This window comes from Hemicordylus capensis, chromosome 6 (genome assembly GCF_027244095.1).
Source record: "Hemicordylus capensis ecotype Gifberg chromosome 6, rHemCap1.1.pri, whole genome shotgun sequence".
NCBI lineage: Eukaryota > Metazoa > Chordata > Lepidosauria > Squamata > Cordylidae > Hemicordylus > Hemicordylus capensis.
Window position 1 is genome coordinate 29,078,918 of NC_069662.1, and position 72,089 is coordinate 29,151,006.

At 43.5% G+C, this 72,089-nt stretch overlaps 2 protein-coding genes across 2 annotated transcripts; both read right to left on the reverse strand.

The window, feature by feature from the left end:
* Window positions 1-17,140: 17,140 nt before the first annotated feature.
* On the reverse strand, window positions 17,141-30,453 carry LOC128330187 (putative butyrophilin subfamily 2 member A3). Its single transcript, XM_053262635.1, has 5 exons — window positions 29,695-30,453; window positions 29,031-29,102; window positions 27,339-27,359; window positions 22,123-22,149; window positions 17,141-19,272 (listed from the first exon to the last, which is right to left on the reverse strand). Exons 1-5 carry the CDS (start codon window positions 29,765-29,767, stop codon window positions 18,752-18,754), a joined length of 714 nt encoding a protein of 237 aa, XP_053118610.1. The 5' UTR covers window positions 29,768-30,453; the 3' UTR covers window positions 17,141-18,751.
* An 11-nt stretch (window positions 30,454-30,464) lies between these two features.
* Window positions 30,465-49,907, reverse strand: LOC128330182 (uncharacterized). The gene is made up of 6 exons (XM_053262622.1): window positions 49,682-49,907; window positions 42,788-43,180; window positions 39,217-39,573; window positions 34,193-34,246; window positions 33,212-33,259; window positions 30,465-31,002 (listed from the first exon to the last, which is right to left on the reverse strand). The coding sequence occupies exons 1-6, from the start codon at window positions 49,869-49,871 to the stop codon at window positions 30,875-30,877; spliced, it is 1,170 nt and encodes a 389-aa protein (XP_053118597.1). The 5' UTR covers window positions 49,872-49,907; the 3' UTR covers window positions 30,465-30,874.
* Between the last annotated feature and the right edge of the window lie 22,182 nt (window positions 49,908-72,089).

The following is a 72,089-nucleotide window of genomic DNA, read 5'->3' on the forward strand; positions in this document are numbered from 1 at the left end:
CTGAACTTTTGTATGGTGTCCCTCAGAGCTCCATATTAGCTCCAAAGTTGTTTAACTTACACATGAAACTGCTCAGAGAGATCATCAGGGAATTTGGTGCAGGGTGTTATCAGTTTGTTGATGACACCCAGATCTATTTCTCCATATCAACATCATCAGGAGAAGGCATAACCTCCCTAAATGCCTGCCTGGAGGTGGTGATGGGCTGGGTGAAGCATAACAAACTGAGACTGAATCTAGATAAGATGGATGTATTTATTGTGTTGGGTCAGAACTCAGGAGAGGATTTTGATCTGCCTGTTCTAGATGAGGTCATACTTCCCCATAAGAAATAGGTACACAGTCTCGGGGTGCTTCTGGATCAAACCTCTCCATGGTGTCCCAGGTTATGCAAACCTCTCCATGGTGTTCCTGGTTATGAATTTCTTGAGATAAATGACCTCAGAACAGTGTTATATATGCTGGTAACCTCCAGACTTGACTACTGCAATGGCTCTATGTGGGGCTGCGTACAAAGTCTGGAAACTACAGTTGGTACAGAATGCTGCTGCCAGGTTGGTCTCTACATCATCTCAGAAAGACCATATAACTCCTGTATTGAAAAAACTACACAGGGTACCAATAGGTATCTGGGCAAAATACAAGGTGCTGGTTATAACCCATTAATCTCTAGATGGCTTATGCCATTAGTATTTAATAGAGTGTCTTCTGCACCATGATTCTGCACTGCCCATTAAGATCATCTGGAGAGATTCGTCTACAGTTGTCACTGGCCCATCTGGTGGCTACTCAGGGACAGACCTTCTCCATTGATGCCCTGAGGCTTTGGAATGAACTCCCTGTTGAAATAAGAGCCTTCTCACCCCTGATAATTTTTTTAAAAGTCAGTCAAGACACATTTGTTCACCCAGGCTCTTAATTCGATTTACAGTTTTAATAATTTTTAGCACTTTTTAGACATTGTTAAATTTTAAATTGTTTTAATGTTTTAATTTTGTTTTAATTGTATTTTTATTGTAAACTGCCCAGAGACACAAGTTTTGGGTGGTATAGAGATTTGTCAAATAAATAAATAATATGGCATAGCACTGGACTGTACCTGAGAATTTTGAATGGGATTCAAGATCGTCCCGTCATCTGGTATTTCATACATCCTTGGCCATGTTCTGAGACATGGAGAATCAAAATCTCCTTAGGGTGCCTGCAAAGCTTCCCAAGGGAGAAGGGAGTTGCATTGCAAGAGTTCTATCTTTTACCAGAGAGATTTGGGGCCCTACACACATGGGGCCCCCTTTGTTGGGTTAGTTCAACATGTGAGCATGCAGTCTGATGGAAGGCATAGCGTCAACAACAACCCTATAGTCTTCCCCAGTGGACTGGCCCTCTCATGAGAGTATGAGCCCATTAGGAGTTTGGTTTGGTCTGCATGGACTGCTTTGCCAGGGTGATCCCTCACAATAACATCTTAACTCACAGCAGGACAGACACCCCCAGGATCCTTTGCCCTCCCTCATATACGTATCCCATCCTAGTAATTCATAATGCTTCCTTTCCTTTCCTGAGTAACAGGGAAATGCTTTACCTTGGAGGTCGAGCAGCAAGGAGAGCCCCCACTCTCCTGGAACCTGAGGCTGCTGAAGCGTGGCTGGATGAATGTCTGTGATGCAATTCATAATTTTGAATTGTAACCATGGGTTCGTCTACCTCTGGAGGTTCATCTACCTCTGATTTCATGTTACATCTGAATGTGACCAGAATGAAGCACACTTAATTTCTGGGGTCACTGTCAGGAGAAACCTTTCAAAGGACACAGTGTGGTGGAAGGATACAGAAAGATTTCTTGCACAGGTAGAGATCTGTTCACACACATTTGGATACAATCCTATAGTTACTGTTTGACAAGTTTCAAAATGGAGTATTTCTCCATCTGGGAACACACTAAAAATCAGCAACACCATATATGCATATCTCTGTGATTTAATGTTCTGTCTTGGTCACTGAAGAGTGTAACATAATGTCAAAAAATGACCCTTCCTATCACTTTTCTAGGTGGAATTCAGAAGGCATGTTTGGCCTCAATGTTGTGCAATTTGTTGTTCCATTTGCTGCCAATCCATGATGACAATCAAGGTTTTTGAGATTAGTCACAAAAACTGATTGTCAGGAAATGGCCAGCAGATGGCACTGTGGATTATATGATGATCAAGGACTTAATTTGAATGCTGTGTAGAAAAATGGTAGGATCTTCCATTTTCAAACAGACTAATTATTCATCTGGAAATGTCATTAACAGCTGGGATAACTAAGAATGGGAAAGCGCTTTGATCCCTACCACAGTGGTGTACCACTTTACTTTCCCCACAGGAGTAGGAATGTGCATGTAACTGACCAGATTAGAGCCTCCCCAGGAGGCTGAAGCTTGATCAAGGCTTGGCCCAGTCCACTCCAGCCGTTGATTCAGTTTGAGGGGCTCAATGGCTATACTTGTAAGGGGGAACAGGAAGGATTCCCCTTTACAAGTAAAGGGCTATATGTGGGGCAGGGATGGGAGGGGAAAGTATCACTCTATTGAAAAGTATCATTGGCTTGAATATAAAAGGTAAAGGTCAGCGGGAGGATGGATGGAGCCCCCACCGCCACCTTTGGTTCGAGATTTGGTTCGAGGGTGAGCCTTTGAGCTGAGCCATCTCAAGTGCAAACTGGCTCAATTTCAAGCTGGTTTGCACATCCCTACATAGGAGTGACTAGCTGGCACTCTTACTGCAAAAAGTATAGTAGTGTACTCTTGGACAACAATGATGTAAGGGCAGACTCTGACCTCCACCCATTACAGGGTAGCCAGTTCCTCACTAGCAGAAATGCCACATAGTTGCATTTCCCCCAGGGGTCCAAGCTATCTGTAAGCCATATTTCTAAAAATATACCCCAACCATCATAATGACAGGCATTGCTCATATAGCCAGTTTGTTGGCTTTCTGTGGACTTTGTTCAATTGTAGGACAGGGAAGTATTTCTTTATCTGGCACTTGGATTATATGGCACTTTTATTGGAAAAGATAAGGAATCTTCAAACGATTTCAGCCGGAGCAAAAATTGCTTTCATTTTTGCTGATCAAAGTTCAGCAGTTTGTCTAGTTTGCTTTCCAAACTCACTTTTATTTTTGAAAGAACAACACAGATGTCAAATGTGGTGTTCCCCCTGCCCCACCCCATAGTCCAAGCTCAAGAACTTCCTACACCATTGTAGTTACCTTTTCTAAGGATTTAGAAGCATTCTCTTCATTACATTTTTAAAAATAATATTGTCCATCTGAGAGAGTGTGATCTTTGACAACCTTTGTTGAAAAGTGGTATATAAATATTTGTTGTTGTTGATACATGCTGCATCACCCATAGGGGACAATGGGGACACGAGTGTCCATTTCTGCCTGTGGGTGCCTCCTAGGAGTGCCACAGTGGGTTAGTTGATAGTGACCAATGGGTAGCGGCTACCACCCAAATTCCAAAGAAATTAGCCAAGAGGGTTTTACAGCAGTAGTCTACTTGTTGCAATCACATTTTCCCCCCTTGCTCACAGCAAAAGGTGCTTTTAAAAATGACAATTTGCAAATCAACAAAATGGGTCAAGTGATAACATGCAAAATTGCAGATTCTGTGAGGGGCAAACAAGTCACATGACCCTTTTACCATGAGTAGGCAACTGCCATAGACAAAAGAGGGAGAACGTGACCACTCTAAGTAAACTGTCATGTGCATGCTTCCTATTCACAATCACAAAGCACTGAATTCAAATTCCTTGCCGCTTTTTTCTTCTTCTTTACTTTCCTCTAAAAAATCTTGAGAATTATAATTTGGTGTGTTGCTGAGAATGTTGTTAGAGATCTCTGTGCATCCCACCTCCAAACCACAGTTCAAAGGAAGAGGGAATTGTTACAGACCAGGCCCGATTGGTATACCAAATATGCTCATTAGCTAGTATACAAAATTGGGTCTGGCTTCAAGTTCTTTTATATGGTGACCGTGTATGATCTGGATGCAAAGAAGAAAGGAGACCAAACCAGTCCTCAAGATTCAATGGGCTTTATTGAGTTTAAAAGACCTACTCTAGCAAGGCAAAAAGCAGAACCCTCTATCAATTTTAGCAACAGTAATTAAACAGAATGTCCTAACCAGTATCAATATTCACCGTGTGCCTAACTAGCTTATGTGTGTGTAATTAAATCTTCCTAGATTCTAATACATTTCAAATACAGGCAGAAAAGAGGGAGGTGGGTTTGAGAGAGGCTGAGGGCTGGCATGGTTTGGAGTTAGTATAGGAAAGGAAGGGGAGAAGAGGGGGGAAGGAGAAGGGAGCAGGGAAAAGATGGAGGGGAATCCAAGGCCTATAAAGGAGCAGCATATTTACCCAGGATCCGAGGCTGGAGAGAGAAGAATCACTTCAGTTGAAGGAGTGAGGCGCTGGCGGAGACAGGAGCTGTGCAGTTGCTTCAGATCAGGCAGCTTGGGCAGCAGAACTCAGGCATTGCTGTAGTTTCTGTTCATGAACAGAGTTCCTGCTTTGCCCCGCGGCTTTAGCAGCAAACTCTGGGATCTTGTGAGCAGCTTTGCTGTAGGCAAAGATTGCTAACTCTCTGTCTCAAAAGCCTCATTCTTATAGTGATTTTCTCTTTGATCCTTTAATAGAATCTATTCAAAGATCTCCTCTTTTCCTGGATGTCCAAAAGGTGATAACGTGCTGCTACCTTCTGAACAAAGTCTTAATTATTCAGGATATTGGCCAGATTCAGAGAGATCTCTGAATCTCATCCTCTGTAAACTCTTTGCGCTTCAGGAAGGGAGGGAGGGGGACATTGCCCACAGCAAATCTGCATCTAAGATACTGCAAATTACATCTTGGCAGTCTGGCCCCCAGAAGGTGTTAAAATTCAGAGTTAGTAATGGAATTGATCCCATTTGGGTGTGAGACAGCCATTCTTACTTCTTGTGTACCTCTTATCTAGTGTGTAATTATATTTAAAGTAACATATATGAGTGTGAGACATTCAATACATATGTAGCATCAGTGAGGTGTGATTAAAATCTACAGACGGATCTCTGTATGCATTTGGCTATGTTGAACTTCCATGGAGAACAATACAAATCACTGACAAAGATTTAACACTAATGGGGGGGGGGGAATCAGCCCCCTGGCTCCTTTCACAGACACTTGGTAGCCAGTGGTATTAGCATATGGATTACCGCATTCAGCATTCATACCTGGCTTTTGTGTTCCCTTGCATATCCATTTTGCAACACAAAGCTATATTGTCTCCTGCTCCCAGAGCAGTTGACCTGGGTGCCAGAGTTCAGGTATCATTTCATTTCTTGATATAAAATGGAGTCAGACACAGGCCTATATTTCACCATACTTCTGAGTCTGATACCTCTAGTTCTGATATGTTATAGACTGTTCATAACAGAATAGATATGCATATTCCAGACAAATGTAAGGAATGTCACATCAGTGAAAGCTGAGTTTCTGGACATCCACAGAATTCAGCTGGGATTGTCAGCATTGACATGCTGTCAACAACTGTCAGATTTTGAACATTCAGTATAGGATGCATGTGCACTAATCCTGACTGTAGTACTTAACTTCACCCACAAACATTGAAAGGTTAGAATAAGGCCACCATTTTGCCACCCTTCAACCACCCTGATTTATGAAATGATGGTTGAATGATATAGACTAACTATGCATTAAGCAATCTTGAGAATGCACCTCATTGCATGAGCACTAATTAAACCACAAACAGTGGGAGGAAATATATAATAAGGCATGCAAAAATAGTTCTCTAGATGCACACATCAGCTCTTCCAGTAAGGTTGCATGGAGATGGACCTTCTAAAAGAGTAATGTGGTTGTCACTGCCTATCAAATACATCATGTGGTTTAAGAACCTCTGCGCACACAGTGAGAATACCACACACCACATATATATATATTTAAAATTAGTCCCTTCTCTCAGATCAGGGTCTGCAGTATTTGGAAGCCAAATGTCATGGAAATTTGACTGAATGTCACTGCAGAAAATCAAGCTTCTGCTGGTGTGGGGATACCTTTATAGTTCTGCATCTGGATTCATGGAAGCATAGCTAAATTTTGCTTCACATACTTTGTTACAGTCCCATAGTATATGGGACTGGGGTTTCCAAATGACCAGCAAAGCAACTTGGTTTAGTATGCTTTTAACAACAGATTGATAAGCTGAAATCAGCAGGTTGTATTTTTAATAGCATGAAAAATGTTATCAGCTGCTAGTATCTGCTTATCAAATATCTGTTAGGTCCACATGAGGAAAGATGGTAATCCTATATGATAAATTACCTAGGGATATTTTGGGCAGTATAAAAATGTAACAAACAAACATAATGTACCCAGAAGTGAAATCAAGGAAAATTGTTTCATGTGGAAGAACAGTGTGAGAATTTGGTTTTCCTGTGCCAGTAACACAATATTGTATTCTAAAGGTAATTATATCTTTAAAAAAAATTACTATAGAAGAATATCAATTAAAGAGTTTATAAACAAATAAAAAAATTCTTGTGGATGTTGCCAAAAATATCTGAGATGCAGGACATATTCTCATGTCATCATGATATTCCCATCATCATATTCTGCTCACAAAGGTTTCAAGCACAAATCACTGCACCCTGACTACTTGATACTTCACTCAGCTCTGTCCCTAGGGTTTTCAGCATAAATTTTATAAATTTTTATACAACTATCTGGTCTAGTAACTTAACTGTTAAAACAAAGAAAAAGAAAAGTTGAGAATTCTATGGTGCATTTAGATTTTGTGCTAGAGGTTATATTCTATGATACATTATTTTATAGCCCTCATACCAAAACAGAGAAGAGCATTTTTACATTGAATTTGATCTTTGGAGGTCAGTTTGCTGGTGTGATTGACTGGAGTTTATTCCTTAGAAAAAGCATGAAACAAATGTATTTATAATACTCCATATTTACTGTCTCTTAAACCAAAGAATAAAGTCAGTTTTTAGAATAGAATATGAAGACAAGTTCTGCACTCACACATTTATAAACTACATAGGATAAAGATGTTTGTAATTGGATCACCTGAGCTTTTTATTTTTAGTTTAAAGCAGACAAGTGAAGCATCAAATCTGATCAAAGCAATAACACTGAGGGAGGTGATTCACTTTCCCCCCATCTCCACCATTTCTCTGACTTAAATCGCTCCCCTAAGTTGCTCTTAACCCACACTATGGGGGGCAGGGGCAGTAATGGAAAAAATGCAGCTAACAGCATCTTCAGATATATGTTTTAGATTAGCAAAATTGCATGGGTAAGAAGTTTTTCACATGGGGCTTTTTTAAATACACACCCTTCATCCACTGGGATGAAGGGTGTGTATTCACATATTGGGGCGGATTTATCCTAAAGTCCTTGCAAGTTATTGAGGAGCAGTTCAAACACAATTTGGGGTTTTCATTGCGCATTAGAGTGTGGCCCAATTTATATCCAGGATTGGGGGGAAAATCCACTCTTCGTGCTGTTGTTGTTGGTTTTTTTTATAACTTCGAGTTCACAGTAAAGTCTCCCAGTAAACTCGTGGGAAAGCCTGCTGTGTGCAAAAGTCCTAGGGAGATTTTATCCCCCAGCACTGCTGCTATAATTAGCTCTCAGCCCTGCAGCAACATAGCTGCTCCAAAATAAAAATAAAACCATCAGAAGATCTGCTCATAGATCTCCCATATCATGTTAGTTTGCCCTAAAGTAAAATATCTTCTACACTAGAAGATGCAGAAGCTGGGGTTATTTCTGTATGAACCTTGTCCCCCCCCCCCCATAAGGCCCCAGGTGTGAATAAAAAATGTACTTTCAGTTCAGTCTTATATAGACCATTGTGACTGATACTTGCAAATAGTCAGTCTGCAAATAAGCAAGTGAGTAAACAGCAAGGTTCACATTCAAATCTTAATATAGCTAGAAAGTATGAGCTGAGCATTGGTTTTTTCCTACTTTGAAGATTTCTCTTGTTGTAGACATGCAACTACAACAAAGAATAAACAAAACCATGAACAGCCAAATCATTCATATAAAGTGGGGGTGTAGGGAAAACAAAGGGCCAATTCACATCACTGTTTGGGAGGGGAAGAATGGTCCAAAACATTACCTCCCCCATAGATGATCAGGACGGTGTTGCTGGGTGCATGGATCACAAACCCAGATGATCCTCTGCTGCCCCAGGCAGTACAGAGGATTGGGGGCTAGGACGGTTTGTCCCAGCCCCCGGAATCCCATAATGCACAACACAAGTGTGTGCTGCATTGTGAGGATCCCTTTGGCACTGACCGGGAGCCTGCTCCTGTGTTGATTCTGTGCAGTGCCAACACATGAGCACTAAGCCCAGGTTAAGGGTGCCCTTGCACCCTGGCTAAGTGGTGGGCTCCCTAAGTGGGTTTGCTGCCATGCCACTGCCAGGAGCCATGCAGTTCTCACATGCAGCTAAGACTGGCCTTGGTTGCCTTAGCCCAGTCTTGGCTGCTCATGAGAACAGCCTCCATGTGTTATAAAAGTATGGCTTTTCAAGGAAGCATGGCATGCATTCATCCTGAGACAAGAAACTGTGGGCAGCTTTGCAAATCTTAACTTCAGAAAGCCAAAAATGACTCTTGTTTTGCATTGAGCTTGAAGGCCATTCAAGAAAGAGAAACGATCAAGCCTGGTCCAGTAGTACCAGTAGTAGCAGCTTTAGATTCTATTGATACATTAGGCTTGTTCACACAACCATTAACTGGGAAGGAGAAGTGGCCTAACTAGCTTTGGGAGCTGTGCACATTCCTGGTCATGTGTGAGTAAAAAGAAAGACAGGAAGCATGGAGCATGATAATCTGCTAAATGTCAGCTGGGTAGGACAAGCATGCCCTACCCAGATTCTGTTTCCAGCTTTTGAATGAAGTAGGAAGAAAAACCATCCTACCCAGTTGCAGCTTAGAAGATGATCATGGTATCCACCTCCTACTTTGCTTTGCTTTTTACTTGCATACAACTGAATGTCAGGAGAGTGCACAGACCCTGAAGCTGGGTAGGAGACTTGTCCTATCCAGTTAATAGTCACGTGAACAAGCCTATTATACTGAACACTTGTACAACAAGTGTACAGTGTTCACAAGTACAGATCTGTGCATGGGTATCTGGTGGGCCACTGTGTGGAAAAGGATGTTGTACTAGATAGGCCTTGGGCCTGATCCAGCAGGGCTCTTATGTATGTACAATCATTCACACATTGTGCGGAACACAAGAACAGCAGGACACTTCCTATCTGTACCAAGCATTTGATGTGCCTGTACCCAATTCACATTTAAAATGAACACAGGTAAAATTATTCACACAAAAACATGAATGTGTATATAGACATCAGTACACTTGTATAACATAATGTCTGAGGAGGGCTAAAATATCTGAATAGAGCTGTACTCTAATCCAATTCACTTACTCTAGATACTGATGTTCAATTTGCATGTTAGATAAAACTTTTGTATGTACTTGGAGCAACAGTATGGGTGATTACCATTTTTATATCAATGGCATGGAGCAAAGATTTGCAAAATGCGGTTTATAATATGCATGAGGAACTTTGGAAGGGAACACGAAAGGGGATGAAAACAGTTTGTGGAAAATTTTAACTACTTGGCTCTGAGTTAAGGCACCTGCACGAACCTGGGTTTAAGCATTTTGATGGGACAAGAATCAATAAAGATAGATGGCTGGGAATTATTACTTAGTTTCAGCCACTCTGGATGTTAAAAATATCCTGTCATCCAAAAACCTTTCGTTTAAGATGAGAGTTAAGATGGCTTTACATTTTCACTCATGCTCTAAAAAGAATGGAAATTTAATTTCTAACCGATGCATTTCTACGAGGCATAGTGCTTCCCCATAGTGCTTCCCCAAAAAGCCATTTTAATTCTCATCTTAAACCAAAGGTTTTTGGATGACTAAATTTCCAGGATTTTTAAGAAGGAACATCTGGCACTGTGGGGAAGAGAAGTGTAACATGGTGTTTACCCATGCTGGTTAAGAAGAGTGCAAGCAGAAGTTTATATGGGGCATCTCTGGGAAGTGGCTGGGGAAGTTTCACCTGTTGAATATCTGCCTGGATGCATCCCTTCCCAGCCTAATGTCCAACTGGAAGACTAAGGCAAAGTGTGGGTGCATGAAGCTTCATTTCTAAAGTCAGCATAATATACCAGACTGTACAAAGTCTTTGTAGTTTATATGGCATAGAAATTAAGATGAGCACCTTAACTTGGAATAGTTATTTTGAATTGTTTTACACGATGTATTATTTTAATTGTTTGTGTTTTTAGTCCATAAACCATCCAAAGATTCTTATATGGAGTGGTATATAAATGCAATAAGTAAGTAAAATTTGCTTGGTGTGTACTTCAGTCCAGCATCCTCTTTCCCAAAGTGCTCAGCCAGATACTTCTGGGACACTTTAGAGAAGTGCAAGAATGAAATTTCCATGCACCATTCCTGTCCACTGCCAACAAACTAGCATTCTGGTATAGACTGCCCTTGAACATAGAGGTTCTACATCAGAGCCAAGCTGCCTATGAATATGGAGGTTTCACTTCCTCATTGTGAGTAAGTGAAGCCTCCATATTCACCTTCGGCTTGGGTCTGATGTAGAACCTCCAGGGGCAGTTTACACCAGGGAGCTAGTTGGCTTTGGGCAGAAACAATTGTGGGGGTTTCATTCCTTGCTGCACTTCTCTGGAGCTTCCTAGCCTTGGTTCCAATCCTATGCATGTTTATTCCAAAGTAAGTCCCAGAGAAACCAACAAATTTCTATGCAGAAATTTCTTCCAATGCTTTGCTGAAATTTGGGGATGTGGGAAGCAATTCTGCTTAGGGCCTCTGCTGCTATTGATTGTATGTGTGTTTACTCAAAAGCAGGCCCTGATTAAATCAATTGACTTATTTCTCAGTAACTTATTCTAAGCTTTGCTAAAGGGGTTTTATACCCCTTTGGTGTGGGCTAGGGATGAGAGAAAATGGGCAGAAAGAGAAAACAAAAGTCCATAAAAGGGCAGGGTGTTGAGGGCACCCCAACATTAGACCCAGAGGTACCAACCCAGAAGTATATGGAATTCAGGCCTGTGTCTTATTCCATTTTATTAAGGAATCAGTTAAATGCCTGAATTCACATGACACCCAGATCTCATGACTGCCTGGTAAATGATTTGTAAAGGCAGGGGTAATCTAGCATTGTTTATCAGTGTTTGTGGAACTCACAAGAGACACAGTGGGGTCCTGCAAGATTACGTGTCTCACACTGCTGAAATTAACCTGCTCTCCAGTAATCCCCTTACCTCACTGACAGGATGCTTCTGCTTTTGTCAAATGTATTGATTAACTCGCCTCACACATGTATCCCTTTCGATATTACTTTAAATATTCTCTTGTTATAATTACACACTAGACAGAGGTACACAAGAAATAACGTAATTGCTGTCTCACACAAATAGAACTAATTCTTTCACTAACTCCTAACTTCTAACATTCTTGGGACCAAGAGGCAAATCTATTTTGGAAATGACAATAGAATAATACTTTGCTAACAGGAGATGAACTGAGACCCTGTTTACCATGGACTGAGCTATAATTAAAAGATAATATCTAGAAGGTTACAGCAAGTTGTCACCTTTTGGGGACCCAGGAAGGAAGAGGATATTTTGAATAGACTCTATGGAGATCAAAGGAAGATACAACTATAAAGAATGAGGCTTACTGGACAGAGAGCTAGCAATCTTGCCTAATAAGCATACTTGCTCAAGAGCCATCCCAGAGTTTGCTGCTAAGCCGTGGGGCGATGGACAGGAACTGTCTGACTTGGGCTGCGCAGTGAGAAGTCAAGACTTTCCCAGCCATGGTGCTCTTATTCTCAGCCTTGCTCTGAGCAAACTGCCTACTTGATCATCGCTCTTGAACTCCTGTTTCCAGCTACAGCCTATCTCCTTCAGCTGAAGGCCCCACCGCTCTCAAGCCTCTGACCCTGGTAATATGCTGCTCCACAAGCCTTGGATCACCCCCCCCCCATCCTTTCCCCTTCTTCTCCCCCCCTTCCATCTACTAATTCATGATCTCCCCAACCCATGCCAGTCCTCAGCCTTCCTTACCCCCACCCCTTTTTCTGTCTATATATGAATTCTGTTAGGCTCTAGGAAGATTTAACACACGCACATATGTTCGTTAGGAACACTGGGTGATTGTTGTTGCTGGCTAGGGTTGAAATATTGTTAGTAATACTGATAGATTGTTTTGTTTTCTGCTCAGTTAGATTGATGTTGTTATTCTTTTATACTCAATAAAGCCCATTGAATCATTTAGGATTGCTTTGATCTCCTTTCTTCCTTGCGCCCAGATCCTACATGGTCACCGTATAAAAGAACTGGTCACTTTGTGACACCGATGAAACAGGCCTAATTTTGTATGCTAGCTCATAAGCATATTTAGTATACAAATCAGGCCTGGCTCTCAACAAGGGAGGAGAGGGATTGGTTATTTAATATAAAAGAGCCAGAGTGTTCATAGACTCTCCTTATCAGGCAGCTGCATTCAGAACCAGGAAGTCATTCTACAACCTGCCAGGATTGCTCCTCCCAACTCCAGCTCCAGAACCTTCACTGGACAAAATCAACATTAAATGCTTTAAACTGTCATTATGGTGACTTTGGACTTTGAAAAATACTAGGTGGGTGTTTTTCAAGCAAGTAAAAGGCACTACCCTTGCATAGACCTGAATTTTTGGAGACAGTGAAGGCATTATGATTTTTTAAAGGTATCTTATCTGCAGTGGAAAAAAGTAGCCAATGCTGAAAACCTCTCTTTATAGGAGTTATCTTAAACTGCTATATCTAAGCCATTCTTTAACAGATCTGCACCATATTTGGAGGGGTGGTGTCTGTAAATGGCCAGGAAGATTTGACTGATGGTTTTGCTTTTATGACCAATAGAATATTCAGGCCTTATACTGGCAGAATGTTGAAACAACTCCTCATCTTAACTATACTGGCACTACTGTGCCTGTATAATATTGACACACTCACTTAGCTATTTTAGTGGTCAAATGACTACTGAAATACTCCCCTCCCAATACACAGAAGCACAGTGTATGGTTAGAAGCCTGACAGTCCCTTCTCATCAATCTGCATAGTCCTGTCATTTATTGACTCACTGGGGCTTATTTAACTCTCAATTGCATCAATTTCCTGCTGCCTTCTCAGGTTGACATCTCACCACCACACATTTCAGTGCTACTCACCTCATTCCCACCCAACCCCAGGCCCACTAGTTTATTTTGATATCCTCCCTTACTACTTCTGGGAAAACTTGTGTTTCCGACAACTCCAGTTCAATTAGCCACTTTTGATCTGTAAAGAATGGTTAAACTGAATTAGATCAAGAGAGAAAAAGGAGTCACTGTGCGGTTCCTATCAGAGAGTCAAACTTAGAATGGCGTATGCTAAACAAACTTCCTACATTTCACATTTGGGGGGGGGGAGAGCCATTTAGCCATTGAGTTTCATGAACTGCCACCTTCAGTTTCTTCTTTCTTTTAAACTTCAGATCTCTGATCTAGTTATTCAGATAAGCAGCATTTGCATGTAATGCAAAACTGGAGGCTAACAAATCCGCGGTTTATTTTTTGAAACCACAAAGTATATCTCAGACGTTCATCCAATTGTGGTCTAGCAGCTTCAGGTTTCAGGGCAGATGTACCCCTCCCCCTCCTAGTCCACCAAGACTGCATCCCAGCAAGCTTTGCTGCACCCAAGTTGCCAGATTCCAGGCATGGCATCAGCATATCACTGGCACTGCAGCCATTTGCCACAATCTGTAAGGGTGTGTGTCAACTGCAATCATTCAAGTGCAATTTTTGGTAGGGAATGCCTCCCTCAACAGGTGAAGGGCATTCAAAGCCTTTTAAATGGCAGGCATTTAAACTCTTCCTCTCACACCACTTGCACTGCAGCCTGCACAAGAGGCCTATAGCCAAGCAATCCTGCACAAGCACATTTAGGGGGATGAAAGGGGCGGGGTGCAGATGGGCACTGTTTTCCTGAAACCCCAGGAAGAGGCCATGACTACTTCCTAGAAGGGAAAATGAATATGAGGGTGGGCAAAGGATCCTGTGGTCTGGTCCACCATACCAAGGGAGGATGCTGTGATGGCAAATCCAGCTGAAGCAGATCATGAACCCCCACCCACTCTCACCCTTTGTTGGCTTGCCGTCAGGGCATTAGCTCTCTCATGATAGGGCCAGTCCACTGGGGAAGACCAGAGGCTAAGTGAGCTTCAGGTCTCTGGCAGACTATGCCCTCATGAGTTAGGCTATCCAAACCTAGGGGGCCCCACATGTGTGGGGGCCCCCGTTCTCACTGGTAAAAAATAGAGCTCATGATTTGAATCTTCCTCTTGCCACTAACCCCTTACATGCTCCCATGCCTTGCCACCCTCGACAGGTGTGCAGAGTAGAGAAGTGCCAGGGATAGATCCCTCTCCCCATTCAAAGTTCTCGGGCTCTGGTTGGTGTAGCAGCATGTGCAGATGGTTCACCATGGGCAATTGCAGGTTTGCGGAGCTCCTGCCTTTGGTGGCTCCTGCTGAGCCGGCTGGCCATGCTGCACAAGTGTCAACACACTTATTTGCCAAGGGATGACCAGAGTGGCAGAGTGAGTACTTGAAGTGCTTCTTGGTAGCATTCCCAGTTACACAGTCTGGATCCAAACCTCTCCCTGAAGTTTCAGGTTGAGGCAGTGGCCAGAGGTACTTTCTATCAGCTTTGGCTGATATGTCAGCTGCATCCATTTCTTGAGATAAACAACTGCGAAACAGTAGTACATATGCTGATAACCTCCGGACTTGACTACTGCAATGGCTCTATGTGGGGATGCCTTTGTATGTAGTCCAGAAACTCCTGTTGGTACAGAATGCGGCAGAGAGGCTGGTCTCTGGGTCCATATTACTCCTATACTAAAAGAGCTACACTGACTACTGATAAGTTTCTGTGCAAAATAAAAGTTGCTGGTTAAAAAAACAACCCAGCTTCACATATAACCGCCCTGAGCCATTTTGGGAGGGCAGTATATAAATCAAATCAAATAAATAAATAAATATATGCTGATGCTGATGGGATCTGAGTGACTGACCAGGAAAAAGATATTTGGATCATGGTGGTGGGCAGCTCATTGAAAGTGCCAATGTAGGGCAGCTGTGAAAAAGGCCAATTCCATGCTTTGAATAATTAGAAAGGGGATTGAAAATAAAACTATAAAAATAAAAGTTTCCTCTTTTGAAGTCCAATGCATCTGTGTTGGATTTCCTTGACAATTCTCCATTCACATATATGCTGAATTGGATCATACTATGGTCACTGCTACCCAATGGTTCTGCAACTCTGTCATCTGAGCCCCTGGTGGCGCAGTGGTAAAACTGCCGCCCTGTAACCAGAAGGTTACAAGTTCGATCCTGACCAGGGGCTCAAGGTTGACTCAGCCTTCCATCCTTCCGAGGTCGGTAAAATGAGTACCCAGAATGTTGGGGGCAATATGCTAAATCATTGTAAACCGCTTAGAGAGCTCCGGCTATAAAGCGGTATATAAATGTAAGTGCTATTGCTATCTCACACCAGGTCCTGGGCACCACACAGGATTAAATCCAAAGTCGCCGTCTCTCTGGTTGGTTCTGTGACTAACTGTTCTAAGTCACAGTCATTTAGCATGTCTAGAAATTTGGCCTCTCTGTCATTACCTGAATGTGAATTCACCCAGTCTATGTGTGGATAGTTGAAATCACCCATTATTACTTCCCTGTCTCTCTTTGATGCCTCTCTTATTTCTTTGTCCAACTCCAGGTCACTCTCAGCACTTTGATCTGGAGGGCGATAGCATGTCCCTAATAACACATTTCCTTTCAGTCCTCGTAATGTTACCCATAATGATTCTGGACTCTGTCCAAGTCCACCTAAGTTTTCTAGCTTTTTGGAATCTATCCCATCTTTGATATACAGTGCCACTCCTCCCATGGACATGTTCACTGCATTAGAGTGACTTATATTCAGGCTTTATATTTTTCAGACTTCATATGTCTGGAACTCTCACAGACAAAACACTTTTGTTCTTTTGATAAATTTTAAAAGAAATTTCTTCACTTCACTTCACTTGCTGTTTATTGCCACTGCACAATTTAAAATCCTCCAAGTTGTTTATTACAAACTTCAAAATCAAATCATCTTTGGCTTCTAATACATTTAGAATAAGCTCAAAATGCTCAAGAAGACTTTTCAATAATAATCCAATCTGAACCACATCAGGCATTATTTATTTATTTATTTATTTATTTATTTATTTATTTATTCAATTTCTATACCGCCCTTCCAAAAATGGCTCAGGGAAGTTTACACAGAGAAATAACAAATAAATAAGGTGGATCCCTGTCCCCAAAGGGCTCACAATCTAAAAAAAAACATAAGACAGACACCAGCAAAAGTCACTGGAGGTACTGTGCTGGTGGTGGATAGGGCCAGTTAGGCCATTTATCATTACTCACTTCTAACAAGTTGCACAAGAGCCTTTAGACTCTGGAGCATGCCCTGTGCTCCAGAAAGTCTTTAAAATATCAGAAACACACTGCTGACCCTCACTGAAGTGTTTCCAGTCTTGCAGAGTCAATATTGGCCTGGGAACATTCATGCAGGAAAGGACAATGCCATTAACTGTGCCTATGGGGATCCTTCCTACACACATTGCTGGAATTGTGTGGGACCACATTGTGGGGAAGCCTTTCTCAGACCACTGCCATTAAACTTTATATCAGACCTTTCTTCCTTCACCTCACTCTGTTCTTTCGCTCTGCCTGTTAACCTCCCATCAGTCGCTTCCGTGTATGTGTGTGTGTGTTGGTGGTCCCCCGCACCCATAGAAATCCTTGTCTAGTTATACCAAGAGATTTATTTACATGGGAGTGGTTGCAGTATAGATAAGGTAAATGTTCCTTTTCTGCAACGAAGTCCTGGGTTCTTTTGGGATACAAGATGAAATCATATGAAAAATACATGTAAAATAGGTGCTGTAAAGATGTTTTATTTAAAAATACATTTTTACAATGGTACAACAATAAAACATTTTGTTTATAAAAAAAATCTTTGCATAAATGCAGGCATAGTATAATGGAAGTTAAGGCAGTTCTCTTTGAAAACAGAAAATATGCAAACTGACATGACTGTTATTTTATTCTTGTTGACATTCATAGAATGGACTTTGTTTCCCACTGCCACTCCTCAAGGATAACAGATACAGATACATATCTTTATTACATTCCATTGTATTTTGTTCCCCAATGCACTTTTTTCTTGTTATCCCCAGAGAATGCTCTGCATGAGATTTAATTTATTGATTGATTATTTATATATTTGATTTTCAAAGGTTTATTAGAAATCACATTGATACACAATACAAAGTTGCAAGTTACAAAAAGAAAAAACACAAATGTTATCAATCACAACTGTCACGACTTTATTAACATAAGAAAATTATTTAAAATTTGTACTTCTCCTGCATTTTCAATAGCACAAAACCACATAAATAACAATATCTTAGGGCTAAACTTCATAATACAGCCTGACATGGGAGTATATAACCAATATAAAAGGATGTACAGATTTTAAATAATTTTCTAATGTTAACCCTAACTCTACCCCTAACCGGCTTTAGTGAAATTTGCAGAACAGGTTCCATGTAAACCTAATACAGGTGGTAACAGAGACGCCAGGAAATAACCAAGATGGAACAAGTACCATTTTTGATCCTAATACTCTTTGCTACTACTAGTCCCATTGCAGTAAGATTGGTTCCCATTTTAAAAGCTGCTGGTTTTCTTTAAAGACACACACACACAAACACAAACACACACAGTAGTAGTACAACACAAATTACAAACAATTCTGGGAACAGTGACTAATCCAGACTACTACTTTGCAGTAGTGCAATGAACAAAGATGCATACACAGAAGCAGGTTCCATCCATGAGCAGATCCTTAAAGTTGTGTGATTCCTTGAGCTCTTCATTTGCTTGCACAAACATTGTACATGTACAACAAGAATAGCAGACAGATTTGCATCATTTCCTGAAACATATATGAACTGGAGAAAAGGTTTCACAGCAGTAGGCATGCCACAGGTTGTGCACGAGCCTCTGTTGTACCAGCACAACATTAATCTTTATTGCAAGCTCCCAACATAGCATAACTAGCTAGTGGAACATATTTGCACTAGTGCAGTGACATGGATGTCAGGCACAGTAATAGGTGTAGACATGATGGCTGACATGATGAGGAAAATTACTTAAAGTAGTCCCATTGAAATCAAAAGGATGTAATTTCAATGGGACTATTTTTAGTAATTTTTCTACTGCCAGCCAGTTTATGGAAGCAATACAAAACAAGGGGGAGGGTCATAGGGAAAAGAAGCTGGTCTAGACATACCTAAATAGCATGCTGTTATAAATGTTGGAAGTAAGATCCATGATGACTCATGGTAGCCTAAAAACCAGCACCAATGACTTTTCAAGGGGAAAAGTAACTCACTTGCCATAATAAAAAACAGGTTTTCAGTTTTCTATAATAAACCTGATAAATAATCAATGATGAAAAATCATAAGTACTCCAACTTCCTCCTATTTTATGGAGCAAATCCTGATAGTTGTTCCTTTGTGTGTGTTTTTAAAGAAGGGGTATATGTCTTCTAGGAATAAGCAATCTTTAAATGCAAAGAGCACAGACCTGTCAGTACCATTGAAAAAGGTTATCTCGTTCTCTAAGAAATTCAAGAAAACTCCAATTTTGGTGGGTTTTCTCTGCACTGTGACCCTTGTCCAGGGATCTGTCTTTGCCCAAAAATCCTTCCCACACAATCCGAGGACCCAGAATCCCTCTTTTGGAGACAAAGAAATTTCTCCTTTCCTTTTTATTGATTCTCGAGCTACTCCCAAGTCCCATTCAGTACTGCTGCTAACATCCACTGCCCAGTAATGTTGTCCAGAAGAGAACCCCTGGCTGCCCAAGACAGAGAGAATTCCATCAAAACGTTGAGGATTAGGAGATACCAAGAGATGTGGGGCTTTGACAGTGAAGCTCTTCTTATCAACAGCAATTGAGAGGTTGGGATGGGCTGAGGCCACAGCTAGAGTGATGTTGGCTGAAAAGAGAGCATTTGGTCAGTCAGTCAGTCCTTTATTACGGTCATGGACCAGTGCATAGCTAAAACATACATACTTACATGCTTACATATAAGAAAAGAGACTCAGCATAATAAAACGGGCAGACTCAGCATAATAAAACTGACTGACTGACTGACTGAGAGCATTTGGTTAAGCCATTCAGATCTAGCAATCTGGAGATAATGGCCTCCCTATTGTATATCATGATACTATGAGCCTTTTTCACTATCATGTAAGAGGGCTTCAGGGCAGGCAGCGGGGAAGACAGCAGAAGCTCGCCTTCCCCACAGACGATCCAGGGGCTGGGGCTGGGAGGGTCAGGGTGTGCAGAGCACGCATCCAGACAGTCTGCTGCTGCCCCAGGCAATCTAAAGGGTTAGGGTTCAGGACACATCATCCCAGCCACTGGGAATCCCACAATATACTGTGCAGGTGCATTGCGGGGATCCCCCTGGTGATGGCCAGGAGGCACTCCTGTGCCAGCACTGGCTGGGTGCAGCCAGTGCTTACACACAAGCAGTTAGCCTGAATTAAGGCTAACTTGCACCCTTAACTTGCTAACTTGCACCCTTAACCTCTGCTAACTGGAGGGCTCCATAGGCAGGTTTGTCACTGCGGTAGCACAGGGATCGGGCCCAGCGGTTCTTATGCATAGCCTAAACTGGACTGGGTGCCTCTGAGAACAGCCTCTATGTCAGTCATGCACTCCTTGCATAGCTTTTGCTGAGTCGTTCAGGGATTGACATGGTCAGGCATGTGCTGAGGCTCATGCCCCAGCAAGAAAGCCACCCTTAAGACCCCCCTGGCCCTGCTGCTCATCTCTTTAACAATCACTGCTCTATTGTTCTCCTGCCTTCTCCTTTTGGCCCAGATGACATTAGCAAATGAGTAACAATGGCAGAAGCAAGGAGTTCTTTCCCAAGTGGATGATGAAGGAGCAGCAGCTGCTGCTTCTGCTGTGACAGCAGTGTCAGAGAGCAGGAGATGGGCCCACAGAGGGAGGAGAACCAACACTGAAGACCCCACTAAGCAGGACTTGCCCAAGGTCCTGCAAGTCACTGGATGATATCCTGACTAACAATGTGCCATTGTATGCAGTGTTTGCATTCCAGACTAAGGATCCAGATTTAGGAAAAATAATCTCCCCTTTCTTTTGCAGCTTCCTGAACCATCAAAAAATATGTTCCTGGGGCTCAGGGACATATTTTCAGGTGCCACTGGCAGCCACAGAAGGGAGAGGAGACCATTTTTTCTCTAAATGGATCTGTCGGGGGTTCCTACCCTCCTCCCTGAGACAGGGAGGTGTGCCCAGCCAGCTGGTGGAGTGTCGAAAGAAGCCGGGGGCTCCAGACGGCAGGACAGCCCTGGAAATTACCTCCCAGAAGCCAGATTGGGTTCAGAGAGATGTGCAACCGCTGCTGGGGGATGGGCAGGTGTTGCCCAAGAGGCAGCAGATTGGTGGAGAGGGAATAGTAGGGATAGGAGCTTCACATTTGCAAATGGCTGGAGGGATGAAAAGGAAGGGGGTGGAGTTGAGGAATGAGCCCTCTTTGGAGGCCAGGGATTGGGTGTCCAGAACACGTGTCTGGCCAGAGAAGCTGCATCAAGCCAAAAGCAAGGAGGAGTGTATGAGATGCAAGGCTTTATTTAAGGCAGAGGAAGCCGAGGATGAGCAGATCAGTTGGAATGGGGTTTGTGGGCCTGACAGTCTCCCGGGGAGGATCGCAGACTTTTGGCTCCCACTGATAGGTGAAAGAGGGGAGTGAATAGACTTCCTTCCTTCCCCAGCTGTGACGCAAAGCCCGCAACAATCATTCACTGAGAGAGAGCAGAAAGGTTATAATTCCTCCTCCCCAAAACTGGACAGGATCCTTAGTCTGGAACGCAAACACTGCATCACCAGTGCTTCATTAGCCATTATTTCCTAATCTGTTTCCAATCTAAAAAATGGAAGCAATGATGATCTAACCCTGCTAACTGGTTAAAGAGTCACTTTTTAAAGTGGTGATTTTTTTAGATTTAGCAGATGAACCTCAACTGTCTCCATGCAATGTAGCATAGTATCCTCTCAGACTATTGCTGGTGTCTTCCTTGTGTTTCTTTTAAAATTGTGAGCCTCTGTGGAACGCAGAACTAACTTCAAATTCCTTTTACTATGGCAACCACTTTGAGAACTTTTTTTTGGAAATATATAAATCAATTATTTGAATATTGTAAAATACTTGCAAATTAAAAGTATTATACAAATGGGTGGCAAAAATATTTTGCATATGAACCATGGGGGCTTTTTTTCAGCCATAAGGAACACAGGAGAGTCCCCCATTTATCATATGCTGAGTATGAAAGAAAATAGAAATATGTACAAGAAATACAATTTTATTTCCTCTGAATGTCACAAATGGAAAAAGTCAAAACCTTCTCCAAGTTATTTGAGGTTTGCCATCCAATCTCAAACTGAGTTTGCCATATTTCACTTGGAGAACCAATGATAGGTTTTAGAACTATGGCAACAGAAGTCCACTACAACAAGCTCTATTAAAAATAACTGTACAGTATATTTTGTGATAGAAAAATTACTGTGCGCATGCAGTTAGCGTGCCATGCCTATTTGATCAAAAAGAATGCTTGATTGCAGCATGATTGGACTTGATTATACACACTACAATTTGTCTATAGCCTAAATGCTGCAATACATTTCAGTGTGCCACCTGTCTTTTGAGGAGACTGAATGAACTTCAAACAGTAAAACCAGATATTCAGTGCATGTAGTAACTACTGAATCAGATTCACTGTACATGAGTTGTTCCTCAGTGTACATTTTGGATCACCTGCATGTTTATGTGTTCTTCTCCATGCTGAAAAGAAAGGGAAAAACTTCAGTTATGAGTTGGTGACAGGCAGTTCTCCAAAATTCTGGTGAAGCAAAGAAGCATCCTCCACTTCTATCCACCAGACCGTGATACTTCTCAACCAGAATGCAACTTTCTAACATGACATCCTAGATCAGTGAACTTCACTATTTTCAAGCTGAGTCCACTTTGGCAATAAAAACCCAACCCTTCAATATGAGATCCATTTCCCACTGTGCTGAACTCCACACAGTATTGCGCTTTCCTCAGTGCTGAGAGGGCCCCTTAAGAAAAGCCAAGTCCTCTCTTAAGAGCTTTAGGAGCTCTTCATTGGGACTGGCTCAGTCAGAGGGGGGCAACTGCCTTCCTTTGGTCCCCCCCAATACCTGCACTTCTAAGATGGTGCAGGGGGGTCATGAAGGCTCTGTATCCCTTAAAGGAGACGAGGCTAGCTCTGGGCAAAGCACAGCACTACACAGTGAGAATAGTCACCTCTGCATGTTGCTTGGGGGACTGTACAGAGTATTCCATTTTGACTGAAGCTTCACATAGGCCCAACAAACAGTTAGGGAACTACACTTAGGGTTAATGGAGGCTACCACCAAACCCCAATGAAGAACACTGTCCTAGACTCTTTATCTGACCAGAACATCCCATTTCATACCATTCTTACGTCTTTAAATATTATTGGCAGGACTGAATAATACTAATATTTAGTATTTATAACACACATATGTCAAGTTCTTCATCATGTTCATGTATTTGTAACGTACATTTGTCAAGTTCTTCATTCTTGCAACACTGTAATATGAGTATTATTATCTCTATATAGCTGAGGGTGGCTGAGCCAATAATGGCTTACTTAGGTAAACTTAGGTGGTCAAAGTAAGATTCAAACCTGAGATTTTGTAAGAGTTATACCAGCTCTTACAAAAAATAAGGCAGAAATGGGAAACTGATCCACATCCTCAAGCTACAACTGAAATGCAGTCAAAAAATTGCAACTATATAGGTCCTGAACACTTCATGGAACATCTCTGCAACCAATGGGTAGTTCAGGATGGAATGGATGTGAGTGACTTGAAAACTGTGAAGTATCTTGAAAATATGTCATAATCAGACACCAAGCAGTCCTTTCACCTCAAACAGAGAGCCCAGATACAACAAGCATGAAAATCACTCAGAAAAGTGCTGCTGGGTCGAAACTGCACTGATGCAATGACAGTTTGGTGAGGGGAGGGGAAGGGAAGTATGATTCCTTTTCCAACAGCATGGAGTAGGTTCTGCAATGAGCTACAGATTTTGTTCAGTGAAATTTGTGCTGATTATATCTCTGCCTACATTCTTAATGTCATCCATACTATCTCATCACCCACAGCTCCCTGCTGTATCAGAGAACTATGCAGTGATAGCCCTAGTGTTTCATATTTCACCCACCTGACTCAGACCATCCAAAATACTTTATGGCTCAGAGAGGAACTTGTCTACCAGTAATATGATAAAACTTGTCTACCAAATAATATGATGATCATGCAAGTCCTCAAAGCATGAGGTAGCCCCTGTTGAACACCAAAATTTCTGTAACACCTTCAATGAAAATTAACTTACAGTTTTCTTCAAAAATACACAACTAACAACTAAATGAAATTTGTGGATTCAGTAACAGTGGTAATGTGATCCCACCTCATGATTGCTACAACAGTGGACACCATAAGAAGCAGGTAATTTCTGTTCAGTTCAGATTTGTACTTCATTTTAATTCTTTTTTAAAAATCACAAATTTTAAAGGAGGGAGATTTGGTGATAGGGATGGTAATCACTTTAAGAATTTAAGTTAGGTTTGGAGGGAAACTATCCTGGAATGTGAAGGGGTGGAAGTAACAGTCTCTCACTAGAAGAAGCTCACTTAGCCGTAGGACCTCAAGAGTGCTGTACAGTTTACCAACCTGAACTGTAAATAAATGAAAATCAGTAGAACAGCCTTACATGGTTCTTCAGAAGAAACACCACAGTTAATTAAAAACAACTGCTTTAGATTCAGCATACAAAACTATAGGATTGTCTTCCCAGATATTTCCCACAAATGTCACAGTTGTCCCACTTGATTCAAACCTCTTCAGGATGATGTGGAGATCAGGAGGCGGGTCTTATGATCCATGAGACCCGCTTTGGCTGGGTTTGTGGGGAGAGCGGGCTAAGCCCGCTCTCCCCACAGACAAGCAGGGCGGGAGCCCTGGGTGGCCGGATTGGCTGCCCACACAACTGCTGGCTCCATGTCAGAGCCGGTGGGGGCTGGGGAGTTTGGGGGCCGTGCGGCCCCCAGAAGCTCCAGTATGCCCTGTGCGAGCATGCAGGGCATACAGGAGAGACCCCCGGAGCCGGGACGCAGCTTTTTGCCTCCCCTCCGGGGGTCTATTCACAATTTTGAAAACCAGGTTTGTGGAGCGCTTGCTCCACAAACCTGGTTTAAAGGGAGGGGTACTTAGGTGGGTTAACCAGCTGGGAGCCACCGGGAGCCTGGTGGCTCACACAGTCAGGCAAAATTGGGCTAGGCTCTCCTAGCCCGATTTTGCCTGATCATCAGATTAGCCTCCAGATCTTTGCTGCTGTCTCCATGTTAATGTAGGCCTCAAGTTAATGTAGGTGTCAAGCCAGGCTGCTCTCTGACACCCTGAGGTAGAAAATTCTGTTTCCTACCCTCTGAATAATAACCTTTTTTTACCATGTATGGTAACTCATACTCTGCTTGTGCCCTCTATAGGACAGGCTTCCAAATTCTTTGGAACTCAACTTTTTCAAGGGATGGAAACCTATGAGCCCCTTCTTTTTCTCCTTCCTTCCCTCAGGGTACACAGCTCTTAAGCAAGCCATGGAAAGGTCGGGTAGGGGCTGCTCAATTTCTCAGGGCAAAGGGCCTGTAAGGAGGTGATAACTGAGGTCTTCTTGACTTAAATCTTTCTTCTTTTAAGAAACTTGTGTCATATTTAATGAAAGTTACTAAAGTTTCCCTGCTTTTTAAAAAGTAGCTGTTCACAGAGGACATCGCCTCTGAACAAACACAGAGTACATTTCTCCCTTTTAAGCCACAGGCTTCTGCTTAAAAGTTAATGGCTGACATGAGGAAAATTACTCAAAGAAGTCCCTTTGAATTTAAAATAAGTTAGGTATTACTTAACTTATTTTAATTTCAATATTAAAATAATATTGAAGTAATTTCAATAAATTTTGAGTAATCTTCCTCATCATGTCAGCCACTAATTCTTTCTTGTTGTGTTGTGTACATAGAAAGAGAAGAGGGGTTACTGGCATTCTTTTCTTAAATACACTGACAAATAGACCCTATGCCCTGTGGCATGCTGTGGATATTGTCAGATTCTGTGAGAACAGACAGTGTACTGAGTGGGGTGAGGGTAGTGCATGTACGTTTACATTACAGAATTTTTACATGCTTCCCACCCACAATTTAAAAAATATCTTTCTACCGTTTTCCTCCCAACATAATTTTTCAGGATTGCTATTCCCTCTTTAGAAATGCAGCAAGGAAATCTCAGGAATCATTCCCACCCAACACCAAGAAACCATTGTTCTGGTGTAGATTGCCTTTGAACATGGAGGTTTAACATGAGAGCCAAACTGCCTATGAATGTGGAGAATTCATAAGTATGGTCAAGTGAAATTTTCATATCCACAGACAGTTTGGCTGTGATGTTCAAGAATAGAATGAAGGTTTCTTGGAGCTGGGTAAGAATGGTTTTTAGGATTTCCTTGCTCCACTTCTTTGGAGCTTTCTAGTATGGGACCCTTTGTCTCAATCCTATACGTGTTTACTCAGAAATAAGCTGTAGAGAAGTAAATGCCCCCATCCCACTCTGTAAATTCTTCTGTGCTTTGCTGAGGGGCAAAGAGAGCCCACATTCTTGCCTAGGATTTCTGTTGCAGGGGCAGAGCCACCATTGGGCGAATGGGTTCAAAGAACCCGGACCGCTGCCAATCAGGGGCCGCGCCTCATGGACCCCACACACTCCCAGCGTCTGACGTCAGAAGGGGGTGCTGGTTTAGCTCCCGAGTGGAGGCTGCGCAGCCCCCATTCAGGAGTTAAATGGCCGCTGCGTTTGCGGCGTGGCCATGAGTGGCTCTTTCATGCCTTTAAGGCAGGGAAGAGCCACTCCTGGCTGTGCTGTGAATGCAGCGCCAGCCCCAATCTAGCTCCCGAATGGGGCAGCATTGCCCCTTCGGGAGTTAAATGGATGCTCTGCGAATGCAGCGCTGGCCAGACTCCAACTCCCGAACGGAGCTGCCCAGCTCCATTTGGAAGTCAGGACCACGCCCCCCGCATCTGATATCAGTCGCGGGGGCAGGATAAGCAGGACCACTGCAGCGGCTGGACATGGGCCACTGGTGGTCTTGCTCCATGCCTGCTCTGCTGGTTCTGATTCCTATGTGTGTTTACTCAGAAGTAAGCTCCAGTGAAATCAATGGGCTTACTTTCTAGTAATTTATTTCAAGTTTTGCTGAGGGGCTTTGCTTGGTGGGGGATGAGAACCCATGAAAGCAAATTGAGGGGGAGAAATGGTTGTTTAACTGTTTAAGTGTCAGAGTGTTCACAGACTGTCCTTATCAGTACTCTAAGTTCAGAACCCGAAAGTCACTCACTAGAATTTGCCAGGACTTAACCCTCCCAACTTTGGCTTCAGAATTCTCAATAGACATATTCAGTTATTCTCTTAGCTAACTTTTCCTTAGTTATTTTCCCTGTTATTTGGGGGATTTTGAACAATAATTACTAAAAATGACTAGATGATGTTTTTCAAACCAGCAAAAGGCACCAGTCCAGTATGGAACTTAATTTGAGTGGAATGCTAAAAAGACATTTAAAACTTAAAATTTTATATTATATGTGGTGAAACATGGTCACCAACACTTTGCCCCCTCTTCTTAGGAATTAAAAACTTAAACTGCTGTATCTCAGCCATTTAGCATTTTAATTGCAGCAAATTTGGAGGGGTGTTGTCTCTGTCAGTTGATGTGTGCAAGCTTTCGGAGAGACTGGGAGAATATTTTTGATTTTATAAGCAATAGAATGATCAGAGCTTATAATGGCAAAATGTTGAAAACACTCCTCATCTTAACTATACTGGCATGACTGTTGCCAGTATAATTAGAACAAATCACACAAGAAATGATTTCAGACTTACCAGCTTCACTTCTGAATCCTTCTGCAGATGAAAGGATAATAAAACAATTATACATCTCTCCATATTCAGTAGATGTATATACAACAACACACATTAGTGTTCTTTATTTTTCCTTTATGGGCTTATGTCTCAATGCCAAATAGATTGAATTAGAGCTTATTTCTCCTCAGCCTCTCTCCACATCATATATAAATTCAATATTTCCATGGCAAAATAGAACTAGTCAGATTGGGAAAAGGTTTAGAACACAACTTTCAGTGAAACATTGGGAGTAATCATTAGATAAACAGCTACAAGAATCTAGTCCACATCTTTAGGCCATAGCAAATGACATCAGTCTGAGCATTCTTGAAAAACACCAACCCTTCTCATAACCATGGTGAAATCTATCTTGGGGTAGATGTGAGTGACCTTTTCTGCAAAGTGCTTGTAATATATCATAACTGTGCACCAAGCATCCTTTCTTCCAAAGGTTATGCTGGTCAAAGACCAAAATAAAGACTATTTTCTTCCAAAGGGGAGTTCTATTCTCAAAAGATCCTGAACTACTCAGAAGGGTTCTGCTAGCTGTGACCGAGATTGCCTGTGGCAGGGATTCTCAACGTGTGGGTCCCCAGATGTTACTGGACTTCAACTCCCATAATCCCCAACCCCAGTGGCCTTTGGTTGGGAATTATGGGAGTTGAAGTCCAATTACATCTGGGGACCCACACGTTGAGAATCCCTGGCCTATGGGCTGAAGTTAAGCTGACCAATTAAAGTTTTGTCAGCTAACCTGTTCTGCTACTCCTTTTTTAAACTCTAGATCGCCCCCTCCCTCAAATTGTGCCAGATTTGCTCAGAAATATGATGAGCTACTTCACTACAATTGGGATATGACTAAATTTATTTTGAAGACAACCAGATTCACCCCTCAAACCCTCTTACTTTAATTTTTCCAGTCCCTCAGACAATCCCTCACAAACAGAAAACACAGAAAATAAAAGTTAAGGCACCCACTTTCATTTCTATGTCATACAGGTAGTAAACACATTCTACCATCCTTTATAACTCTTTGAGGCTCTACACACGGTTTGTGTGTACAACCTAACCAGGCTCCGGGGAGAGCAGGCTTAGCCCACTCTCTCTGCAGACAAGCAGGGAGCTTGCCCTGGGCAGCCAGATCAGCTGCCCACATGATTACTGGCTCCATCACAGAGCTCGTAAGGGGAGGTGGGGATCGGGGGCCACCTGGCCCCTGGAAATCCCAGGATGCCTCACACAAGTGCGCAGGGCATTCTGGGGAGCCTCCCAGTCGGGGGTCTCCTCGTGAGTCACTGCAGCACAGAGCTGTGCTGTGGTGACTCACAGTTGCCAAAATGGAGTGCTCCGTTAACTTCGTTTAAGTGGGGAAATTAAGTGAGCTAACCAGCAGGAGCTGCATATCTCCCTGCAGTTCTCATGACTGCTCAAAAGTGGGCTGGGCTCCCATAGCCCACTTTTGAGCAGTTGTGTGAATAGCCTCTTTGCTTACAACCTGGCCTCCATCCACCCACACCTCCCTTGGCTTTTTAGCCTCAGTCCTCATTCTCTGCAATCTTGGGGCAACCCTGATGCTGAAGACACTGTGAGGTAGTTGTGGTCTAGAGGTACACGGACCCCCTGCTTTTCCTCTATGGAGCTGAAACACACAAGAAATGATGTCAGACTTACCAAATTCACATCTGAGTTTTCTGAGCTCTTCTGAAATTTCCTTCAGTTCATCAGTAAAGTAGTTTTGTATATCTGCAAAGGAATGAATGAAAAAGGTGTACATTCAACATGTAAACACACAGAACAGTATTATTTTTTCTATGGGCTTGTTTACAAATCAAATATTTGAATCAAGTCTTGTTTCTCTCCCAAATTCTCTACTTCATAAATAACTGATGTAATATTTATACTTAGAAATGTTATAGTTGGTTAAAAAGTGCACCTTGGAAGAAAGCATTTTACAAATAATGTCTAAAAGGGCTTTGGAACGCACTCCCTGCTGAAATAAGAGCATCTCCTTCTCTGTTTGCTTTTAGGAGGACCCTGAAGATATACCTGTTTTCCCAGGCCTTCAACTGAGATTTGATTTTTAAATTTTAATGTGTTTTTAATGTGTTTTTATCTATTATTTTTATTTTTTTATGAATTTTAAATGTGCTATATTTTATGTTTTAATTCTGTACACCTCCTAGAGATTTTTATACTTGGCTGTATATAAATTCAATAAACAAACAAATAAATAAAAGTATACAGAAAGAATTCCAAGGGAAGGTGGAGATCTGTTAAATCTGTTACATTATAATATGAATCGAGTGGAACTCACAATAAAGCATTAAAGACTTACTGATTTCATTGTTGAACTTTCTGGGTTCATCTGTAAAGGAATTGATGAAAAAAGACTTACAGATTGTGTGCATGTGTGTGTACAGACACTCTCACCTTTGCCAGTTTTCTTCGTGTTCTCTCTGTCCATGTGCCTCAATCGCAAATATTTAAATCCCAATATTTAAATTAAAGTGTTTTGCTTTCTCTCCATTCCATTCTTGCCCATATCATAAATACTTGTATTTGTACATAGTCAGAGTCTGGGAAGAAATAGTCTTTGGGTTGATCATCATGGCCATTGAATTTATTTGCTTTTTGGAGCTCATTTGGAACTGCCACACCCATAACTATCCCTATAAGCCAACAGGGTCCCCCCAACCACCTATTTGAATAACATCTCTGAGTAGAGATGAAAATAGTTCCAAGAGGAACTGTAAATGAATAACCAAATGGCCCATCTGCTGCTCTATAATGATATTATTAGAGTGAAGCATGCGAGAAATTATTTCAGTCTTACCAACTGCATGTTTGGCTTCTTCTGCAGAGGGGGGCGGAGAGAGACACAGAGAGAGAGTTCTTCATAAGTGCATGTTTTTCTTTTTCTAGTGATGAAGTCAAATTTGGAACTAGGAAAGTCTGAGATATGAACTCCCACAATTTGAGAAGCTTCACCCTAATGCAAACCAAGCCCAGACCTTTCCAAATTCAACCCTGGCTCATACTGGGGTTCATTTGTGCCACTTCCTCCAAGTAATCATTCTGTCACTGCCCCATCACTCTTTTCCTTCCTCCAAAGTTAATTAGTAGTGATACTGACACAGCAGAAAGGTCTGCATTCTGAAGACCTGTTCATTATTTCCTTCAGTCTTTGGCATTGAGGAAACTTCAGAAACAGCATCCTAGGCACACTGGGAAACATATTTCTCAAGGGCATCTGAGTTTGCCAGGTTTCCTGACATCTTGAAGTGTCTGTAGAAACTGCAGTGTTTTAGGCACTAAGGAAAGAGGGAAACCCCACACAGGACTTTGAGGATCTTCGGTGGTAAGTTTTGGGGAACCAATGGGGTCACAGACAAGGGTTTAGGGGTTATACAGGGAGGTCAGTGGGGATGTGAGAGGAGGATTGGGGAGAGCTGGTGGGGAAAGATCTTTGGACTCTCTTGAACTCTCTCTTACATTAGTGAGAAAGAGATAGGTTTCTAAATTCGGGATTTTAGAAAAATGGTGGTGGTGGGAGGGTAATAAAAGCTATTTTGCCAAGCCCAGTTCTGAATGGAGTCAAGGAAAATATATTCTAAAAACATACCATTTTCCTTATTACATTTACCTGGAAAAGAAAAAAATAAAATATTTCTTACAATGCAAGTAATTTAATTAAATACTGCTCTTGATGGCTGTTGCAAAATGAGGCTATATCTGTAATTTCTGCACTGTCATATTTTATGCTAAAGTTGCAGTTTTAGTGGCAAAATTAAAACTCATCTTTTTTATGGTCATTGATCAGTACATCACAACTTTGGTGGCAAAATGCACAGCAAACCAGTCTTTCAGCCTAATCCCTCTCACAATCAAAGTGTGGATTAGTATAATAGCACTAAGAGCTGTTGCATGACTGCAAGGTCCTTGTTTCCTAGTTATACACCTGCTGCTAGTCAACACTGACAATGACAATGTGTGTGTCTAAGGCATGGGACATGTCTCTGGATACTATATATACAACTGGGCTGAAAGAGTGGAATCAGTCATTAAAAAAAACTGAGGAGATCAAATACTGATTATGTTAGTCATTCTCCTATCTACAATATCAGATCTAGACACAACATGTCAGGGCTGAGGCATGGGAAACTGCTAGGCAACCTCTAGGTGGTGGAAGACCAGAATCCGGGACCAGGAGAGCCAAGGAAGCAATCAACCAGTTGGGACTCAGAGATCAAAGCCTGTAGCCAAGGTAAGGAATGTGCCAAAGGTCAAGTCAATCAGGGAGTCAGGAACAAACCAGGAGGCAAAGGTCAGGAACACTCCATAGGTCAGACTAAGCAAAGAATCAAGTGTCAGAGACAAACCAGGAACTAAAAGTCAGGATCATAGGCAAGCAGCAAGAAAAAATTGAAATGGAGAAATTGAAAATTGAATCTGAAGCTCTGCTTCAGACAGGAAGCCTCTTATACTCTTTCTGCCTGCAGGGAAGCCAATCATGGGCCTCACCAAGCAATAGAAGCACAGGGACTGGAATCTCAAAAGCTGCTGTAGTACAGCAAGTCACCACAAGGGGCAGTAGTAAGCAGAGTTTCAATCCAAGGAACTGTCACAATTTGCATCCATGCAAGGTACTAATTAGCAAGACTGTTCCTGAAAACACGTATCATAAACGAAAGCGAACAATCCATCAGGACAAACACTTCACAAATATGGTGCTGGTCTCTCTCTCTCTCTCCTCATGTACACAATTCACACTTGACAAGAGGCATATGCATTTCATACCCTGGATTGCATACCACAGAAAAAACAATGTGGTAACTATTGGCTTTCAGAGTCTTCATATTTGCACATCTATAATACGTGATGTACTGTTCTCTCCCAGCAATGACTGAAAGAAATTTAGGGCAGGTGAATGCTAATCCCCAGAGATTCAATCCTCTTTAAGGGATGCCACCCTCAAAACTATATTTTGTTGGAATTGCTGGGAATATAATCTGTAATTTGGCAACCACATGGACCTCCCACCTTTATTCATGTTTGAATGCTTATGATTGAATTTAATAATTTTTTAAAAGCTCTCTCCACCATGATAAAGCTTGGTGTAGTGGTTAGAGTGCTAGACTAGAACTGGGGTGACCCGGGTTTAAATCCCCATTCAGCCATGAGACTTGCTGGGTGACTCTGGGCCAGTCACTTCTCTCTCAGCCTAACCTATTCACAGGGTTGTTGTGAGGAGAAACGTAAGTATGTAGTACACCACTCTGGGCTCCTTGGAAGAAGAGTGGGATATAAAATGTAGATCATCATCATCATCAACCACTAACACTGGGCTGGATCCAGGGAGAATTTTATTTAGTAGAAGGACTTTCTTCCAAAAGAGGAAGGCTTCCTCCATTAGATGAAGCTCCTTATATTGAAGGGAGGGAAACTTATAATTCAACCATTTCCCCAAGTAACTCATTCTTAGTTTTAATTTAACTTAGTTTTATGTGCCTTAACCCCCCTCCTCCTGAGTGTGCCTGCTGTGGCTGGAAGCAGCCACAGCAAACATATGATCAATTAAATGAGGTCAAGGGACCACTTTCTCCTTAAACCTCATTTAACTAGGAGGCTAAATAGGTGGGTTTGTTGCCGTGTGGTGGCCACCAGGATCAGGTGCGATCCCAGTGGTTCATACGAGCATGCAAAACTGGGTTGGGCTCCCTTAGCCTGATTTTGCACGCTTATGTGTAGCCTCAATATGTAACTCTATATGAGCTACATCTGAAAATTTACAAAATGCAACATACAAAACTGTATGGCATGCAAAATGCCACCAAAGAAAAACAGGAGCTTACCAATTTTTGTGAAAATACACAGCACTATCAAGAACACATATAGGAAATCTGAGGAGAAACAAAAGATATTAGTGGTGCATTCATGCAAACTAATAAAGTGCTGGAGATTTTCCTGACTATGGGATTTAATGTCGGATGAAGTGGCTTAAATTAGAATAAATTAGGATGAAAACATGTAAACTTTAAAGCATGTAAGTGTAAGTTAGCATGAAGCAAACTAAAGCTGGGACCGTTCACATTTCTGCTTTTTATTAAGAGTTGGGTGCAGTTCCTTATGGCTAGGATTATGGCATTCTCACACTCATCATTCTCTTCCTTTTCTGTCCAATGGGGTTAAAGAGGAGGCGAGTGCATCCTGCCTCCTCCTTTCTATTAGCACATTCACCTGTGCCTAAGTAGGCAAGGAGTACTGTGCATGCCCAGGCATGTGCCTGTCCAGCTTTTTTTTTTTTTTAAATTAATTTTAAAAAATCTATTTGGATCTGCTGGAGAAAGGGACCATCCCATCCCCTCACCTTTTGCACCTCCAGGAGCCTGCTGGAGTTTCTGAAAACCAATGGCCCACTGGACCAAGGTGGTGCCCTTGTGCAAGGACGGTGGTAAATTAATTCCAACAACTCTCCAAAATATAATATACATAATAATATGCATAATATATGCAGCATAATATATGAGACTGCACAAAGTCTTTACAGATTATATAGCACAGCAATTTAAATGGGCACCTTAATTTGGAATGTCCATACTTTTTATAGCACAAGTACTAACACTTCCTAGTGAAATATGTTACTTGTTTCACCCCTATGCAATCTGGTGGCATCTGGTGGGCCACTGTGGGAAACATGCTGGACTAGATAGGCCTTGGCCTGATCCAGCAAGGATGTTCTTATGTTCTGCACCATAGATGGCTGCCTTGCTCGTCTACCTCTTGTTCTAGCTCTCCCTGAGGATTACACAGCCCATTCAGCCAAATAAACTTACATAGCCAAACAAAATAGTAGGACATGAGGATTTCCGTGTTCTGGTCATGGAACTCTGAAAGACAAAAGTGATTTCTGTAAATTAAACCAAAGTTACAGTTTTTGCACTGGATAGAGAGTTCCAGGACCCAAGTGAACAAAGATATCACTTCAGATTGTGTGTGTGTGTGTGTGTGTGTGTGTGTGTGTGTGTGTACACACACGATCTATGCAGGGAATTTGTTTTGAGCTTTTTGATCTAAAGTCCTATTAGTTAATAGACACATTTTACTTATTATTCAAGAGGATGACATTTTGAATCCTAGACAGGTTTATTGCTTAGTAAAAAGAAAAACAAGAAGTTCTGGTAAGAAGTAATCTGCCTACTTTGCTTTCACTATAATTTTAATTGCTAATTACCACCTTCAAATTCATGCACTTTTTGTTGTTAAAAACCAAATGCAATAGGCAGGGTAAAATTAGAAAGTAGTCACCAGAGCCTCATCCATAAGAACAGGGTGTGCCATACATAGGTGGAGGATGGCAGTGAGATAATGATGTCATTATAAAACATGCTTTGGAAATGTCACTATGTGGCTCTACAAATGTTCTAAATTTGATCCAAATCAGTCCCAACATTGCAAAGTTGTTAGAGGCGACACACACATACAAGACTAATTTTGATCCAAATTAATCTTTAATCCAAGTTTTCAGAGGGGAACACACACATACAGCTGCCATCTTGAAATGGGTTCTGGAATTCATTTATGGGATATCAAGGTTTAATGTTCTCTATAATTTTAATATGTATGCCAAGTTTCGTGCAAATTGGTTAAGTGTTTCAAACATTAGCTCACTTTCACCTCAAACATTCATGCATCTGCCATCCTGAATTGGGGGAATGACATCATCACAAAATAACCATTGAGTTGTCCTTATGTGGCACTACAACTGTACTAAATTTGTTCCAATTTGGTCCAAGTATTGGAAAGTTATTTAGCGATGGACGGATGGACACATGGACACACACAGACAGATAGAAAGGCAATCTCACAAGGCTACTTTTCATTATGAAAGTAGGCTAAAAACACACTGCTGAAATATTCCAATGGGGCACTACAACTGTCCTAAATTTGATCCAAATTCATTTTTAATCCAAGTTGTTAGAGGAGAACACACACACACAGCTGCTATCTTGAAATGGGTTCCAGAATTCATTTATGGGATATCAAGGTCTAATGTTCTCTGTAATTTTAATATGTGTATCTAGTTTGGAGCAAATCAGTTGGGCAGTTCACAAGTTAATCCACTTCCACCTCAAATGTTCATGCACCCACCATCTTGAATTGAGGTCAATTACATCATCACAAAATACACTGTTGGTGTGTCCCTATGTGGCACTGCAACTGTACCAAATCTTAACATGTATACTAAATTTGGTGCAAATCCATTTAGCAGTTCAAACAACTCACTTCTGCCATCCTAAACTGGGATGGTTGACATCATCACAAAATACACCACTGAGGTTTTCCTATGTGGCATTAAAACTGCACCAAATTTGGGCCAGATAAGTCCAGATATGGCGCAGTTGTTTGGGACATAGATGGACAGATACACACTAGGGATGTGCAAACAGGTTCAAATTCAAACCAGTTTGGTTCGAAGGTTTGAACTTGAACCAAACAGGGAATTGAACTGGCAATGCCGGTCTGGTTTGAACCAAACAGAGCCTGGTCCTATTCAAACCAGTTCAAACAGGTTCAAACCTCCCAAACTGGGCTGAGTGGTAGGCCAACTACCATGGGTGCCAACTACCACCCAAACCCCAAAGCAATTGGACACTCCTATGATTTTTTGAATTTTTAAATTATTTTATAGGGTATAATGGGGACTTGAACTGGCCTATTATTCACTATGTAGAGCACCTTGGGGCACAAATCAAGGGCAGGTGGTAGGCACCCGGGGTGCCTACCACCTACTGAACACCAAAGCAATCGGACACTCCTGTGATTATTAATGATTTTCTTAAGATTTTTTTCATTTTTTGCATTTCTCCCATAGGCAATAATGGGGATTAGAGGATGCTCCATTCCCCACCTTTGAGGGGTGCCAGGGCACTGCAAAGTGGGTCTGGGGGCATGGGAGATATGGTCTCAACTCCCCCCAGGCAGCCCCAGGTTTGTAGGGTTTATTGTTTAGATAGATAGATAGATAGATAGATAGATAGATAGATAGATAGATAGATAGATTTTTTTTAAAGAATTTTTTCCTTTCAATGTAATGCATAGGAGTATCTCCCCATTCATATAAGTAGGACAGTGAGAGTAACCCTAATTGCTGTGAACTCTGAACTCAGAGTTCACAGCAGTTAAGATCACACACAGTTCTACTTATGAATGGGGAGATACTCCTATGCATTGCAATGAAAGGAAAAATTCTTTAAAAAAAATTATTTAAAAATAAACAATAAACCCTACAAACTTGGGGCTGCCTGGGGGGAGTTGAGGCCATACCTCCCGTGCCCCCAGACTCACTTTGGGGTGCCCTGTCACCCCTCAAAGGTGGGGTATGGGGCATCCTCAAATCCCCATTATTCCCTATGGGAGAAATGCAAAAATTGAAAAAAAATTCAGAAAATCATTAATAATCACAGGAATGTCCGATTGCTTTGGCGTTCGGTGGGTGGTAGGCACACCTGGGTGCCTACCAACCACCCCAGTTACTACACATAGGGAATAATGCGCTGGTTCGAATCCCCATTATGCCCTATTTAGAACCTTTTAGAGCCAGTTTGAATTTGAACCTGTTTGAGCCAGTTTGAAGGTTCTAGAGGCCATTTTAGATCCTATGCTCCATTTTGTGTACTTGTTTTGCTTGATTTTCCTTTGCTAAATTCAATACTTTCCTGATTAGCTAGATGGGTCTGACTCTCTGGTAGGCTCTGCACTGTGCCAGTCCTTGGAAATTGACACCCTATTGGCAAGGGGGGGAGGGCAAGGGTGAGGGCTTCCAAAAGAGGGAGTTTCAAATCCTATTTAAAGCCAAGACACTGGCTAAACAACATCACTCTGTTTGCAGTCTTCCTTGGCTTCATTCTGGCCTGCTGCTGATGAGAGTCTGCTTGGAAGACCTGGCTGAATTTTTGCAAAATGCATGCCCAAATGGAAGAGCGGGGGGGGGGGGGGGTGTTGTGTGTGTTACTTTAAGTTCTCCTCCTTCACTGTGGTGTGTTTTTGCCTTGCCCCTCTTTCTTTGCAGTTTGTGTGATGCCGGGTTAGTTGTACTGCCTTGTGCTGCCTTGATAGGTCTCTTGCTGGTTTTTGTGGCTGTTGTGTAGTCTGTGCTGTTTGGTTTGGGTCCCTTTGCTTTGCATTTGTGTGGGCACAGCAGCAGCAGGTCAGTTTCTGTGGTGGTTTTTTTGGTTCCTAGCTGGGTGTCTTTTTAGTTGTGTCACTGTGTGTTGGTAGTGTAGCCTGCTAGGGGCACAGACCTGGGGTGAGTTGTAGGCACCCATGGGCGCCCACCATGCACCGAACCCCCAAGCAATGGGGGATTTTATGTGATTCTTAAAAATTGCTTCCCCCCCCATTTCTCCCATAGGGAACAATGGGGTTTGAGGTGGCCCATCTGGCCAATTTCCCCACTTTTGGGGGCCCCTAGGCACCTCAAAGTGGGTCTGGTGGCACAGTGGGTTGTGCCAGAACTCCCCCCAGACAGCCCTTCTGAAGAGCTTTTCATAATATTATATACAAACCAGAGAATCCACTCTGAAATATACTGTTAAGAGAGGCCAGAAAAAAATTTCCCGGAAAACCCCCGTAAACCCAACGGACCTGGGGTTGCCTGGGGGGAGTTCTGGCACAAGCTGCTGAGCCCCCCAGAACCAATTTGGGGTGCCCAGGCACCCCCAAAGGGGATGAGTGGGGCATCCTCAAATCCCTATTATTCCCTATGGGAGAAATGCAAAACCTGAATTTCCCCCCCAAAAATTCATTATTAATCACAGAAGTGTCCAATTGCTTTGAGGTTTGGTGGGTGGTAGGCACCCCTGAGTGCCTACCACCCACCCTAGTTCTGTGCCCCTATGTATTCCACATAGGGAATAATGGATGGTTTGAGTTCCCATTATATGCTATGTAGAACCTTTTAGAACCAGTTCAAATTTGAACCTAACTGGGGGGGTGGGGTTCAGCAAAACCAAACCAAACCTACCTGGTTCAAAGCTGGTTCGAATTCGAACCAAACAAGCCAAGCCCTAACACACACACACACACACACACACACACACACACACACACACACGTGATCTCATAAGATTACTTTCTATGAGGAAAACAGGCTAAAACACAGAACTAAAGTTTGCACATTTTCAAATTTCTCTAAAAAAACTAAATTCCAAAGTTTTTAAACTCTATTTTTTAAAAATTTGTTTTACAACTCAATTTTGAAAAGACAAAAATAAATTTAAGGTAATGTGAAATCATTTTATGTGTTACTAATCTCAAGTCTATAATGTATGCCAAATTTCACAGTGTTTTCCCCTAAAATCTCTAAATGAACCTCTTTCTAGATTGTAAATGTGGAAAAAAGATTGAAATAAAGGAATATGGCTACAATACCCATACAGAAAGCATTCTAGGAACCATTGATTTCAAAAAGATGGATGTCTATGTGCCTGTTGGTTTGTGTTCCCAATGTTTGTTTGGTCTTTCTTTCTTTTAAAGAATTCCAGATGTTTGTTTGTTTAAAATACTTATACCCTGCCCCTCCACTGCATTACTGCTCAGGGCAGCTGTTTGAATTTAGTGAGAAATTTCTTTTAAGTATAACTTGACATGTTTTTCTGTAACCCATTTTAAATGTACTTACATAAAATTATGTGGAATAACCATGTATTTTAAAAGTTACCATACTAAGTACATAAAATGTTCTTAAATTACTGCTTTTGTGCAATTGAACATATGAAGATGCAAGCTATTGAACTTTGCTGTGAATCTCCCACACATGCACACACTCATCTATTTGCATCATAGCATTGATACTTACCCTCTACTCTCACTTCCATGATAGCTTCTGAATAGACATGGTCACATGTCATGGCACAGACATACTGCCCACTGTCAACTGTTTGCACCTTGAGGAGTGTCACTTCAAGGACCCCGTCCTTATACTGTCCTCTGTGAATTCCATCATCATGTTTGTCTCCAGGGCTGCTTTTCTGATCTCTGTGCCGTTCCTTTGTGCTACTGTAGCTATACAAGGTTTTATTTTTGGAGCTGTCCCATTTGTATAACTGCACATGCAACTTAGTGGGTGTGCAGCCTCTTACTTTGCAGGACAATATCAGATCTTGTCCAGTCTGACCAATTTCATGGATAACATTTCCGATAACTGAAGCATTACCTGTAAAATAGATAGATAGTACGAAGCTTGAATTTTCCCCTTTGCTAAGTAGGATCTGCCCTGGTTTGCATTTCAATGGGAGACTACCTGTGAGCACTGTAAGATATTCCTCTTAGGGGTTGGGGCCGCTCTGGGAAGAGTACCTGCATGCTTGTGTGCAGAAGATTCCAAGTTCCCTCCCTGGCCTCTTCAAGATAGGGCTGAGAGAGAGATTCCTGCCTGAAACCTTGGAGAAGCCAGTGCCAGTCTGTGAAGACAATACTGAGCTAGATGGACCAATGGTATATGGCAGCTTCCTATGTTCCTATGTAGTGATAAAATTCTTAAACAGGACTTAGGTATTATGTTTAAAAAGTTAAGCTGTTGAATATTTGTTCTATCTGCATAATGTCCTTTGTTTTAAGTTGCTCTCACAGCTGTTGATGTGCAACCTCAGCTTAACCCTATTCCCTTGGAAGCATGTTCCATTCGGCTCAATGTAGTTTGACTGGTGCGTCAAACTACACATTAATGGAAGTGTGGACTTCCTGTAATATTTATGTGCATATTAATTAATACATAATACTAATGTGCTTCAAAAAGAGCTCATGCATGCACATGTGCACACACAAAGGACACAAATGCACCTTGATTTACTTTCCCCCACAGACTGAGGCCATGGCATGTTTGGATGGAGGCTTTAGCCTCCTTGCACCACCACAATTGTGATCCAGATTGGCCCACACAGCTGCTACTTTTCCTGGGGGGAAAGCTCTCATAGTTTTATGGTAAATGAGGTGCAGCAAATCAAATTTGAGACTATAGTGGAGACAAATTCTCCTCCTCCCATTCTTCATTCTTGCCCTGCTTGTGGGCTTTCCAGAAGCACCTGGTTAGGTATTATGGGGGAAAGTGGGTTGGTCTAGTCAACATAATCACATGGGGGTGGACTGTCCCTCACACACACCTTTTATTATTAGAGTTTAATGTATTTGTGGGGGCAGTTCAAATAGCCCACCTCTACATACAAATCAAAACACTCAGAACATGAGAGTTGCTGTTGTTGTTCTCATGTTCAGGCAAAACTGGGCAGAGGAAGCCAAGCCCGGTTTTGCCTGCGCGTGAGAAAAGCCGGGAGCCGTGTGGCTCCTGGCAGTGGCGTGACAGCAAACCCACCAAACAGCCCTGCCTGTTGGATAGGATTAAAGGCATGAGTGCACCTTTAGCCCAGGCTAAATGATCATGTTTTGGTGCCATGTGGAGGCGTGCCACACCAACACAGCAACAGCTTCCTGACCAATGCCAGGGGAATCCCCATAATGCATTGCCCACTCACGTGCAGTGCATTATGGGTGGAGCTGGGACGATGCATCTCGGTCCCCGATCCTCTGCACTGCCAGAGGGGGCAGCTCATGTCTGGGTGTGTGTCTGCAGGGCAGGTAAGCTTTTCAAGGCTCCCCGCAAGCCCTGAACCCTTTCTCATTTGATCGTAAAGAAGGCCACATTGTGTGGAGTCCCACAGGGCTCCATTTTGTCTTCAGTGCTTTTGTAACATCTACATGAAGCCACTAGGGGAGATAATCAGATTTTGTGCAGTACGTTATCAATTATAACGGATATTTTTCCATATCAACTTTGTTAGGAAATGGCTTAATTTACTTAAATGCCTGGAGTCAGTAATGGGCTGAATGAGGGAAAACAAACTGAAGTTGAATCCAAACATTATGGAAATACTTATTGTGGGAGGTCAGAACTTGGGAAATAGTTTAGATCTGCCTGTTTTTGATGGGGTTGCATTTCCCCTGAAATAACAGGTATGTAGTCTGGGAGTACTTCTGGACCCAAACCTCTCCCTGGTATCTCAGGTTTAATCAGTGGCCTGGAATGCTTTCTATCAGCTTTGGCTGATAAGCCAGCTATATGCTGGTAACATTCAGGCTTGACTACTGCAATGCACTCTACTTTGGGGTGCCTTTTTGCTTAGTCTGGAAACTGCAATTGGTACAGACCGTGGTAGCCAGGTTGGTCTCCAAGGCTACCTGAAGAGGCCACATTACTCCCATACTAAAAGAACTACACTGGCTGCCAATAAGTTTCTGGGCAAAATACAAAGTGCTGGTCATTACCTATAAAACCCTGAACAGCTTAGGTCCAGGGTGTTTAAAAGAGCACCTTCTTCTTCACGAATTCCGCTGCCTATTACGCTAATCGGGGCACTCCAGTCGCAGTTACCACCAGTTCATTTGGTAGCAACCCAAAACCAGGCCTTCTCTAGGGTTGCTGCAGGGCTCTGGAATGCACTCCCAAAGGAAATTGGAGGGGCGCCCCTCCCAATTTCTAGGTGTTTTTAAGCAAGAGCTGAAAACACACCTATTTTATCAGACTTTTAGTTCATAATGTGTTAAAAAAATTGATAGTTACTTAATTAGTTTTAAATGCTGTTTTGAAGGTGATTTATGGTTTAATTTGTAAACTGCCCAGAGATTTGTATATGGGACAGTATATAAATGCAATCAATCAATGCAAATTAAATAATGGTCCTCATTTTCTTAGGAGCCAAGATAGCATTTTGGAAATGGCACAGGACCAAGGGCTGCTTCCCCTGAACTCTGCATATAGACCACGTCATAAAGCTTCTCTAGAGGTTTTAAAGCTAGCCGCTCTTTCCCCATCATCAGATACAAAACAAATCTAAGAGAATATGACCGCAGTTTATGGCACATGTGAATAGTAGCCAGTAGATGCAAGAGCACCATTTAGGGAAAGCAGTAGGGAAATAGTCACACATCTTCCCTTGCATTTTGAATTAGATTGGATTATTGCCCAAGGCGGGGGGTTGCTTTTTGTGACAGCGAAGGAATGATACTGCCAACAGTGATTGCAGGTCACTCTGTAGGTGAATCTACCTCACCCATACTGCTCCATGCAAAGGAAAAGGACAATTCATCAAGGCATCTCTCGTCCATGCCAGTCAACTAGGGCATTTGCATCTATCTTCACCACACTGTTCTTCATAGCTGGCATATTATGCCATGGTTATTTTTGAAGCTGATGCCTGTTTAATCCAAGCTCCAATATTTCTTCTCTACTGCAACACACATTCAGATTAATCTTGAAGATATTCAAAAGAAAGCAATTGAGAATATTGCCTCCAATTATTTCTCCATCCTTGCAATCAGTGGGGTAGGGCGCAATAGGGGAGGGGATGTTATTCATCTTATTCATTCTCTCTTACCTCTCACAGAAAGATTGAGGATGCACACTTTGTGAAGTGAGTTAAACCTCACTGATGATACATATTTCCCTGCATCATACTTGTGAATGTTGTTTAGCTTCAGAGAACAATTCCAGTTTCTTAACTCATTGCCTTTGAAGACCTCTGCCTTTTGTTTGTATTTCTCCCCAAACTGTTCTCTGATGTGAGGTCTATTTGAACAAGAACACTTGTCACCAAGCCTGTCTTCAGAATAAATCACTGGACAGGTATCCTGGTACAGGTAAGAATAGATGGTCTGACTCTTTCCAGGACTGATTCTTCTCCACTGCAGCTTCAAATAGGAGGGTTCATGAGTTTCCATCAGCTGGCAGGGCAGAATGGCATCTTCCCCCACAGTCACATTAACTACATCTAGAAAACAAAGATACATGTTGGAAACTATTGCATGACTTCCACATAGTTGTCCACATGACCTGACAAGCAGACTAACAAAGCTCCAGTGCAGTGTGAGATGTGCTGGTGCTGTGGAAGAGATCCAGACTAAAGCAGCACCAGCACTCACAGGAGAGGGGAGCAAGCCTCCCCTTCCTCTGAAAGTTCACTGTGTCACTGGAAAATATCCCCCTGGGCTGCATTACCCACAGAGACATATTGTCACTTAAAACAGAGGGCAGGGCTTGGGGGGAAGAGGAGGTAACTGAAATTACTTCCCTGCCCCTCAGAATGAGTGCTGGAGCTAAGTTAGTTGTCCCCATCTGCAGCACAAGGCCATCTCATGTTACACTGACTCTTTGTTAATCTGCATGTCATTCATTCATGATAGTGCCACTTTGTGTAGATGTTCCAGAAAAAGAGCACATTGACTGAGCAGAACTGGAATGAATTTTTTACATACATTCAAAATTTAGTAAATTTCAGGGTTCAAATTTGGTTTTGATTAATGGGTGTGGCCAGCTCTAATGCCAGTGCACGCAGCATAGATGGCATCAGAACATGGAAGTGGGTCCTGTTGCACATTCCTGGAGGTAGGGGGTGCCAACCTTCTTATGCCCCTGCATTAAAAATTAAGATACTGTGTATTGAAAAATTGAATGAATATACAGTGCAGAGAAAAAGTTTGTGAATCCCAAGCAGAATAATGAGAACCCCTCTGTAAGGTCTTACCATGATATCCTTACATATTTGGAAACCAACTTTCTTAATGCAATAAATGGGCATGAATTAAACAATGCTGTGTTTCCTGAGACACAATAATGTACAAAGTGGGAACAGTGAGATTAATTCAGGATCAGTATGTGAGATAGTAAGACCCCTAGAACAATTAATGGGCTAATCACAATCAGGTGCCTAACTGATTGAATAAGAAGTAAACCACCATGCAGAGGAAAGCTGCATGGCTGAGTTTGGGCATTGTGTCCTTTATAAAGTTACTAAAGTTCCTGAGTTAGGTCTGCATCATGACAGTAAGTGGGAACTCATACCACGATCAAAAGAAATTCCAGAGGACCTACAAAAAAGAATGGTTGATGCTCATCTGTCCGGTCAGGGTTACAAAGCAATTTCTAAGCATTTGGGGCTCCATGCATTCACTATCAGACAGATAGTCTACAAAAGGAAAAAGCTGAAGACTGCACCCAGGAGTGGCCGTCCTGCCAAGATTATCCCAAGAGCAACCCAGAAAAAATCAAACAAATCAATCAATCAATCAATCAAATAAATAAATAAATAAATAAAATCATCCACAAAGTCACATAGAACCCCAGACAAACATCGAAAGCTCTGCAGGCCTCTTTCATAGTGGTTGTTGTGAAGGTTCATGCATCAACCATCAGGAAAAAACAGAATTGGAATGGCGTTCATGGAAAGATAGCTAGGACAAAACTACTGCTGCCTGGCTCAGGTTCACCAAAGAGCATCTGGATGACCCACAAGGCTTCTGGAATAATTTTCTCTGGACAGATGAATCCAAAGTTGAACTTTTCTGACACAATAACAAATGTTTCGTTTGGCAAAAATCAAACAATAAGGAGATTCTCACGATCCACTAAAAGCGGGCTAAGGGAGCCTAGCCCACTTTTAGTGGATTGTGTGCTGCCACGGGAGCCGTGTGGCTTCCGGCAGCAAACTCCACTAATTTCCCCCTCCCCTTAGCCGAGGTTAGCAGAGCGAGCACTCCGCTAACTGCAGCTTTTGGATCATGTATTGCCACAGCACGGCTCCGCATAGCAGCCACTCACGAGTAGACCCCTGACCGGGAGGCTAAAAAGCAGCCTCCCGTCTCAGGGGTCTCCTCAGTGTGCCCTGTGCACTCGTGCAGGGCATGCTGGAACTACTAGGGGCCATGCAGCCCCCGAACTCCCAAGCCCCTGCTGGCTCTGTGACGGAGCCAGCAATCGTGTGAGTGGCCACAGCAGCTGCCCAGGCAGGGCTTGCTTCTTGGCTTAGCCCGCTCTCCCCGCAAACCCTCTGGAGGCGGGTCTCATTGATCGTGAGACCTGCCTCATTGCCCTCCAAAGTAAGAAGCTCATCCTAACTGTGAAGGAGACATCATGGTTTGCTGCATCAGGACCTGGAGGGCTTGCCATCATTAACAGAACCATGAATTCAGCTGCATATCAGAAAATTCTAGAGGACAATGTCAGGCCATCTGTCTGTAAGCTGAAATTGAGCCTAAAGTAGGTCATGCAGCAAGACAATGAACCTAGACATCAGGGGCGTAACTACCATTAGGCAAGGGGAGGCAGTCGTCTCGGGGCCCCACTGCCTTGTAGGGGTGTGCACGGAACCACCACACTGCGGTCCGGCACTGGGGTGGGGGGTCGCTTTAAGAGCGGCGGGAGGGTTTACTTACCCCTCCTGCCGCTTTCCCGCTCTGGCGCCGTGTGCGCGCGCACAAAGGATTACTGGGAGTTTTTGTAGAGCAAGATCGGGGAAGGGGCAGCAGGGAGGTATCCCGCCGCCCCAATTACTCATTACATTACAGCACCAGAGCGGGAAAGCGGCGGGAGGGGTAAGTAAACCCTCCCGCCGCTCTTAAAGTGACCCCCCACCCCCGGACCGAACCACCCTTTTCAAGGGGACCTTTTCAATGGCCTCCAGACCGGTCCAGGCCCATCCCTACTGCCTTGAGGGCCCCCCCAGAGACACCTCACATGACTCCCCATTGCCCCCTGCCCAGCCCCAAGGCCCCTCAGCCACTTGCCCTGTTTTCAGGGGCGTATCTAGGGGTAGGGCAGGCAGGGCACGTGCCCTGGGCGCCACTTGAAGGGGGGCGCCATTTTTCTAAAATAAATTAAAAAAATTAAAAATGGCTGCTGAAAACAAAATGGCCACTGAGCATGCTCAAATGGCCTCTGCGAGGCCCTAGGCCATGCCAGGCCTCACAGAGGCCATTTGAGCATGCACAGTTGCCATTTTGTTTTCAGTGGCCATTTAAAAATATTTTTTAAAAAATGGCCACCGCACATGCTGAAATGGTCCCTGCGAGGCCCTAGAGGCCAGAGAGGGGAGGGGAAACCTTGGAAGACCCCCCCCCACAGCCTTTAGGAAGCCCCCTGAAGGGGCCACAGGTATTTCTTTTAAATTATTTTTAAAAAAAATATATTAAAAATATTAATTTTAAAAAAAAAATTTTTTTAAAAGAATTAATATGATATAAGTCACTGTACACATATTCAGTTTGGCACTATGTACAGAGAATCAGATGGGTGTTAGATGTTTGGACAGGGGGTGCAATTTCAGTGCTTGCCCTAGGCACTATTTTCCCTAGATACGCCTCTGCCTGTTTGCCCTCTCACCAGCTTGTCGTCCTGGCCGGCAATCAAAGCAGCAGGCAAGCTGCTTTTCTCCCCTCCTCTCAGCTGATCAGTGGGTGGGTGGGGATTCCAGGGAGGCCTCCGTGTAGGCCTTAGTGAAGCCTGAACTCGAGTAGGCTGGCAAGCCCCGGGAAGGAGGCTGGCAGCCAGAGTGGCCACTGGCCACCACAGTTCTCTGCAGCAGACCCTCTGCCCAGGCCAGACAGCTCAGCCTTTGCCAGGTAGAATGTGAATTCCTTTTTGTGGTTACACCCCACCCCCCCATATAGGGATCTGCTTGCCATAGAGCTTTGATGGCGGGGGGAGAGAGAGACTGAGAAGTCTCTGAATATTTAATTTAAAACTGATTGGAAAATTTGCTGGCTTAAAAAAAAGATCTAAAAAGTCCTATAAGTGGCTTGTTTCATGGCAGAAAATTACAAAAACTTCTGGAACAAATTTATTTATGTATTCATTCATTCATTCATTCATTCATAAATACACTTATGTTCAAGTTGTTTTGCAACCCAGAAGGTCTGAGTGAGAACTGTGACATGAGTGAGAACTGTGACGCATGTGTTGTGCTTTTATTTATTTATTTTCCTTAGGGTAAATCTGGCCAACATGTGAATGCAGCACCTCCATTCCAGAGGAGATGTGTGTTAAAGGGTTTTAAAAGCCTCATGTGAAAAACCTCCTGGAATCAAACTTTACTGAATTTGTTCAGAATTCTGAGAAGACATACATAGGCTCACCCTGCATGGTTGAAAGTCTCCTTTGCTAATCTGCAGCGAGGGGCCCATTTTAATAATTAGTGTTTCTAGTGTGTTCTAGGCATTAAAAGTAGCACAAATATATAGTATTCAATGTATATCACTATATATTGTGAAGTGTGTGTGTGTTCAGTGAAATGTATTTCCAGGCAGCATACTTATTTTGAAATATCAGACTTAAATCCTTGGGAACCTGGGGTGTGTGGAGGTCCTGGACTTTGGGGGAGGGCATTTTAAAATCTCGTCTCTGGGCCCACTCCAATCTTGCTATGCCCCTGCTAAACATTCAAGTAAATCTACCACAGAATGGCTGAAGAAGTGATTTTGTGTTTTGAAGTGGCCAAGTCAAAGTCCCAACCTAAACCCTATTGAAGTGTTGTAGCAAGACCTGAAGTGAGCTGTTCATGCAAGGAAGCCCTCAATGTCTCAGAGCTGTCACAGTTACAAGAAATGTTTATTTGCAGTTATTGCTGCTCTGGAAGGTGCCACAAGTTGCTAAATGAAGGGTTCACATACTTTTTCACACAAATATGTTTGTTGTTGAGTAAATAGTCAAAATATATCCTTTTTGCCTATGTTATTTATTCAGTGGGGTGCCTTTCTCTCTTCTCTCATCAGGGTGTTCATTAGGAACTAATCATGATTTGAATAAGAATTGTAAAATACAGACCATTCAGGGGGTTCACAAACTTTTCCTCAGCACTGTAACTTATTGGCTGACATCCAGACTAAAGAACCATTAGTGCAACGAACAAAGATGCGCACAAGCGGATGCTCAGAGTTACAGTCTCTTACAGTGGGTCTGCCTGCACCATGAGGACAACAGATAGCTTTGCATCATTCCCTACAACATATATGGATTGATGAAGAGGTTTCAAAGCAGGAGGGGTGGCACATGTTACACAAGCACACCCTGTGCACCTTTGCAATATTAGTCTGAAATGCAAGCTCCTGGCTCAGTGGAACTCCCTAACATAACATCCTTGCACTAGTGCAGTGCTAGTCTGATGTTAGCTCCTACTTTTAAACATAAACTTTCTATATTCTATGCTCCTAATTCAGACCCACACACGCCTAACCTAAATGCCCTGCTCTGAATACTGCCTTGCAAGAGGAGCAGTGGGGGAGAGACTAAGTCCAGACAATTAAATACACAGACACTTCAACTCTCCTATTATTTTACCAATCTAAGGTACCTGATCACTGGAATATCACCAGGACTATGCATTTATAGCTACCATCAGTGGATGGCCAAGGAGATTTTTCACAGAACAGCTGCTTCTGCACATAATTCAAATCTGTGTGTATGGTAGGGATGTGCGAACAGGTTCAGAACTGAACTGGTTCGAAGTTGAACCACCCCCTATTCAGCTGGACCCCGGACTGAAACCCCCACCCTCAGCCCATTCAAAGGGTTCGCAGACCTCTTACTAAAATAATAATAATTTAAACTTACCCCCTCTTGGGGGCTTTTCCAAGGCGGCAGGGTGTGTGTCATGACCCGCCATGCAGGGGCCCATTGCACATGTGTGGTGGCTTCCAAAATGGCCACTGTGCCAGGGGAAAGCCCAAACAGGCTGAAGAACAGCTGAACGGTGCTGTTTTTGAGAAAAGGAAGGCTGGTGGGGGGGAACCTCTGTGGATACTCCCCACCACCTCAGAGATGCCCCCTGGAGAGGGTACGTTTTTTTAAAAAAAAGATGTAAAAGGTCTGCGAACACCCCCCTGAACTAGGGGTGGAGGGTTTGAGGGGGTGATGGACCGAACTGGCCGGTTTGGTCCGGTTTGGACTTGAACCGAACCAGGCCAGCCAGTTCTGTGCGCACCCCTAGTGTATGGCCCCTTTTTGCAATGGGGCAAAGTATCTATACCTTGACTCTTCCAGTCCACCTAAAAGTACAGTGTGCACATTAGGGAATACTTTTTAAAAATCAAATAATACAGACACACACACACACACTTTCAGAAGGCCCCCTTTGTAACCATTAAAGTTATACTGAACCCATAGTTCTTAGTAAAATGACACCAGAACATCTCACAAGCCAAGATTTCACTAGCAAAGATTCCTTCTGATGTTCAACAGTTTTACTCTGAAGATCAAAAAAAAAATTAAGCTGCATTTTGAAGCAATTGAGAGAGTTCTGTTGCTTTGCCAATATGGTCCAACCAAAGGATCAACAAACCTCCTTGCTTTGCTGCAAGCCTGGGACTGCAAATAAAATTGCAAAGATGCAATTTGAGAGCTTTCAAGTACATACTGTAGCAGTACACAATTCATAATTAGTGGGCTACATTCTGAAGTTTTTGTTTCTAGAGGTTTCAACCATAGAAGCCTTTATACTTACCTTTAACAATCACCTCCATGACAACTGCTTTATGGACACGGCCACATGTCATGGCACAAATGTACTGCCCACTGTCTGCTGTTTGCACCTGGAGGAGAGTCACTTCAAGGAGTCCTTCTTTATACTGCCCTTTGTGACTTCCATTCTTGTGGCTCTCTCCTCTGCTGCTTTCCTGAACCTCATTTTGCATTGTGCTATTGTAGATGTACAGGGCATTCTTTTTGGAGTGTCCCCATTTGAATAAGCACACCTCTAGACTGGAAGATGTGCAGCCTTTTACTTGGCAGGACAATATGATGTCTTTTCCAATCAGGCCAATTTCAGGGTGAACCTTTCCGGTAATTTCCAAAACATCACCAGCTAGAGAGAGAACCAAATAATGATATTATTCAGTAGTTACATTATTATTGAAAAGTTTTAAAATGTTGAACAGTGGTTGTTCAGTTATATTGATATTAATATCCTGATCATTACTCTAAGGTTGCTCAGAGCAACTTGAGCCTAACTGTTAGGCTGCAGTTAGAGTCTGCAGCCTAACAAAGCAAGTCCCCTTAGAAGTCTTGCACAAAGTTCAATGGATCTCTTGACCCAGGATGTTTTTTACCATATTAACATATGAAGCTGCCTTCTACTGAGTCAGACATTGCTCCATCTAACCACAAACTGTCTACACTGACTGGCAGCAGCCTTCCAGCATGACAGACTGAGGCCTTTCCTAGCACAGTGCTACCTGAACTGTTTAATCTAGAGATATATGGCTTTTATTGAAAGAAAGGTAGTCATGACTAAGTGCCATTGAAATCAACGAGACAGGTTAGTCACGATTCACTCAAGTGCCTCTAATTTCAGTAGGATTTAGAAACAACCACTGTTAAAATATGTGGAGCAAGTCTTATGTGTACTAAGGGATCTTCCACATCAAGGACTAACCTGGACACAAATGTGGGAGCAATACAAACCCGGATGACAAGCTTCTAATGCAAAACATTCTACATTTATTAAAAAGCAATCAAAATCTCATTGGGGAATTAGTAAACTAAATCTCTGGTTGTGACAGCAACAAACCAAATTAGTTAAACTAAACCTGCTCGCTGAGGGAGGGCACGATGCCTCCATGTTTGAAGGAAGCAACTGTGAGACCAGAAGTCTGTCCTAGTGCCCACAATGAGGGGTGATTATAGGCGTCTCCAACCTCCACTGAGTGGGCAAAGTAATTGAGGGTGGTGGCTGATCAACTCCAGGCAGTTTTGGAAGATACTGATTATCTAGATACATTTTAAACTGGTTTTAGAGCAGGCTTTGGGGTGCAGACAGCCTAGGTCGGCTTGATGGATGTCTCTACCAAGGAACGGTCAGAGGGAATGTGACTCTGTTGGTTCTTTTGGACCTCTCTGTGGCTTTTATACTATCGACTCTGGTATCCTTCTGGATCACTTGGGGATTTGCAATTAGGTGGTACTGCTTTGCAGTGCTTCTGTTCCTATCTCTCAGGTAGATTCCAGATGGTGTTAGTAGGAGATAGTTTCTCTCTGAAACGAGAGCTATTGTATGCTGTCCCTCAAGGCTCCATCCTATCTTCAATGCTTTTTAATATCTACATGATACCTCTGAGTGAGATCATCAGGGGATTTTGAGCAGGGTGTTATCAATGCACTAATGACACCCAATATATTTCTCCATGACATCATCATCAAGAAATGGTATAACTCTCCTAAATTCCTGCATACAGACAGTAATGGACTGGATGAGGGATAATAAATTGAAACAGAATCCAAACAATACACAGGTACTCATGGTGAGGGGTCATACTTTGAGGAACATGATAGATCTTCCTGTTCTTAATGGGGTTGCACATCCCCTTAAGGAAGGGGTATGTAGCTTGGGAGTGCTTCTGGACCCAGGCCTCACTCTGGTTTCTCAGGTTGAAGCTATGGCCAGGAGTGCTTTCTATCAGCTTCAGTTGATACAACAGCTGCGTCTGTTCCTTGAAGACACTGAGCCGAGTCTCACAATCAGTGAGACTCAGTTTCTGCAGCAGAGCGGGGAGAGCAGGCTAAGACCGCTCTCCCCACTCACGATCAGAGCGGGAGCCCTGGGTGGCCGGATCGGCCACCCACACAATTGCCGGCTCCATGACAGAGCCAGTGGGGGCTGGGGAACTCGGGGGCTGCACTGTCCCCAGAAGCTCCAGTATGCCCTGTGCAAGCGTGCAGGGCATACTGGGGAGACCCCCAGAGCCGGGAGGTGGCTTTTCGCCTCCCCTCCAGGGGTCTACTCCTGAGTAGCCACGGCACAGAGCCACGGCATGGCTACTCATGATTGGGAAGCCCGGGTTTGCGGAGCGCTCGCTCCACAAACCTGGGCTTAGGGGAGGGCTACAAAAGCGGGCTAGCCACTTGTAAGCCACCGGACTCGCCTGCAGTTGTAAGCCACCGGGCTCGCCTAGGTTCTCCTAGCCTGGTTTTTGCTGCTCGTGAGAATAGCCCCAATGATCTCAGAACTGTGGTGCACTCTCTGGTAACCTCTAGGCTTGACTTCTGCAATGCACTCTACATGGGGTTGTCTTTGTATGTGGTTCAAAAACTCCAGATGGTCCAAAATGCGGTGGCTACATTGGTCTCCGGGGTTTCTCAGAGAGAAAATTTTATGCCTGTTTTTAAGCAATTGCATGGGCTACCAATAGGTTTCCAGGTAAAATATGAAGTGCTGGTAATTACCTTTAAAGCACTAAACAGCTTAGGACCAAGCTACTTGGGAGAGTGCATGATCCCCACCCCACACTGAGGTCATCAAGAGAGGTCCATCTCGGTATGCCGGCAGCTTGTCTGGCGGCGACTTGGGAGTGGGCCTTCTCCGTGGTTGCTCCTGGAAAGTGCTCTGGAAAGCACTCACTCTAGCCATTTGTGATTCAACATCTTTACCTGCTTTTAAAAGAACCCTTAAGTCACATCTTTTTAGCCTGGCTTTTAGTAAGCTATGATTTTTTAAAAATTGTTTTAAATTGCTATTACTATCAGTAGTAACACAGAAAAGCAGTGCATTCAATAATATAAAAGCTATAGAGTTCTGGGAGGCATACCTCATAGCAAATCCAATACATATTACTGCTACTACTAGGGGTGTGCACGAACCAGTCCGCCATGAACCAGTCCACTATAAACTGGGCCAGTTTAAGTGGTTGGATCCCAAACTATACCTTCAAGAAGGTTGGCAAATCTGTCTTTGCCTTCCAGAAGGTTGGCCTCAGTAATTGCTAGACTGAGCCCAGTTAGTGGTTGACCGGTTGAGCAGGCAATGTAAAGTGGCTTGTAAAGGGAAATCCAGTCAGGAGGCAATGACCATGCCAAGTCATTGCGGGAGCTGCATTGCCACATGTGGGCTGTGGGTGGGAGGGAATGTGTGCTGCTGCTCTGCAGTGAGACTGAGAGTGGGCAGGCCACGTAGCAGTAGCGCGGTCACTGTTGTGCCGGTAAGGAGCTTCTCATCTACTCTTGTTAGGTGCCTTTTTCCACCGCTGCCTACCCTTCTGCCCTTTAGAAGCCTTTTTTGAAGGCTTCCCCTTTTCTTGTAATAGGGATGTGCAAACAGGTTTGGCATTGAATATGTTCAATGTTGAACCAGTTTGGTTTGACCGTTTGGGTTTGAACCAAACCATCCCCTGCGTGGTCTGACCCCAGATTGAACACCCCCCAACTGTTGAGGGGGGAGGGTTCACAAACATTTTTAAAAAAATAAACAATTTTTTTTAACTTACCCTCTCCAGGGGAGTTGTTGGAGGCCGGGGGGGGGGGTCCCATGGAGGTTCCCCTCCCCTCCCCCCTCCCACCAGCCTCCCTTCATACCCATGCCAGCTGGCTCTTCAGCCTGTTCAAACCCCCTAGACTGGACCGAACTGGGGGGAATTGAGGGGGTGCTGGTCGAGACTCGTACTGAACCGTGGTTCGAACTGAACAGCTGGTTCCGTGCACACCCCTAGTTTGTAAAGGAGAATCCTCACCAGATTCCCCTTTACAAGTCACTTTACATTGTCCCCAAACTGCCAAAACCGATGGGCGAGCAAGTGAGTGTGGCGTCCGTGTGCCCATGCCTGCCATGTGCACACGCACCTGGCACTTCCAGCCAAAGAGGGAACAGGGCAGCAGGGAGGTATGCTGCCACCTCGATGGAGGCTTTACTAACAGAGCACCGGTGGTGGTGGGGAGCGGAGAGAGGAGTAAGTGCACCCTCCCCTGCCTTTAAGGTTATCCCCCCGCACCTTTGAACTTTCCCCACCTAGTTCCATGCACTTCCCTAGCTGAGAAAACCTCAGATGGAACTGAGTAATTGAAATAATTGAAAAAGACTCTGTGACCAATTAAGTGTTCTTAAATGAAACCTAAAACTGAAGCTTAAGACAACCTATTTTTGTAACCTTTGAATAAAAGTTCTTTCTTTCCTTTACCTTTTTCAAGCCTCCACAGGTTGTTACTGACCCAGGAGGAATGGAGGGCATTCTCTGGTGCAAAACGCAGCTCAATGAGAGTTGGCCGAATTAAGTACAGGCAGCAGGCTCATACAGGCAGCAGGCCTGGGAGAGCAATTGGATTTATACACTTGCTTGTTAGCAAGGAGTAAAGGTGAACAGGAATCTTTGATCACTCCAATTCCCATTCAGAGTAGCTTGTAGGAGAGATCTGGTGGCAGCATTTTGAACCTACCAACAATACAGAATAATTTTAGGAGAAGCCTAGCCAGGCAGCTCAGCAGGGATGATTCAGCATTGCTTTCCCTCATGTGAGCTTGCTCGGGGACAAAGGCTGTAAATTTCCACTACACCTGACCTAAGAAGATTTCAAATGTTCTAAATTGCTGTGGTCATGGCTGACCCGCAAAATAATAGAAAAATGTGCCACTTAGTATTCCATGTATTCTCCTACAGTCATGGGTGAGAGCAATTATCCTTTGATTTTTCAGACACACACCCCATTGTGGAAAGCTTGGACATTTCTGTATACCTCTGTACAAAATGGCCAGGCTACTATAAGGTGAGAAAGGTCACTGTGGAGTAGTTTCGTTGTGTGCATGAGACATAGGTTGTAAAATATGGGGTCAGATACAGAATGACTTTGGTACACAGTGCCTTGATTAAGACTGAACCTCTTAGATTCCCCAGATACTATTTCTGTAGAGTTATACCCCTTTAAAGTAAACAGAAATCCTTAATCAAAATCTGTACTTTTTACAGTAAACTGAAGTAATTGTTAAATTACGTTTTTCTACTTATAGAAGATTAACTATTGCACTATCATAGGAAAATGTGTTTATCCTCTTCATGGAGCTATAATGATTAATTAGCCTTTGGAGCTTCTCTAAGGAAGTCAAATGGCTCCCTTACATTTCCACCAGACTCCAACCAAGGTAATAACAACCATCAAGGGGGGCACTTTCCACCGTGCATCCATTGTCCATACATCCATTGTGGTCAGAAGTAATTGGCAATCTTCCAGATCTCTGGCAGCAAAAAGGGAAAACATAACCATACAAAAAAAACTATATTAAACCCTTTGGCACCCCAACCCTATACTTATCTCTCTGTATTGAGTATTCAATACTAGGGATGTGCACAGATCATTTTTTAAAATTTGATTTGTGCCCAGATTGGATCACCCTTGATTTGTTTTGTGTCCAAATCAACACTCCCCAATCACACGAAATTCTATTTGTATTTGTTTTTATTCAATTTGGATCTGGATCAATTTGGACCACTTAACAAGGTCCTAGGAGCACCAACTTGGGTGGTGGATAGGTCCCCATGGGTGCCACCTACCACCCAAATTTCAAGGTGGTGGGGCACTGGGTTGATTTGTAATGAATTTCTTTAGTTTTTAATGATTTTGTATATTTCCATCATAGGAAATAATGGGGATTTGAAGTTACCCTATCCTAACCCTAACACGAATCCCCAGCTCTCATTTTAAAAAAAATCTAAGCTCTAGCCGTTGTAGAAGTGGAGTAATGGAGCAAAATGTGCAGTCAAGTGTTTTCAATTCTTTGGATTCTTTGGTGTATAATAACTTTTCCTCATAATGAATCCCTATGAGGATTCATTGCACATCTTCATTTCTTCTGTTCATTTTGACTGTCATTGGACAGTGCCAACTGTCAACTGCCATATGCCAACTACACTCCCCGCCACCTGCAAGGCAGTGGGGTACTCATTTTATTTTTTATGAATATTGACGTGTTCAGATTCTTTGGTGTCCAATAACTAGGGATGTGCATGGAACCAGGCACGGATGGCTTGATGGCAGGGTGTCTTCCTTAAGGGCGGGGGAGGGTGCACTTACCCCTCCCTCCATTTCCCCCCACCAGCGCCCGGTATTGTACACATTCTACGGGGCGGCAACATACTTCCTTGCCACCCCGTTTGCTCTTTGGTCAGAAGTGGCTGGAAGTAGCCGGTGTGCATGCACCCACCCAACATGCGTGCGCGCGATGTGCCCGGAGGGTGTATGTGTGCCAGCTACTTCTGGCCGAAGAGCAAACGGAGTGGCAAGGAAGTACGCTGCTGCCCTGTAGGATGTGTACAATACTGGGCGCCTTCAGGGGGGAAGTGGAGGGAGGGGTAAGTGCAACCTCCCCCACCCTTCAAGGAAGGCAGCCCGCCACCTTTGAACTTCAATCCCCCCCGGTGTTCGAACCTGTTCAGATGCCTGTAAAAGGGCCTCCAAACAGATTCATGCACGTCCCTACTAATCAAATTTCCTCATAATGATTCCATATAAGGATCCATTATATGCCTTCATTTCTTCTGTTCATTTTGACTGTCAATGGACATTGCCAGCTGTGAACTGCCATGTGTCAACTACACACACACAGGGGTGCTCAGTTTATTTTTTTAGATTTTTTGAAGTGTTTAGATTATTTGGTGTCTTCATTACACACATTTCTTCTGTTCATTTTGACACCACTGCTTTGCAGGTAGGGGTGGGGAATTGGTGGCATCCCATGTTCCAACTACCCCACAAGCCACTGGGTACTCAGTTTATACTTAAGGAATTTTTGAGGTGTTTAGACACTTTGGTGTGTAATGAATCCTCATAGGGATTCATTATGAGGAAAGGTTATGAGACAACAAAGAGCCTAAACACTTGAAAAAAATCATAGAATATAAACTGAGTACTACCCCACAGCCTTCCGGGTAGGAGGGGGTGTAGTTGGCACGTGGCAGTTGACGGTTGGCACTGTCAAAATGAATAGAAGAAATGAAGGTGTGTAATGAATCCTCATAGGGATTCATTGAGGGAATGTTATTATACAACAAAGAGTCCAAACACTTGAAAAATAGTGACCTTACATTTTGCTCCATAACTCCACTTCTACAAGAGCTAGAGCTTAGCTTTTTTTTAAAAAAATGAAAGCTGGGAATCTGGAAGAATTAATAGGAGGGATCCGAATCTCAAATCGATTCGAATCAAATCAGGCGCGATTCAATTTGGACCTGAATCATGCCAATAGACCACAGGGGTGATTTGTTCTGTCTCCAAATTACCCGAATCAGCTAGATTTGTGTACAAATCGATTTGTACCTGAATCGATTCTCACATCCCTATTCAATACCAACTTATTATTATCTGTGAGCAGTAAATCTTAAGTGTGCATGTCAGCTGATCAAGATTCCCTCTAGGCTTTGCAGTTTTTGGTTTCAACCAGTGTCTCAAAGCATACAGTTCTTCGCACAATCATTTGCTGTAACTAGGCTTAAGGTGACCTGCATGCAAAATCCGGTACCCTGCCTTCCCTTCACTTACCACTTCTCCCCCCTCCACCACTTCATTCACTGCTTCTTCCCCCCACTGTTTCACTCCCTCCACTGCTTTGCTTGCCACTTCTCTCCCCCCCCACCCCCACTTTACTTGCTGCTGCTTCACTCACCATTTCACTCATCACTTCTTCCCCCATCCACACACAGAATTTTTGTTTGTTTCTTTCCCACTGCATAATGGAGTTGGGGCGAGCACACCGGTGAACATGAGCAATATAGGGGACAGGGGAGAAAGCAAACACGGCCCTCTAGCGCCCTGCATCTCATGTTCTTAGCATACATTTGTCCAATTGTGGTGATGCCCTTACTCGACTCTCGGTCAGATGTCTCAAGGCTGCTGCTGTGCCATTTTGTCTGTTGAACTTACTCCCACCGAAGAGAAAGAAGGAAATGTGGGGCAACTATAAACATAGATTCAGAAGGAGGGTACTTGAGAAACACAGGTTGTGGGCTTGGTTGCTCACATAGGGCCAAACTACATGTGACCTTTACAGCATCATTTGCAATGATGGCCTCAGTTTTTCTTTGGTCAAGAGCAGCTAAATCAGGCCCCCCCATGGATCAGGATCATTGTGAGGGATAGGGCTGGCTTGAACATTTTGGCATGAATGGTAGCATTTTTTCTGGGGTCAATAGCAGCAGATGGGAACTATTGGTGGAGAGCTAGGGCCCTCTACCTCCTGTCATAATTGCCTGTCATAAGCCTCTCACCTCACTTCTACAATCATTTGCTGTTGAATAAAGATAAATTAAAGCTATCTTGGCTAATAATGCTTTAAACATCACATGCAATTTGGTTTAAGACATACAAATAAACAAATACATTTTACTCACAATTGGATCCAAGAAGTGTGCCACACATTTTGTGCATGGATTCAAATATGAACAGATCTTTCACATCATTCATCTGTGTGATGCTAATTCATCCATTGATCTTCCAAAATACAAGTGATCACTCTTAAATTTTTATTTTCTTATCAAAAATTAGAATACTCTTCAGTTGTTATCCATGTTTAATCTTTAGCAGATGGTGGAGTTTTGACGGTTTTTCTTCATCCACAAAGTCCAGATTGCATCACATTTGAAAAAAGCTCAGGAATTTCTTGATGTGGGTGGAGCAAAAAGAGATTGGGTCTCTTGCAGCGTCAAGGTAGTAGAACTTCACTTGCCACATGAAAGAGGAGTAAAAAATGTTCTAAGTCACCTGTGACTAGTTTCAAATCCTACAGAAACTCTATTTTCATTTTAAAAAATATTTATGTATAGATCACTTTCTGAGACAAGATTTTTCCAAAGTGATAAACAACAAAATAATAGAACCATAACATAACTCCAATATAGAAAATAAAAAGATACAAAACATTAATACAAAGCACAAGAAGCAGCAATCCGTCAAACAAAATCTTTAAAACTAGCAGAATTCAGGAAAAACAATTAAAACACAGCAAACTGAAATGCTTACTGTAGAGGGTGGCAACTCAACACAGAGCACAGAGCAAACTTTATTTCTGTGTAATGATTAACGTGTTCTCCTCCAAAGGAGTAACGTATCTAAATAGTTCAACAGCCAGAAACGGTTGCTTAGTTTCAATCAAGCAATAAATTCATTTCTCACTGATTCACTTTCCTGGCCTCCACATCTCCTTGGCATTCCAGTCAACAATTTCTCCTTCACTACAGAATTTTCTGCCACATCTGTCCTCCTCCTCCATTTCTTCTCTTTTGTGTCATCTTCTGTATGCAGGGACACCTGACCCTTGCAGTTCTAACCAGGCACAAGAAATGTACCTGAGTAGGTGGTATCATGTCATCACACAGCCTCAGAGTAGGGATGTGCATAGAATTGGTGGTTCTGGCAGTTCAAAGGTGGTGGACGTCTCCCTTTAAGAGCAGGGGGGAGGGTGCACTTCCCTTCCCGCTGCTTTTCCCCTGCCGGCGATGGTTTTCTTAGCAGCCCATCTGGGTGGCAGCGTACCTCCCTGCCACCCCGTTGCCCTCCTCTTCCGGATTTGCCCAGAAGTTGCTGATGCACCTGCACACGCCGGCACAGACACACACTTACCTCCCTGCTGCCCCGTTGCCCGCAACTTCTGGTCATTTCCAGAAGAGGAGGGCAACGGGGCGGCAGGGAGGTACGCTGCCACCCCGATGGGCTGCTAAAAAAACCGAAGCTGGCAGGGGGGAAGTGGTAGGAGGGGTAAGTGCACCTTCTCCCCGCTCTTAAAGGGAGACCCCCGCTGCCTTTGAACCACCCCACTGCAGTTCCATGCACATCCCTACCTCAGAGTGAGCATCCCCACTGCACTCCAGCATTCACTGGCAAGGAAAGCATTTAGAACAACTTTTAGTCAATTAAAGAGAGCAGGGCTGAGACCCAAGCAAGTGGTTCTTGATGTGGCTACTGAGGAATGCCAATGTGGGAAGAAAAGTGTGAATATAGGCCCAGCATAGAGTGAAGAGGTGAAATGCATACACCCGCAAGATTTTCTCTGGAAATAAGGAGAACCCTCTCTTCTTGTGAAGATAAGCATGCATCAGAATTATTTGTACTACACTTTTTATAACTTTCCCCATAGAATTCCCAATTAGATGATGTGACATGAAATCCACTTAACACCCCCCCCTTTTTTAATGAACAGGAGCCCACTGGAGGCTGCAATCACATGTAGAGGAAGGACAAGGAAGAGAGGCAAAACTCTTTTCCTGTTGTCAATTTTCCTTCTAAACATACCTACACACACACACAACTGCTTTTCTTCCTATGGAAGGAAAAGTTATGATAACTTGGGTAAGACTGTAAGAGGAAATTTACACAGAACCCCACACATTGTATAGTTTGGCCCTAATGGCAATATGTTTTCATGAGTTCCTATAGGGCAGGCATTTCATGCATTCAAGCAAGCATGTAATAGTTTTGTGTGAATTATGTGGAGCTCCCCTATGGTTTAGTTGTGCAAAACTGAGGACAGGCCTGCATGCTACAAAAAATATGGAGCTGCTACTAAAAATGACAGTCCAGTGATAAGTTTTTCTCCTATGTAACACAAACAATCATCCGCCCCCACTGCATGTCCTGAGGTATTAAACTATGTTTCCCACACCAACCAGTGAAAGCAAAGATATGGAGTGGAGGGTTGGGAAATGCACTGAGTAACAGGGCATGAGGGGAGTTATATTACCTCGTGACAATATAACTTACAACCACCTAGGGACTTTAATATAACTTACAACCACCCAGGGACAGTGTCCTGACATAATATAACAACTTCCCAAGGACTTTTTTGTATGGGGCAGTATAGAAATGTATTAAATAAATAATAAATAAATAAATATTATATATGCACAGTAGTGCCTGTATAGTTAAGGTGAGAAGTAAAAACAGCATTCCACCACTATAAGCCTGGGACATTCCATTTCTTGTTAAATCTAGTGTAGCCATGCAAACCCCCTGAAATTTTGTACACGGAACTAAGAAATCACCACTATCCCGCTAAATTTGATTTGGATCCATTGAAAAATGAATGAGATTTTAAAAATCAATTCCTTAAAAAAAGGTTTAGGTCCTGGAAGCCTATATATATATATACTCTCCTTAATATATATATTCTGACCCTTTAATTTCCTCCCAGAAAAATAATGTCCAAGAGTAATCATCTAAGGGTGAAGATCATATTTTCTGACTGCAGAGAGCCTGAAGCCAGAGTTGGCACATTGTGGAAAGTGACTTCCTGGTTCTGAGCATTGGCGCCTGATAAGCAGAGTATATCAGCTGTCTAACATATCTATGGTTCAACCACCATTAACCTCCCTTTCCTGTTATGGAATTTGTTTTCTCCCTCCTCTCCCTTTCTCTGTCTTCTGCTGCCTCTCCTTAAGGAATGCTTTGTCGACATTCTTGCCAACAGTAATTTTTGCTGAAATTTGCTCCTCTTCTCTCCTCCTCCTGCTGTAAATTTTGTAACTGTGCAGCATATCAGAGATCCCAAGACAAAAACATTAGTTTCCTTTTCTCTCTCCCATTGACAAGCAGGAAAGCAAAGTTTGGAAGATGTTACTCAAGAGTAATCATATCGCTTTCACTGGAATCTACTTCTGAGTAAGCACACATAGAATCAGCAGCAGCATATACCCTAGATTATTTTTTTCCTTTACCCTGGGGCACTTTAACAAAGCATAGAATAATTTAATTTAATTTAATTGTCATATTTTTATATCGCCTAATACGTACATCTCTAGGTGGTATACAAATTTTAATATTTAAAAATCACAGATTAAAATACATAAAACACAATCAAACAATATAAAGCAAATTATTAAAATTAATTCTAATTAAAAGCTTGAGAACAGGATTGTCTTGAGGGTCTTCCTGAAAACAGAGAAGGAGATGCTCTTATTTCAGCAGGGAGCATATTCCAAAGCTCTCAGGCAGACACAGAGAAAGCCCATTCTTGAGTCACCTCCAGATGAGCTGGTGTCAACCGTAACTGGTAGGGATGTGCACAAATCAATTTTTTTTATTTGATTTGTGCCCCAAACAAATCACCCCTGATTTGTTTTGTATCCAAATCTACCCCCTCCAAATCACCCCAGATTTGAGTTGTATTTGCTTGGATTCAATTTGGATTTGGACTGATTCAAACTATTTAACAAGGTCCTAGGGTCACCAAATTTGGGTGGTGGATAGGTCCCCATGGGTGCCACTTAACACTTGAAGTTCAAGGCAGTGGGACACTTGGTTGATTTTTAACAAATTTCTTTAGTCTTTACTGATTTTGAACATTTCAACCATAGGATACGATGAGGATTCAAAGTTGCCATATCCTAACCCGAACACGGATCCCCAGCTTTCATTTGGTGTGGGGGAGCTAAGCTCTAGCCCTTGTAGAAGTGGAGTTGTGGAGCAAAATGTGCGCTCCTTATTTTTCAAGTGTTTGGATTGTTTGGTGTATAATAACTTGTCCTCATAATGAATCCCTATGAGGATTCATTATATGCCTTTGTTTCTTCTGTTCATTTTGACTATCATTGGACAGTGCCAACTGTCAACTGCCATGTGTCAACTACACACACACACACACACACACACACACACACACTGGGGCACTCAGTTTATTTTTAAGGTATTTTTGAAGTGTTCAGATTCTTTGGTGTCTTCACCACACCTTCTACTGCTCATTTTGACCCCACTGCTTTGCAGGTGGGGGTGGAGAATTAGTGGCATCCCATGTCCCAACTACCCCACAACCCACAAGCCACTGGGTACCCGCTTTATATTTTAGGAATTTTTGAGGTGTTTAGACTCTTTGGTGTGTAATGAATCTTCGTAGGGATTCATGAATCCTCATAGGGATTCATTATGAGGAAAGGTTATTAGACACCAAAGAGCCTAAACACTTGGGGGGGAAATCCTAGAACATAAACTGAGTAGTACCCCACTGCCGTGTGGGTGGGAGTGGGCTGTAGTTGGTGTTGGAAGTGAAGGACTTTGCTCTGTCTCATGTCTCAGTGACAGAGGGGGATAGACTAGTGAGTCAGAGGGCTAGAAAGGTCAAGACATTGGTCATCCCTTCTCTACTGCTCTGACACTATCCCTTTGGTATGTAGATTGCTATTCTTAGGAACTAACTTACTTACTTCCTGCCTGGCCACTTCCTTCTCCTTCCCTTCCCTTTTCTTCTCCCTTGCAACATGCAAGCTCCTCTCACCCTGCACCATGTGTGCAGAGATGCATCCATCTGCATCTAGCTAGCTAGCTAGATTAGAGATCCTATCTCTCCACTTTACTGTCTAGAATGGAGCTCACTAATAAATATTCCTTATATTGATTTGAAACTATGAACTGGCTCCAAGTTATGTTGCTCTCAGTATACACACATGCCTGGGCAGACTCCGCTGTGTTGTGCCTCTGTGCACTCTGCTATATTAGAAGGGTATCTCTTACCAGAGAGAATTCCAAACAGTTGGCACATGGCAGTTGACAGTTGGCACTGTCCAATGATAGACAGTCAAAATGAATAGAAGAAATGAAGGTGTGTATTGAATCCTCATAGGAATTCATTGAGGGGAGGTTATTATACACCAAATAATCCAGACACTTGAAAAATAGTGACCACACATTTTACTCCATAACTCCACATCTACAAGGGCTAGAGCTTTGATTTTTTTTGTTTTTCTAATGAAAGCTGGGAATCAGGGAATTAACAAGAGGGATCTGAATCTTGAATCGAATCAGACACTATTTGATTTGTATCCAAATCTAGCCAATGGACCACAGTGGTGATTTGTTTTGCCTCCATATCACCTGAATCAGCTAGATTTGGGTACAAATCGATTTGAACCCAAATCAATTTGCACATCCCTAATAATGGCCTCTCCAGAAGATCGTAAAAGGTGGCAGCGTTCATGACAAAGTAGGCACTCCCTTAAATAGTCTGGACTCAAGCCATTAAGGGATTTATAGGTAATAGCCAGCACTTTGTATTTCACCCAGAAACATATCGGCAGCCAGTGCAGTTCTTTAAAAACCGGTTGTCCCTTCATGTTGACCCAGAGACCAATCTTGCTGCTGCATTCTGTACCATTTGTAGTTTCTGGACTACGTACAAAGGCAGCACCGTGTTACTGAAGTGGAAAAAAACCTTTATTTCACTGGGGCTTAATAAATGTGTCTAGGATTGAGTCTAAGAAGCCACAGGCTACAACTTTAGGCTCTTTTTCCTCTTCTCCCCAACCACCCTCCAGCAATTGGATATGGAAGAGAACTCAAGGTAGGGTGAATGCTTATGAGGAAGCACAAGCTGGTGGCAAGGTAACTGGGGGGCCCTTACAACCTATATGAGGCAGTAAGGACTAGGGGTCCTGCAAACAGGTTGAAATTCGAACTGCTTCAGTTCGAACTCGAACCAAATTTGGCATTGAATTGTCAATGCTGGTCCAAGTTTGAACCAAACAGAGCCTGGTTCTATTCAGAGTTCAGAACTCAGAGTTCACAGCAATAAAGGTCACACACAGTTCTACTTACGAATGGGGAGAGACTTCTATGCATTGCAACGAAAGGAAAAATTCTTTTAAGAAATTATTTTTTAACAAACAATAAACCTTACAAACTTGGGGCTGCCTGGGGGGAGTTGAGGACATAACTGCCATTCCCTCAGACCCACACTGGGGTGCCCTGGCACCCCACAAAGGTGGGGTATGGGTCATCCTCAAATCCCCATTATTCCCTATGGGAGAAATGCAAAAATGGGGAAAAAAATCTTCAGAAAATCATTAATAGTCACATGAGTGTCGAATTGCTTTGGCGTTGGGTGCCAATTTTGTGCCCTTAGTTACTCCACATAGGGAATAATGGGCTTGTTCGAGTCCCCATTATACCCTATTTAGAACCTGTTTGAGCCTGTTTGAAGGTTCTAGAGGCCATTTTAGGTCCTATCCTCATTTTGTGTCACTTGTTTTGCTTGGTTTTCCTTGATAGAGCTCATGCTTTCCTGATTAGCCAGATGAGTCTGGCTCTCTGGTAGGCTCTGCACTGTGTCAGACCTTGAGAACTGACACCCTATTGGCCAGGGAAGAGGGCAAAGGTGGGGGCTCACAAAGGAGGGAGTTTCAAATTCTATTGAAAGCCAAGCCTCTGGAGAGTAAAATCACTGTGGTTGCAGTCTTCCTTGGTTTCCTTCTGGCCTGCTGTTGGTGAGGGTCTGCTTGGCAGACCTGGCTGTATTTTTGCAAAACGCATGCCCTAATTGAAGAGCAGGAAAAAAGGTTTGTGTGTGTTACTTTAAGGTCTCCTCCTTCACTGTGGTGTGTTTTTGCCTCGCCCCTCTTTCTGTGCAGTTTCCATGATGCCGTGTTGGTTTTACTGCCTTGCACCGCCTTGATAGGTCTCTTGTTGGTTTGTGTGACTGTTCTGTAGTCTGTGATGTTTGGTTTGGGTCCTTTGGCTTTGCAGTTGTGTGGGCACAGCAGCAGGTCAGTTTCTCTGGTGGATTTATGGTTCTTAGATGGGCATTTTTTTAGTTGTGTTACTGTGTCTTGGTAGTGTGGCCTGCTAGGTGGGTAGTGGGCACCCATGGGTGCCCACCACCCACCAAACCCCCAAGCAATGGGCACTCGTGATTTGTTTAAATTTTTTTTTCATTTCTCCCATAGGGAACAATGGGGGCTTGAGGTGGCCCATCCGGACCATTTCCACACTGTGTGGGATGCCTAGGCACCTCAAAGTGGGTATGGTGGCACAATAGCTTGTACCAGATCTTCCCCCAGGCAGCCCTTCTCAAGAGCTTTTCAAAATATTATATACAAACCAGAGAATCCACTCTGAAATAGACTGTTAACAGAGGCCAGAATTAAAAATTTCCTGGAAAAAACTAAGGATGTGCACAAAACTGGTTTGCCTTGTTCGTTTCAGATTCAAACTGGGAGGAGGAGGTTCGGTTTTGGTTTTGCTTGAACCTCCCAGTTCAGTTCGAGTTTGAACTAGTTCAAACCTCCTAAAGTGGGTGGGGTGGTAGTGGGCACCCATGGGTGCCTACCACCCACCCCTCAAAGCTATCGGACACTCGTACAATTTTTTTTACAAAGTTTTTTGGGGGGAAATTTCATAGGGTATAATGGGACTCGAACCAGCCCATTATTCCCTATTGTGGAGCACCTATTGGTGCCAACTACGACCCAAACCCTGAAGCAATTGGACACTCCTACTATATTTATGAATTTTTGAAATATTTTTAATGCTAATTTGGCAAAGAGGCACCTTTTAACGTGGTGATTCTCTTTATTTAGCAGGGGGAGAGTAACTGGCCCTATCCATCCCCAGCACAGTACTTCCAGTGACTGTTGCTGGTGTCTATCTTATGTTTCTTATTAGATTGTGAGCCCTTTGGGGACAGGGTTCCATTTTGCTTATCTTATTTATTTGTTTTTTCTCTGTGTGAACCGCCCTGAGCCATTTTTGGAAGGGTGGTATAGAAATCAATCAATCAATCAATCAATCAATCAATCAATCAATCAAATAAATAAAATTATTTATTTATTTGACAAATCTCTATACCACCCAAAACTTGCATCTCTGGGCAGTTTACAATAAAGATACAATTAAAACAAAATTAAAACATTAAAACAATTTAAATTTTTAGATTGTGAGCCCTTTGGGGACAGGGATCCATCTTATTTATTTATTATTTCGCTGTGTAAACCACCCTGAGCCATTCCGGAAGGGTGGTATAGAAATTGAATGAATGAATGAATTATTTTTCTCGTAGGGTTTTATTGGACTCAAACCAGCCCATTATCCCCTATGTAGAGTACCTAGGGGCACAAAGGTGAGGTGGATGGTAGGCACCCAGGGGTGCCCTACCACCCACCAAACCCCAAGGCAATCGGACACTCCCCTGATTATTGGTGAATTTTTAAATTATTTTTGAATTCCCCATAGGGAATAATAAGGATTCCAGCAAATGTATAGCTTCTCCTCGCGGGGACTGGAATGTCCCAGAGCGGGGTTGGGTGGGTGGTAGTGCCCATTGCGGTCAAGGAAGCTACCAGAATTATTTCAAGGGAATTTAGCAAAGGGCTGATTTTTAAAGTTTATGCATCTTTAAGCTTTTCCCCTATAGGGAATAAGGGAGTTCTCAGCAGCCCTATAACTCCACTTGTGGGGGGCACTGGGGGTGGCCCAGAGTGGGTGATTGTGCAGTTCACGTAGGGTGCCAACCACCCCATACCCACAAACCCCTGAGCTATTGGGGTTTTTTTGTTCCTGAGGTGTTGAGAGTGTACATTCTCTGGTAACTATTGAAAATCTCAGCTGCAACAGGTGTCCAGGGTCTGTGAGTGGTGACCTCCTTAACAGTGGGGACTGCCCGAAGAACTGCAGATTCGGTCTGGGTGAATGTTGTGGGGGCTAAGGGCACCATGCAGGATTCATCTTCCAGGACATCCTACTCCTTCAGTTCCACTGGCTGTGCTGCATCCTGTGGCTCCACATGTGCTTGGGAGCATCCTCCCTCGCTGACTCCAGTTCCTGACACGAGTTGGATCTAGGTTCCAGGAAACCACAGTGGTTGCTACAACATATACTGTACACACAGATTCCTTGCAAGAAAAAGACTGAGAGGTTTTTAGAGCTTTCCTTCTTCAGGCTTTCCCGAGAAAAAGGATGTCGAGGGGGAGCTGGTGAAGGGGGAAAAAGAGGAGAGGGAGGTTGTGGCTGCACCTGTCTCTGCAGCTTTTGAGTAAGGACTGCTATTTTAGCATTTGCACTCATGATGGTTGGCTCACTCTTGTGTAAGGCGGGCTTTCTCCATGAAGAAGTCAGCTGCTTACCTTCTAGTGGGTTGGGCCTGTTCAAGATGGTTCACATAATCCTGTAAACCATAGTTCTGGGACTCTAAATCCTCATTTAGCTTTTTAAGTTCCTTAATTTGCTCTTTGAAAGTATTATTTCTGGTGGCCAGTAAATCTCTAAACAGTCCTGTTTCTCACAAACAGGTGTTAAGTCTCTCAGGCTTGGTGTTGACCCCTTTACTGAGAGCAGTTGCCTTCTCTAATTCCACACTCAAAACTTCCACACATGTGGACTTAGAGAAGGCAATGGTTCTTGGTAAATGGACCAACGCCAGGCTTGAGAGGCTTAACACATGTTTGCTAGAAACAGGAAGACTCCACTTAATCAGTATGGGTACACTCTTCCCCATAGTGTCTAATCAGATTTCCCTTTTTAAAATGCTTGGAAATCTAGTAATCCAAAGACCTCGGGTTTAAGTTGAGAGTTAAGTTGCTTTACATTTTCACTCATGTTCTAAAAAGAATGGAAATTCCAAGTTAAGGCGTCCATCTTAACTTCCATGCCATATAAGCTGTAAAGGATTTGTACAATCTGGCATATGATGCTGACTTTAGAAACGAGGCTCCATGTACCCACACTTTCCCTTGTATTTCAATTCGACATTGGGCTGGGGAGCGATGCATCCAGGCTGACATTTAATAGGTGCACCTTCCCAAATCACTTCACAGAGATGCCCCTGATGAATTTCTGATTGATGCATCTCTCATCAAGGCAAAGTGTGGCTCTATGGAGCCTCATTTCTAATGCCACCATCATATACCAGACTCTACAAAATCTTTACAGCTTATATTGTACTGAAGTTAAGATGGGTATCTTAACTTGCAATTTCCATTCTTTTTAGAGCACAAGTGGAAATGTAAAGTATCTTAATTCTCATCTTAAACCCAAAGTTTTTGGGTTACCGAATATAACTTCATCCATATTTCTTTGAGAGTTGTTGAGATCCACTAAGCTTTCCAATATGACATTTTCAGACACTAAAAGGATTTGATGGAAATCCCTTTGAATCCACAGGTCCCCCAAAAGTGAATTCTTTGGCCCCGGTGAGGCGATGGCTCAAAGGCGCTCCTATCCGGAGTAGCCTGCTGCCTCCGAGCCAGGTCCTGGACCAGTGGCAGTGTCCATCGGGTCATGTGGCACCAGTGTTGCTGTCCCGTTCAGAGCCTGGCAGTGTGGGGCTCTTCTGGTTTTCAAGTGACCAGAAGTAACGTGCGCATGGATGCACATTGGTACTTCCAGCCGAAAACGGGGAAGGGGCGGCAGGGAGGTACGCTGCCGCCCCCCAAACTGCTTTTAAAAAGGAGCTCCGGTGGAGGGAAAGCAGTGGGAGGGGTAAGTGCACCCCTCGCCCTTAAGGAACCACCCCCCAGTGCTGAACCACTGAACTGCACCAATGAACTTCCCAGTCACCCTTGCAGCCCCAGTCCTGCAAACCCTCTCCAAAACCAGTCCTGGGCAGGGGGGGTGGGCAGATGGCAACCAAGGGGGCAGAAAAGAAGAGGCAGCCAGGCAGGCACCCCAGCCTCTCACCCTGGAGTAGATATTGTCCTCTTCTTCTCTCCAGCAGGCTTCTGGAGAGCTGAGGGCCTCTACAATGGCCTCCGGACTGGTTCATGCACATCCCTAGTGAGTAGTGGTGGTGGACGAGCATCAGCAGCCCCCTTAGGTCTGCTGTCACGCAAGAGGTCCTAGGTGGTGCCCAGGGCATCTGAGGCCACCCAGAGCAGTGATGTTTGGCAGCATTTTGAGTTTCCTCAAGATGCTCCAACCACTGCTCGCTGTGTCCACTGCAGGGCACAGGTCAGTTGGGGCAAGGATGCTAAGCATCTGGAAAAGATCTTCATGTGGCGCCACATGCAACAGTCACCCGGATATCCTTGACTCCGCTGGCAGTGCCAGTGTGCCTCATGTGCCTGCGACGAGTGCTGACAAGGGTGGTGCACCAGGTTCCATAAAGCAAGGCATGCTGCTAGTCAAGCGGTGGACGCAGTCATCGGGCAAGAACTGGCTGGCACCAGTGTGCATTTCACCACTGCTCTGTGGAACAGTGTGAGTGGGATGCACACTGCTTTCCTGGCCCTGACTGCCCACTGGTGGGGTCTGGAGAGAGAGGGGACCTCCACTGCTGCTTCTGGATCCAGCACATCCCACACCGCATTTCAGCACATGTGGGCTGTCTTGCACGTGGAGACTTTGGATGTCAAGCACACCAAGGAGGAGATGGCAGCCGTACTCAGCCACCAAACTGAGGAATGGATAGGCGGGTTGCCACACCTCACCCGGGGCTTCATTGTGACAAACAATGGCTCCAACGTAACGACAGTGGTAGAGGCAGTGTTGGAGTGTGTGAACATCCGCTGCATGGCACACACACTCCACTTGACTGTCAGGGATGCCCTTGGCGTCAAGGAGGCCAAGGCATCCAGCGAAAATGGCCGCCCCATGGTAGGTGCTGTTACTGCCACGGCTGCACTTCTCTCAAGACTGCAGCCCCCTTCCATCAGAGTGAGAAGTCCAGGCACCTGCTACGCGAGAGGCACTGTGTTCATGGGCTTCCACAACATCTCATCCCCACGGATGTAGATACCTGGTGGAACTCCACCTTCCTCTTGTTCCAGCACCTGCTGGAGCAGGAGGTGGCACTCAATGACCTGGCGAGGAATGAGCCCTTTGGCATGTGTGACCTATCCAACACAGAGTGGAAGATCATGTGCAAGTTGGTGTCGGCACTTGAGCCCTTCCTGGTTGCCAAGAAGAGCTTGTGTGGTGACACCACTCCTCTGAGCCAGGCCCTGCCCTCGGCTCTCCTCCTGGGGAAGCTGATGGGTGAACTCTGGACTTCACTGACCATGCCAGAGGGGCGTGCTCAGGCTGGAAGGCTGAGGGCTGGGGTTGTCAACAGGCTGGTCAATGAGTTGGTTGACAGGGAGGAGTATGTCCTGGCATTTCTCTGTGACCCAACCATCAAGGGCAATGCCATTTGTGCAGATGACTTGACCAGGTGGAGGGAACTCCTCGTCATTAGAGTTAGGGAAGAGGAGGTCATTAGGACCAACAGAGACCAGGAGGGTGGTGATGGTGCACCCCCCTCCCGAGCATGTGCGACCAACACCCAGCAGCAGCAGTGCTGGCGACATGTCAGCTCCCACCTCTTCTTCTTCCCAGTCCAGTGGCACGGAATCCCAGTGCCAACACTACCGGCAGTTCCTCCTGCTAAATCAGCCCAGTGGTTTAAGCGGTTGTGCCTTGGTCCCCTGCCCGGTTTGCAGGGGGCTCAGTATACCAGGCCCACCAATGCATTGCCCCAGAAGCCTGCGGGAGAGGAGAAGGACACCATCTACCCCAGGGTAAGAGGTTGGGGTGCCTGCCTGGCTGCCTCTTCTTTTCTGCCTCCCTTGTTTGCCATCTCCCCACCCCCCATGACTGGCTGTGGAGAGGCTTTGCAGGACTGGGGCATGAAAAGGTGACTGGGCAGTTTTCCTGGTTCCACCTGCTGAGCTTGCTGCTCAGCCTATATAGGAATGCTGCCAGTGGTGGCAGGCCCACCACTGGCAGGGCCGACACCAAAAGAGTGACACTAAAGGGGTTTGCCCCTCTGGGGGTGCCACTTCAGGGGGCTAACAAGGGTGAGGGGCAGGCCTTTTGTCCAGATATTTGTATAGAGGGAAGTATTCAATAGTGGGGCTTCTGTTTAATTAGTTTTAAGCTGTTTTGGAATTGGGTTGAAGTTATTGCAATGTGTTTGGGTTCCTCTAGAGATGGGGAGACAGGGGGCACCTTCGTTGAATGTGGGGCAGCTATTCCGGTGGTGGTGGGGAATAGAAGAAATAACACTGGCAGGTCAGCAGGCCATTCCAGGGGAAGGGTAGTCAGAAATTTAATAGCTGTCTCCTCTTCCAGCTGTCCTGCCAGCTCTTTGACATCAGGGTCTGCCAACAACCCACATAGCCTTATCTTACTCCTCTGCAATACCAGGTCAGTCCAAAATTAACCTGAAATCATCCATGCCTCGAGTATGGATGAAGGGGCTGACCTGGTATGTATTACTGAGACTTGACTGGGGGAGGCTAGTGATCCAGTTTGTCCCAGCTTCTCCCTCCAGGATATTCTATAGAGGAGCTGTCATGGCTCAGACTTCTGACTCAGAAGACTCAGAGCAGGAGGACTTACCAGTTAGTGAGGGCTTAGAGGTAGGGGTGTGCAATTCGAGTTTTCAGGTGATTCGGCTCGGACCCGAACCGAATCACCCCTGTTCTGTT

Excerpts from the sequence above, each read along its gene's own strand:
- LOC128330187 (XM_053262635.1), bottom strand. The coding sequence starts at position 29,767 with ATGCACACAATCTGTAAGTCTTTTTTCATCAATTCCTTTACAGATGAA. Across the intron at positions 22,150-27,338 it reads AGGATTCAGAAGTGAAGCTG|CATGGAGAAGAACACATAAA; the intron begins GTAAGTCTGAAA and ends CTTTCTTTTCAG. Across the intron at positions 19,273-22,122 it reads AAGAACACATAAACATGCAG|CCAACATCACTCTAGCTGTG; the intron begins GTGATCCAAAAT and ends CTCTCTTTTCAG.
- LOC128330182 (XM_053262622.1), bottom strand. The coding sequence starts at position 49,871 with ATGCAAAATGAGGTTCAGGAAAGCAGCAGAGGAGAGAGCCACAAGAAT. Across the intron at positions 39,574-42,787 it reads CCTCAATCTTTCTGTGAGAG|GTAATGCTTCAGTTATCGGA; the intron begins GTAAGAGAGAAT and ends TCTATTTTACAG. Across the intron at positions 34,247-39,216 it reads CATGGAAGTGAGAGTAGAGG|AGTTCCATGACCAGAACACG; the intron begins GTAAGTATCAAT and ends TTTGTCTTTCAG.